This window comes from Toxorhynchites rutilus, chromosome 1, assembly GCF_029784135.1.
Source record: "Toxorhynchites rutilus septentrionalis strain SRP chromosome 1, ASM2978413v1, whole genome shotgun sequence".
Classification (NCBI taxonomy): Eukaryota; Metazoa; Arthropoda; class Insecta; order Diptera; family Culicidae; genus Toxorhynchites; species Toxorhynchites rutilus.
Window position 1 is genome coordinate 111247407 of NC_073744.1, and position 72089 is coordinate 111319495.

Genomic DNA, 72089 nt, shown 5'->3' on the forward strand with positions numbered 1-72089 from the left:
AAGCAAGGTTATATTATAAGGTAAGCTAAGTACAGGGTATCACATTGTCGTGACTACTCTTTTCCATCGCACTGGTTTCGCACTTTGTGACTACTCGCCTCAATAATACTCGAGAGAATGAAGTGTTCTATCGAACTTGCGGCAGACATTAGCAAGAGAGGGTATGAGATTCGTAACTTCTCATTTTTTCTTATTCTCACGCTCTAACCGTCAATCAAAGCATAGACCTAATGAAGTGTATTTCTCATACTCACCTCAATAAATTTTCCCTCTCCTTTTAAGGCTAACAGCGCTCTCACATCGCTTTTCATTCATGGAGAGCCCTATGATTCACCATGTACGCTCAGTCTAAATTTCGTCAAAGACTCGAAACAGACGGAACACTTATAAAATATAGACCCAATTTGTTCGTTCAATTTAATCGTGTTTATTATTATTTTATTCATATAATTTTTATTTATTTATTTATCTCACTCTCATCTCCCACATTACTCCCTTCCTCTATACTACTGAAAAATATTATAAATGAATCTATCGTAATATCTAGAAGGCTTGCTGATCCCATTTTTTCGGCGTAGAGAATAAAAGTTCTCCTTCAAAACAGAGTTTTCTTCATTCTTCTCATTTTTTGTAAACATAATTGAATCGTCTCCTAAATTATCTGGTAGTAAACCTGGCATAACATCCTGTTCATGAAAGCTCGATTTTCGCCCTACATCAGATACTTCTTCATCTGTGATATCTGGAGCCCTTCTAACATCTTGAACGTTTCGAGTGTATTGAATCCCTCTATCACTCATAACTACAATTTTGGCCCCATCTCTGGCAACAACTCGAAATCTTTCTGTCGTGAACGTTGGATCCCACTTATTTTTCTTTTGTTGATAAACTAGCACTTTATCCCCCGGTTTTATATCGGATTCTTTAGCACCGTGAACCATATCTGAATATTTTTTACTTGCAAGTTTCGCTTCTGCGTCTCTTTCGCGTAAATCAAGGCGATCGATTTCGTTACCGTCCGAATGATCCCATAGACTTGGAAAAGTTCCTCGGAATTTCCACCCAACCAGCAACTCGAATGGTGTTACATTTAAACGGGAATGTGGTACCAACGTATTGTGATTATGCACATATTGCTTAAGAGCCCATCTCCAATTTGAACCATCTATTTTTGAAGAAGCTATTGCTTTCGTAATGCCTTGGTTTTGCCTTTCAACAGCACCGTTACTTTTCGGACTATATGGAATAGCTTTGCGTACTTTGATTCCTTTATTTTCCCAAAATGTTATGAATGCTTCACTCTGAAACGGTGGACCATTGTCACTCTGTCATATTAGAGGGCAACCCCAAGTTTGGAAAATTTCACTTAGTGCGGTGTTAGTATTCTTAGCGTCAATGCTTTTCATTTCTATTACTGTGAGAAAACGTGAATATATATCAACAACAACGAGAAACTCTCCCGTTCCAAATCCGGGAATAGATAAAAAATCTATCTGAAGGATTTCCCATGGACCTTTTGGTAACTCTCTACTAGATAATGGTAAAGGTGGGTTTCTACGTGCCAGCATCGCACAAGTTTCACAGCTTTACGAATCGAGTTACTTCTGCAGCCATTCCCGGCCACCAGAAAAATTCACGCCTAATTTTTTTCATAGCGGCTTCGCCTACGTGACCCCCATGTGCTGAGGTCATTGCTTTCGTTCGAAGTGAAGAAGGCAAGATCGTCTTATTATCCTTGAAGATGAGATTTCCAAGAGAATGTAGGTCTTTCTTATGAGCTTCGAATTTACGCAACTCATTTGGCCACACGTCTGACGACAGAGCATCATGTAATTTCAGCAGTTCTGTATCATTTTCTGAATTGGTTTCAATTTCATCCCAAGTTATTGTCATATAACCAGCATCTAGTGCGTAAAGATAATGGTTTTCGTCGTCCTCTTCGAAAGGATTGTCCCCTTGTGAATCGATAATCATTCTAGATAATGCATCAGCGATGTTTTGTTTGCCAGGAATTCGTTCAATAACCATGTCGTAAGGCTGGAGGCGTAATACCCACGCTTCGGCACGGGAAATCGCTCTTCTTCCAATGCGATGTTTAGAATTAAAAATGAATTCATTTGCCTCGGAATCCGTCCGAACGACGAAGGACCGGCTAAGAAGGTAATAAGAAAAGCGTTCCACGCCCCATACAACTGCTAAGGCTTCTTTATGGGTATGTGGATATCGCTGTTCTGCCAGCGTAAGTGCTTTTGAAGCACACGCTATGATTCTTGGGATTTCCTCTGTGTTAAACTGTACTAATACCGCACCTAAACCAACTGGACTGGCATCCACGAACAATTCTGTTTTATCAGTAATACTGTAATAACCCAGTTTTTGGATAGTTTTCAATGCCTCATCTTTTAAGTATGTAAATTCTTCTTCTTCAGCTTTCGTCCAATAAAACCTTTCTGCGTTTGCCAAAGATCGTAATCGTTCTGTTTTGGCTGCGCGATGTATGAGGAATTTATCAATGAAAGTTAGCAGTCCAAGGAAGCTTTTCACTTCAGAGCAATTAACTGGTTTGCGAAAATTCTGTATGGCCTTAATTTTTTCATCTTCAATTTTCTATCCACTTGCTGTCAGCTGAAACCCCAAAAATTTAACTATTCTGCTTCCAAATGTACATTTTGTCTCGTTTAGTTTCACATTATGCTGCTGTAGTCTACTCAAAGCTAAAGCTAGGTTGGCATCATGTTCTTCTTTGGTTTTACCAAAAACCAAAATATCATCTAAATAGTTTCTTACTCCAGGACAGTTGCCAAGAATTTGACGTTGTAATATCTCTTGGAAAATGTCCGGTGCATTGCAAAGCCCAAAGGGGAGTCTAACACAACGGAACATTCCAAATTCCGTGAAAAAATTCGTTAAATGTCGGCTATTTTCATCCAACTCGATATGAAAAAATGCGTTCGATATATCAATTGTTGAAAACCAACACGATCCATCTAATTCGGCAAGAATTTTCTCCAATGTTGGCATACTAAATGGCGTTCTAAAAATGTAACGATTCGGCCCTCTCAGATCGATTACTAATCTTATATCTTCCTTGCCTTTTGGCACAACAAGCATTGAGGAGCAGAAAGATGCATCCATTTCTTCAGTTACTGGTTCTATAATTCCCGCTGACACTAACTGCTGTAACCTACACTCGACCAATGACTTCATTGCGCACGGGATATTTGTAAATATGTTTCTACACGGTGGTTTCGTTCTATCGTAATTGATCTTAACCGGAGGAATGTTGAACTTGGGGAACAACCCTTCTCGTTTAATTGTTGCGATTTCCCCTGCTTGAAGACGTGATTGTATACCTCTTGAGATCGATGATACATGAACGTTGAGTCCGAGTTGTAGAACACTATATCTGATAGATGTTTGTCTACTCAACAGCGATCTGGATTCTTTTACCACGAAGAATTTCTCCAGTAATGAAGGCCTATCATCGGTAATATGCAATACAGCTTCGAATGTAGCTGATACGAATATTTGACCTACCATAAATGAAAATATTTTAGAAACAACAACAGTTAAACGTATCTTTTTTTTTTCATTATTACCTTTTGAAGCGTACGCTCTCAATGGAAGATCACTTCTATACTGCAAATTATGTATTCCATCAACATATAAATGATCATTCAGAAAATTCCGAAAGTCATCCTCAGTGAATGTGTTGACTTGCGCCCCAGAGTCAATAAGAAACATGCATTCCATACCGGCAACTTTTGCGGTGATAATTCCATCATTCTCGAAAGCATTTATCGTTGCAATTGTGGACTGGTATTCGCTAAATATTCGATCAGTTTTAGCCTGTTACGAACATATACCAAAATTAGAATCAAATTTGGAGCAAGGCAAACAATTTATGATAAAACAGACCGAATAAATCCGTTGCTTAATACAATGTTATTATATTTATTAAATTATTGATTTTCATATGAAATTCGAGAAACAAAAAAAATTATTCTGATTTTTCAGCTAATTCACTCACAGATTCGTCAGTATCAGCATTGGTTTCGAGTTTTTCAACGATAGCAATCTTCTTTGGATCCTCTGCGTGTATTGGACCCCGATGATTAAACACGTTCTGAGAAGTGGCAACAGCGACACGACAGGCTCTCTGTATGTGTCCCACATGTCCGCAATTTCTACACACTTTGTCCACAGCGTTACAATCGGATGCCGCATGACGAAAATTGTTGCATCTCCAGCATCGTTCCATCCGTGAAGCATCAAACTTGTTAAATTTATTCCGGCTGATGGTACGCCAATTTCCTGCCTGGTTCCTGCCATAAAAATTTCGTTGGTTTGCCCCAGATCCATATCGTTGTTCGTATCTAGATCTTCTCCCTGCATTATCCGACATTGCACGATCAGTTAAAACAGGAGCAACAACTGCTTGTTCTTGTTTCACAGATCTTTGATACACAAATTCTTCGTTCAAACGGATTGCTTCTAATTCACGTACTTTATCCACAAGATCAGTGAAAGTTGCTCCACGATTTAACATTTTTAAAGCAGCTGAACGTACATCTTTACATCTAGCATGTTGTGCTATTGTATTTACGATTTCTTCGAAATCCTTACCATCGTTGAATTCACATAAACGGGCAGTTGCCCCCACTCTTGTGATGTACTTTAGATCAGATTCGTTAAGTTTCTGTTTCATCAATGCCAGTTTACGTCGCTGGAGCATTACATCCGAGCCAGATCCGAAATATGATTTTAATCTATATAATGCGTTCGAGAATGGATTTGTCAAATGATCTGGGGCATCGGTACCAGACTTTGTGTTCCGAAAGATGTCCAACAAACGTTGACCCGCTTTAACTTTGAAGACCATAAACTGAGTAGCTTCATCGTCTATTCCAGCTAGCTTCATAGTGTCGAGCAACAAATCTTTCCATGATTCGTAGGTATGTCGGTGAATCTCGTCATCATCTTCCGAAGGCTTGCATTCAGGGATATTTACCGATGAAATAGACAATTGGGTTATCGAAGCCATGAAACGCGTTTCTTCCGGATTTTGCGTGATGTATCTCGTGCTGGACGGTCCTGCATTCTCATCAAAATCATCGGTAATGTTCTCTTGTTGTCTGTCCTCTGCTGCTGACAGCTTTTTTTTTAAAGCAATCTTCCCTTTCTGCACGCGTTTGAGTTTCTGTAGCAAAGAAGCGTTAATTGCTTGTTGCTCAGCCAAATCATCCGATAGAGATTTAATCTGCTCTTTTACATCAGCAGACTTTTTCTGACGTTTATCGCTGTAATATAAAAAAAATTGCGATATAAAATAAATTGCATATTAAATTGTGTACTATCACAATTTGTTAAATCAATAAAATAACGTCCCACATCAGAAAAAAAACATGGCCGACATTGTTTCTTAGAATTTTGCATGGCCAACAGGTGATACCCATTCCACGACTTGCATGGCCGACGAATTCGTTCGCCCCACGATTTAATTCAAATCGCTACATTTTTTTTTGTCCCATGATTACATGGCCGACAATTCACTAATTTAATTGCATGGCCAATAGTTAATAACTATCCCACGACTTTCGTGGCCGGCGAATTTAGATTCGTCCCACGATTTAATTTCGAATAAATTTGTCCCACGATTTTAACATGGCCGACATTTTCTTCAACACAGTGCATGGCCGATAGGAAAAACCCATCCCACGGCTTCCGTGGACGACGGAAAAGAATTTCTCGTCCCACGATTGGAAACATTCGCTACTTTCCATAAAAAATTGGAATTCTTTTCCCGTTCTAATTAATAGAACTCACACTTTTTTCTTTTTTTTTTTACTCACCAAGAAAAAATGCCACCGACTGCGCCATTGTCGTGACTACTCTTTTCCATCGCACTGGTTTCGCACTTTGTGACTACTCGCCTCAATAATACTCGAGAGAATGAAGTGTTCTATCGAACTTGCGGCAGACATTAGCAAGAGAGGGTATGAGATTCGTAACTTCTCATTTTTTCTTATTCTCACGCTCTAACCGTCAATCAAAGCATAGACCTAATGAAGTGTATTTCTCATACTCACCTCAATAAATTTTCCCTCTCCTTTTAAGGCTAACAGCGCTCTCACATCGCTTTTCATTCATGGAGAGCCCTATGATTCACCATGTACGCTCAGTCTAAATTTCGTCAAAGACTCGAAACAGACGGAACACTTATAAAATATAGACCCAATTTGTTCGTTCAATTTAATCGTGTTTATTATTATTTTATTCATATAATTTTTATTTATTTATTTATCTCACTCTCATCTCCCACACACATCTCCTTTTTTTTCTAGATCTGCCACGTCGTCACTCAACATAGTCATCCAGCCTCAATGGACGACGTATCGATCTCCTCGGTCGCGAGTTCGAGTCAAACTTGTCTCCTGCATCTGACGAATCTCCTGGTGGATCATTTGGTTGACGTACCTGTGGAATGAAAGAAAGTCTTGGCTCTAGACCTGGTTCTATTTCCTGTGGATGTGTGATCCGCTTAAGATGAGCAGAGTTTCTTTGAAAAACTCTTCCTGTTTCGTCATTCTGAACCGTAACTCTTGATCCTTCTTTATCAAGGACAGTAAACTCTGTCGGAACATAGGTAGTGCTCAATTTATTCTCCGGATTCAAATTTTGCATAAGCACTCTGTCTCCTATTCCAATCAAAGACACCCTAGTGTGCCGATTAGAATTTTCCCTATCAATCGATTGGTGCTTTTGAATCAAATCACGATCTCGAAACGCTTCGCTGGTTGGAGCGGATTCTATGTCTTTTAGTGAGGGTATTTTGGTTCGGATTGTACGGCCAGTTAGTAGTTCCGTGGGAGTCTTACCGGTGGCTGAATGAGGAGTGGAGTAATACATCATGAGATAGTCGTCCAAATCCTGGCGCCAATCTCGTTTCAGTGCACAGCTGATTTGGAGTCGCTTTAGCAATAACGATTCTGTCGTTCCACTTCACCGTTCTGTTGGGGCCAGTAAGGAATGCTGTAGTTTAGAAAAATCCCATTTTGCTTGCAGTATTCGCTGAACTCTAAACTAACGAACTGTTTTGCGTTATCGAGGGTTATTGTCCTTGGAAAGCCCAATCGTCTGAAAATCTTGTTCAATCGTTCAACCGTTTCTCGTGCCGTAATTCTGGTCATAATTTCAACTTCCTTATATTTACTAAAGTAATCGATGATCACGAATAGGTATACTCCGGAAGGCAACGGCCCGAGAAAGTCAATTGCGACGTCTGTCCAGGCTTCTGATGGTAAGGGTCTTCTTCTCAATGGTTCAGGTTTTTGGGGCAGGCCGACTAGTCTACATCCCTCGCATCCAGCTACCCACTTGGTGATTTCTCTGTCCATCCCTGGCCACCATACTCTTTCACGCAGTCTTCGCTTCATAGCCGACTCGCCTGGGTGTCCTTCGTGAGCGAGAGTAAGAAATCGTTTCCACAGGTTTTTTCGGAATTATCATCTTCTTACCTCGTACTACCAAGTCGTCAATACTACCCAGATCGTTCTGGAATGGCTCATACTGCTTAGTCTCTACGTTGGTCCAAATTCCGCTGCGCAAACTATCTCTAACTAATGTCAACTCCCGATCTTTTTTTTATTCTTCTTCAATTTCGCTAATGTCGATAGCAGTCGATTCTAGAATAGCTAAAATCAAAAACTTCTCTCCTTGATCATCGCTGTTTTGTTCTGCGGGTAAATGGTCGGTCAACCGAGACAGTGGATCAGCAATATTCGATGATCCCTTACGGTATTTAATTTCGAAGGTGAACGATTGCAAGCGCAAAACCCATCGTTCGATCCTGGGACACGGCTTTGATGATGGTCCGAAGATTTTTTTCAAGCGGTTTGTGATCGGTTTCCAGCTCGAATTGCCGACCAATCAAGTAAGTGGCAAATCGTTATCCTGCCCAGACTAAAGCAAGAGCTTCTTTTTCAGTCTGGCAGTAACGTTGCTCTGTAGCTGATAGAGTTTTACTGGCATAGGCTATCACATGTGGATCTGCGTCATTATACAAGTTCTTGAATTGAATCAGCACAGCTCCCATTGCGACAGGGGATGCATCAGCAATCACTCTTGTTCGTAGCGAATTGTCAAAAAATTTTAGATGTTTCACGTTGCTTATCATCTGCTTAAGTTTCTCGAAGGCCTCGCTGTGAACTTTGGTCCATTGAAAAGTGACTCCCTGGTGAGTCAATTCGCGTAACGGTGCCGACACAGTTCCTAAATCTTCCAAAAATCGTCCCACATACGTAACCATTCCAAGGAAACTTCTCAATTCTTCAACGTCTTTGGGTTCTCTGAATGCTTTCAGTGCCGAATACCTTCTCCTGATATGTGGTGTCCTAGAAAGTTCAGCTCGGTCACTTTAAACAAACATTTATTCACGTTAAGAAACACATTTCGGCTTTTTAAAACATCCAAAGCCTGTCTCAAACAACGATCGTGCTCTTCTTCTCCAGCGCCCAACACAATTATGTCATCGATAAAATTGATTAAATTCTCGCAACCAGCCAACAACTGCTCCATGATTTTCTGGAACATTTCTGGTGCACAACAAATTCCGAACATCAGGCGTTTGTAACGATACATTCCGCGATGTGTAATAAAAGTTGTTATCGTCCGACTAGATTCGTGAAGTTCTATTTGATGGAATGCGTCCTTGATGTCCAACCTTGAGAAGTATTTTGCAGATTTGAGTCTCGGCAAAAAATCATCTATAGTCGGCATCATATTAGTTTTAGTGTGTTAAGATGCTTCAAATGCGGAGAATTTGGACATAAGAGCACGGATTGCAAACAAAATTGTGAAACGTGTTCTAGGTGTAGTCAGAAACACAAGACATCTGAGTGCACGTCAACTGTATTGAAATGTGTTAATTGTTTGAAAATGAATAGAGAACGTAAAATGAATTTGGACGTCAACCATGCCGCATTTAGTTCTGAGTGTTTAGTATACAAAAGACTTTATGAATTGAAAAAAGGCAGCTTGCATTTCAATAAATAGCAACCATGTTCCAGAAGAATTGTGAATCAATTTCATGTTCTGTATTTGAATATTGCGGGGTTGTCAACAAACTACGTAGCATTACGTCAGATTGTTGAGGAAAAGCGTCCACTTTTAGTTTTATTATCAGAAACACATATTATTGAAATTGAATCATTTGATCAATATAGTATTCCGGGATACAATGTAGCTGCTTGTTTATCGCATTCTAGACATACTGGCGGTGTTGCTATTTATGTCAAAGAATCAGTTCAATTCAATCTTCGCCTCAACGAAGTTATTGATGGAAACTGGTTTTTGGGCATTACAGTTGAACGTGGCATGAAGATGGGTAATTATGGTGTTTTGTATCATAGCCCCAGCTCAAGTGATCAGCGTTTTGTTGAAATTTTAGAAAACTGGCTCGAAATGTTCCTTGATTCTAGCAAATTAAATATATTAGCTGGTGATTTCAATATCAATTGGCGTGATGACTACAATTCGAACCATCTGAAGCGCTTATCTGATTTCTTCAATTTGAAACAAACAGTAAATGAGTTCACGCGTATTTCCAGGCACAGTAAAACTTTAATTGATCATGTTTATTCCAATTTTGAAACTATTAACACAGTCATTGATACCAATTTGAAAATAACCGATCATGAGACCTTAGTTATCAATATTGTAGATAATTTCGTGCCAAACGACGATTTTGTTAAATTAAAGTGTTGGAGGAAATATTCGAAACATGCTGTTTCGAATCTTGTGATGAGAAGCCTGGATTTTCCATTCGAGGTCGATAATTTAGATGAATCAGCAGCTGTTCTTACTATTACCTTGAAAACGTGTACAAATCAGCTAGTTACGCAAAAGTATGTATCTTTGAAAAACTCGAACAGCTGGTACAATTTGGATCTTTTGCGCCTTAAACGTGAGAGAGACAAATGGTACAACAAATTTCGTAGAACAAATGATGGAAATCACTGGAATATGTACACGATCGCGCGCAATAGATATTCACAATCGATTAAGAAATCTCGTTGTGAATATATTCAGAGGAAGATTGATCAGCATCAAAACAACAGCAAAGAGTTATGGAAAATTTTGAAATCTTTATTGAAACCTAGTAATAGTAAACCGCGGTCCATAGCTTTTCATGGCACACTTGAACAGTCTGAACAGGCTATAGTATCCAAGTTTAATGATTATTTCGTCAATAGTGTTTCATTGATCAATCAGTCCATTGAATTGGTCGATGAACCTGATGAAATAAGACAGCCGGTTGATAGTAATTGTAGATTTGAAAGATTTCACCCAATTACATTAAATGAACTTAGAACTATTTGCTTTTCTTTAGGTAAAACGGCTGGAGTGGATAATGTCAATGCTAGAGTTATTCAAGATTGCTTTCATGTCATTGATCACATCTTGCTGGACCTTATTAATAAGTCTTTATTAACTGGGCATGTGCCTCAGGTGTGGAAGGAATCTTTCATAGTTCCTATTCAAAAGGTTGCTGGAACGATTAAAGCCGAAGAGTTTCGTCCCATCAACATGTTGCACACATTAGAGAAAATATTAGAATTAGTTGTTAAAGGCCAGCTGTTGCAATATTTAAATCTCAACGCTTTGCTGATACCAGAACAATCGGGATATCGAGAAGGACATTCCTGTGAAACCGCATTGAACTTGGTGTTAGCAAAATGGAAAGAGAAATTAGAATGTAAAGATACCATCATTGCTGTTTTCTTGGATCTGAAACGCGCTTTCGAGACAATTTCTAGGCCCTTGTTGTTGAATACGATTAAGCGCTTTGGAATTACGAGTACTGCATATAAATGGTTTGAAAGTTATTTGTATGACAGAACTCAACGGACTATTTTTAATGATTCAATTTCCAGTCCCGTAGGGAATAATCTTGGAGTACCTCAGGGAAGTGTATTAGGGCCCCTTCTATTTATTATGTACATCAACGACATGCGACGAGTTTTACGATTTTGTGATATTAACCTTTTTGCAGATGATACTGTGTTATTCATTGCAGCTAATGATTTGAATCAGGTCGTTTTATATTTGAATGGAGATTTGCGTTCTTTAAGTAGATGGTTGAAGTATAAGCAATTGAAGTTGAATATAAATAAAACTAAATTTATGGTAATCTCGCGAAATCGTTCTAATGAAAACGTCTCTATTATAATTGATGATGAGACCATTGATCGCGTTCGGGAGATTAAATATCTTGGCGTGATTATTGATGACAAACTCAAGTTCAATACTCACATTGACAATGTCATCAGGAAAATTGCCAAGAAGTATGGAATCTTATGCCGATTGAAAAACGATTTAACTATGTGCAGTAAAATACAGCTATACAAATCAATCATCTCTCCTCATTTAGACTTTTGTTCTTCCATATTATTTTTAGCCAATGATACACAAATATCGAGATTACAGCGTTTGCAGAATAAAATAATGCGGTTGATTCTAAAATGTAATAGATTCACTTCCTCATCTTTGATGCTGGACGCTCTAAAATGGTTATCCGTGAAGCAAAGAATTGTTTATTTAACTATGGTGTTCATTTTTAAAGTAGTTCACGGTTTGCTGCCTCGATATTTGTGTGATCGAGTTGAAAGAGGAAGTGATTTCCATAGATATAACACTAGAAACGCGAATGAATTAAGAACACCTAATTTCTTGTCATGTGCTTCACAAAATTCGTTGTACTTCAAAGGAATAAATGTTTTCAATTCGATGCCAAGACATATTAAATGCGCAACAACACTTACAGAATTTAAGAGGCACTGTATTTCACACGTGAAAACTGTGTTTTATTAACAGTCGAACGATTTTTTTTTTTAATTTTATGACGAAGATTTTTATTGACGAAGTTTTATACGAACGGATAATTAATGTGGACAATTTTTGGTAGTTTGTTTTTCAATGTTTTTGAGTAACCTGACGAAGTTTTTTGAACGGATTATATTATGTAGACTATCTAAAATTTTTTTAAATTATCTTTTTTTTAATTAGTATTGATCTCTATTATGTCTGTCATGATGGACTGGTGATGATGGACTATTTTTATTTTTATTTTGTTGTTTTTATAGTTGTATTAGTTGAAAAAAAAAATAAAAGTAGTCTACAAAAGTTTGAGCGTCGCGCGCGTGCCACAGATATAAAGGATATTAAATTGAAAGATTTTTAAGTGCCGGTCTAGGAAATTTTCGTAAAGGAAATTTTCTCGATTTCTCTGAATGAGGATATTCATTGTCAATCCAAAGCAAGGCTGGCGGTTGGACTTGTGCTCTGGTGGACCCTTTGGCTGCAAGGGCCTCGTCGGGACCGTATCGGCTCTGTGGCGGACATGACTGAGTATTGGCTTGTCTTTGGAAATTGCAATTTTTTTGAACTTATATCTGTGAATAAAATCAGTGCGTTTTTTTTGTGTTTGCTAAACTGATTTCAATGTTGAGAAAAAATAAATAAATTATCTTTTAGATAACTCGTCTTGCTCAAACCTCTGTAGGGGAAGGAGGCGGGACCATCATCATCATTTTATATGATATTTACGCTTGACGGCCTTGTTTGCATGCTACATATCTACACAGAGCCTAAGATCGCCACTATCTTTAATTATCACTACCAGTGGAGAGACCCAATCACTGTACCCGTTCACTTTCTCAATGATTTCTGCTGCTTCTAGATTATCGAGTTTTTCTTCGATTCGAACAAGCAATGCTATTGGGGGCCTTCTAGCATGTTGAGCGATGGGAGTCACTGATGAGTCGATAGGGATACGCAGTTTGATGCCTTTGATTTTAGGAAAAGCAATTTTGCATTTGATCCGAAATATTTCCGTTTCATTTTTTGGAAATCCCAGCCGCAGCACATTTAGTTTCCTTGCCGTTTCCTTTCCGAGAAGTGGTTGCCTACCATTTTCTACAACGTAGAACCGAGCTTCACCGTTGACGACTCGATTGTCATCCACGATTTCTACCGTCGAATCAAACATGCCAAGAACTTTCATTGGCTCAGTCTGTTTCCCGTACCCACGGAACTGTGTGTCAACTTTCGTTGTTGAGTTTCTTATTACGACGCCTTGAGCTTTCAAGCGATACCATGTAGCGTCGTCGATAATGTTCTTATTACTTCCCGAATCAATTAGTATTTGGGTCATGATGCCTCCTATCTTGACCCAAATGAACTCGTCACCGTCCCCAATTGCAAAAATGAAACTTGAAGGTTGTTCATCCTCCTGCCTACCTTCTTCTTGTTCTTCTGAAATTTTTCGCACCCGTTGTACTGGTCGTTGGAATTTCTTCTGTGTATATGCTGATACATCCCTAGCTGAGCCTTTCACGTTTTGAGTTTTGCACTTTATTGCGAAATGACCTACACGCTTGCATAGGTTACATTCTTTGTTTCGAGCAGAACACTTAAAATCATTTGAAAAATGTCCTTTCCTACCACAACGTCCACATTCGACATTGGAATGATTTGAGTTCAGCTGAAGGCGATTCACATCCGAGGATACTAAGGATGGGCCAGTGGCAGTTATGACTCCAGAGGGTCCCGCACCGCTCATGTGACTAGCTTGATATTTTATAGATTGGTGGGACGAAACAATCTTGAACACATCGTCCAACTGAAGAGACCCCTTCTGCAGAAGTTTCTCTTTTAAATCTGGTGGAGCGAGTAGGATGATTTTGTCGATCACGCAAATGTCTCGACTCTCTTGAGACGATGCCCCGAAATTACATTTGTACGCTTGCTCGCGTGCTCTAAGCAAAAATTTTTCAAGATTTTCATTCGATTCTGGCTTCAAAGTCCAAAAAATATTTCGCTCCATCGATTCATGATGCTTTGGTGCAAAAAAGTCGTTCAACTTTTCCAGCGCAACCTCGAACGGATAAATCGCTCTTTCCGCATCTTCAGCAACATCGGCACCCGGTATGGATTGAAAAATGTCTTACACATCCGGCCCTGCCCTTGCCAACAACAGATATTTTAATTTCGTTTTGTTCGTTTCTCCGCATGCTGCTACTACGTAGTCGAAATTTCTTCTCCATCTTTCCCACTGCCCACGAATCTCATTCTGTGGTAACGATTTGAACAGGAAAGGCATTTTTCTGTCAATATTCTGTAAAAAAAAAGTCAATTATTAAATTGTTGGTTTAAACGATTCCAGCCGATCATCAAAGACTTTCGCCTTCCTCGGCCTTCTACGCATTCTTATTTCCTGTCTCCTTTCGACTTCTTTCGCCTTCACGGCTCATTCACATTTTTTTTCATTCGCCTTTCAGGCTTCATTCGCCTTACTGGCTACACTCGCCTTTCTGGCAACATTCGCCTTTCTGGCTGCATTCGCCTTTCTGGCAACATTCGCCTTTCTGGCTGCATTCGCCTTTCTGGCTACATTCGCCTTTCTGGCTACATTCGCCTTCCTGGCAACATTCATTTCTCAACTAGGTAAAATTATCGTGATTCTAACCTTATTTCTTACCATGACGCATTTGACGAATTTCCTAACCTCTCATAATGAATACGTAGAAGCCTCCAGCAGCCTTCCTGATCAGCCTGATTTTTTTCAAGTTTTCCAATATTGATTTTAACAAATTTCTACCAAATCAGGCTATTCAATAAGAATTACCTAGAACTCTTACCTTCTACTTCAACTCTATTGCCAACTTTGTGAGATGAACGAAATGATGTCTTCACCAAATCTTTTCCACAACGAAAATGTTACTAATTTATCTTCTTCGTTCGCCCTTCTCTTCGCCACTGTTAGAATCTGCTTTCGGATGATTACTAGAAACAAGGTAATTCGGTTCACTAGTTTATTCGGCCGATAATTTATGGAAAGAATCACTCGCAACAATTTTCCGGTTTTCAAATCTTTTCTTCAATTCTGTATCTGACATTTCAACATCAAAGTATTACAGTATAGCAGGTGAGAAAAAGCAAGGTTATATTATAAGGTAAACTAAGTACAGGGTATCACACCTTGTTTATGAATTATTCGTACAAGAGTGCAGCAAACCATATTGAGAACAAACGCCCTACATAATCAGCGTTTGGAAACGAATCCTTTGCGATCGGCTGGATTGCTCCTTTATCTCCTGACATCACTCGAACTCTATCATATGTTTGCGCAACCAGCTTAGCAGGTGATACGCCAAACTGCTGCACTAAACTAACGACATAGTTAGCTAAAGATGTACCGGACTTTTCACTACTAACATCTCTCAATGACACAATTTTTTGGACGGGAATACTTTTATAAAGTTTAATTCATGACGAATGTCAAAGGGTCATGCGTTTTTAAACTTATATTTTATCATTACTACTCACCGTCGTTCGAGCAATATCGTAGTTTTGTAGCCAACTGAGATTTCCTAGAAATATCAGTGATTTCGTCGATCATAACTGCAACGAAATCAGCTCGTTTTATTTCCTGAGCGATCTGCTCTTGCATGGTGGATCCTACAATTTCCACCAACTCATTCTGAAATGTTGCCGATGTTCCAGAAAATACTGCCGTGGCATTTATGAAGTCAGAAAACGACATACCTTTCGTAGCCAAAAAGTTACACATGTCCTTATTGGCGATCTAACGCAAAACGTAAACGATCGGTGAGACATCTGGATTTTGTTTTTGAACTAAGAAAATGATGATAAGGTAACCTAAAACTCAAAAACAAATCACGTATATTTTACTTCCGGGCTTTCCAAGGTAGTTCTCACATGCAGAAACTATGCATTTTCCAACTTGTTTTTGATTGTGATCTCGAATTTCCTTCTTTGATTCAACCATTGTCAATATTTATACAATTTTCACTACTGATAGAGGTAAGAAAATAACATGTTATATATACAATTGCGCAGAATTAAATTTCTTCCAAACTCATCGCAATCAAATAATCTTTTATGATTATAACATTGTAATTTATGGAAATAACTACAAACCTTCCATAAGCTCACATGGCAAAACGCAGCGCCGCCTAGGTGTAGATTTGTACGTTAGATCGCCAATTGACGAATTTACGTAAAGCTGAATCAACTCATGCGACATCTACATTAGAGCTCACGAGTTTGACGAATTTACGTTGGATTTACAACCAGATGACGCAGCGAGTAAAATGAGGATGTTTTGTTTTTTTGGTATGAAATTCGTTCAAATTTTCTAGACAAATCAGAATTTATCTTCAAATTTCCCGGTTTCATGTATACTGTCCACGCTAAAAAGTTTAGAAAATCATCATTTTACAATGTGCTATGTATATTACGAGGAATGGCTTGTAATAAGTATTTAACTTTAATTTTTTTCAACTAGGTAAACGATGAATAGGGTGTTTTGCGCTGAAAATACTGCAAATTCTTCTCGTATAGGTCCCTACATAATCAATTATATCAGCCAATTTGATATGATATCGATTTCATCGCAATTATCCATAGTATCAAAAACCGGTATGCATTTTTTTTTATCCCGTCTGTTTGATAGGCTCATTTAGCAATTCAGCTGTAACAGAGCCGAATTTATTGGTATACATTTTTATCCTAAGATAACTATTGTTGTATATTACACTGTGGCCATTTTTGGGCGAAAGATTTCTATCCATTTCTATCCAACATTTGTTTTTTCATCTATTACACAGTAGCTGTTCAGGCCTAAGAGTATTCCAATTCTATCGATACACAACACATGCCGCCTGACAGCGTTACTCGGCGTTACAATATTCCTATTGTTCGAATGTTCACAGTTGGACTGTCCACAACGGGACTCTTGATATGAGGTTTCCATTGTTGTGTTAGAATTAGCACTAATTACCGATGCAGCAGATCGTAATGTGAGCGGTAAGGGACTGGGATTACCGACACATGATGATTGTTGCGTGGACGTAGTAGCTAGAATAACACACAAAGATGGTCAGTTGAGGGGTCCTGAGTTATGAGCTCATGATCGTTCGCTTAGTAGCGGACACGCAACCAATTAGGCTACGAAGACCCCCTAGCATGCATACCCCCCGGTATGCATTATCAAACCTAAAATTTTCGAAGATTATCTATGACTTTGATCAAATCCCGTGTTGAAACCATCGTAAATATACAAAACTCCAACTTTCTTACCATATACTGACGACATTCAATGGCTGAAATGAATCTAAATTGAAATAAAATGAATAATCACCACCGAATCTTGCTTTTCAGTGCGTAAAATAAACACACACCCTCACTTTTGTAGTTCTGAGTTCTAATGTAGATGTCGCATGAGCTGATTCAGCTTTGCGTAAATTCGTCAATAGTTTCCTCTGTTTACAAACTATATGCTTTCATCGTGACCTCGGAAGCTCAACCCATGTGAACTGAGAATACAAACTAATTCAATTGGCGATCTAACGCAAAACGTCAACGATCGGTGAGACATCTGGATTTTGTTTTTGAACTAAGAAAATGATGCTAATGTAACCTAAAACTCAAAAAACAAATCACGTTTTTTTTCTTCCGGGCTTTCCAAGGTAGTTCTCACATGCAGGAATCATGCATTTTTCTACTTGTGTTTGATTGTGCTCTCGAATTTCCTTCTTTAATTCAACCATTGTCAACATTTTTATAGTTTTCACTACTGAAAGAGGTAAATAAATAACATGTTATATATAAAATTGCGCAGAATAAAATTTCTAACAAACTCATCGCAATCAAATAATCTTTTATGATTATAACATTGTAATTTATGGAAAGAACTACAAACCTTCCATAAGCTCACATGGCAAAATGTAAAACCATCATCACTTTCACCGCAGCGCCGCCTAGGTGTGCAAATTCGCGTTAGATTCACAACCAGATGGCGCAGCGAGTAAAATGATGATGTTTTTTTGGTATTGACGAATTTATGTTGGATTTACAACCAGATGGCGCAGCGAGTAAATTGAGGATTTTTTTGTTTTTTTGGTATGGAATTCGTTCAGTTCGTTTCGTTCGTTTTCTAGAAAAATCAGAATTTATCTTCAAATTTCCCGGTTTCATGTATTCTTTCCACGCTGAAAAGGTTAGAAAATCATCATTTTACAATGTGCTATGTATATTACGAGGAATGGCTCGTGCGTACTCCGAGCAAATTTTCGTGCGTACTCCGAGCCAATGTAAACTTACCCTAAGGCTAAGGTTACTTTGGATAGGAGTACGCACGAAAATTTGATCGTACGAATAGAAACAAACAATTTTGTCCGATAGAAGCTGACGAATTCGAACGAAGCAAGGGGGAAACAATGTAACCACACCAATACAACTCAATGTGGTTGTTTACTTTCACTATTGCATACAATTCGCACGACCACTTTTCTGCATCCAGTGTTACCGCCGCCTAAGGGTAAGGTTACATTGGCTCGGAGTACGCTAGATTGTGCGAAGAGTGACGAAAAGAAACAAACAATTTTGTTCGAAAGAAGCTGACGAATTCGAACGAAGCAAGTGGGAAGCAATGTAACCACACCAATACAATTCTATGTGGTTGTTTACTTCTCACGATTGTATGCGTTTCGTGCAGCCTTATTTTCGTAAGAAGCTGCCGGCAGTATAACCGTGGCCTAAGGCTACGATGATACTGCCTGCAGCATCTTACGAAAAGAAGACTGCACGAAACGCATACTGTTGTGAGAAGTAAACAACTGCATCCAACTCCTGGCCCGAATCCCTTTTTCTTTCTGTTTTTTCGGATAGTACCTTCAGTTTAAAGAAATTCAGCACAAAGTATGTATTTTTAAACACGATCAGCATGTGTTTAGCTATAAAATTGTGTAATGATACATTCATCTGAAAACCTAAAATGAAAAATGCCAATAAAGAAGTAGATTTCAGATCAATCATCTGACAAATTCGGACCTGATTGCTCTTTCTGACTATTTGATGGACATTTGAAAAATCGCCTGGCATCCCTGGTAAACCAGTGCCGTAATATCTATTTTCTCGCCAGCAGCTCACACTGTGTGGACGGACAAGGCGAGTCAACCAATTGTCGAGCGAGTTCACCGGGTCAGTAGCTGCTCATTGATAAGTCAGCTACTAACAACGTATAAATTGGCCTTTAAGGCCGGCTAAACTGATAGGGAATTGTTGGCCTCATACAAACTAATGTCGACACCATTCCGCGTTGACGAATCGAACAAAATTGTTTGTTTCTCTTCGTCAGTTATCGTACAAACGAATTACGCATAGCGCTCCGATCGCGTATCTGGAACGTGTGGAGTTGTTTAAGCGTAAGAACACACTGGACGGCTCTCCCGCGCGGATTTTGCAATGACAGATCGCCGCGGAGCCTAGATAATGAAATGTGAATGAGATACAACACATAAGACGGGGCGGGTATGTGCGGTTCCAATATCACTGTTGTACGGTTCCTCATACGCTGCGGTGGGTCGATGGAGATGATGCGCCGCAACGCTTTTGTGAGAGTATTGGTGTTTATGCGCTTTCGAAAGGTGTAAATAAAGCAAGGCACAAATAAATGTACTCTCAGGTGAGCCAATGTGTGAAAACCACTCTGCGGTCATGTAGCTGCGGATACTCGAATTCCATTCAAATTGTCGAGAAATTCAATATTTCAGACGTTTTTGATCAACTTCTCTCTCCCTTTCGCTCAGGTAAACATCCCTTCTTCCGTTTTCCACCATTCTGTCTTTATATACCGCCCCTCTAATCCGCTTACTGACCAAACAGTTGTACCTTGTACCATAGACTCTTCTTGCATCCGTCTATAAAATATAATAATGGCAGCTAGTAAAGCCGCCGAGAGCCGCTGAATGTGTTTTACATCGAGATCCTGATGCGACTTGTCATTGCGAAAACCGCGCGGGTGAGCCGTCTAGTGTGTTTCCACGCTAAGTTCGGGTTGCGAGAGAATCGAGGGAGAATCGTAATGAGATCTGATTGAACCCACAATCGTTCTCTTTCATTGTGCACAACTTCCACTGCACGAAATTGTTGACAACCTATTGGCAGTTTAGTTAACCAGAGCTTCAACACAATTTTATCACCATCGCCATTGTTATATCACAAGCGAGTAGATATAGTTTTGACGTAGGACTACGTCTAACCGGAAGATATAGGGGGTGAAATGGAAATCTAGGCATTGAACAAGTAGGAAAAAATGCAAGATTTGGAACGCTTATAACTCGAGCATTTCTCAATAGATCGCAAAGGTTTTTTCATCAATTGATAGGAAATATATCTACGCATCTATCATAACGAATAACATTTCATTTTTTCTTGAGATAAATAATTGAATAATTGTGAAATATCAACCATTGTCAAAATGCACTATGTGCCCATTTTTGATTGGTCCATTTTGTGCTCCTCAAATCGTACCGACCAAAACGGGCAACCAGAGCAGCAGCGAAATATAATGAAGCACGATTGGAAAGGAAAAAGAAAAAAATGAACGAAATATTGGTCGCAGTCTCACACATGCGTAATTCTCGAGCCAGCCAGTCAGCTTAAAAATCCTCCGCTGCCGTAACGATCATTCTCATTCAAACCGTACACCACATCGGTTCTCATCACAACACATCAACAAACCAACCCAAGCAGCCATGTCTGGACATGGTAAAGGAGGAAAAGTGAAGGGAAAGGCAAAATCCCGCTCGAACCGTGTTGATCTGGAGTTCCCCGCAAAGGTAGCTAGGCCAAGCGCGTTAGTACCAGTGCACCAGTCCACCTAGCCGTCGTTATATAGTTTCGGCCGCCGAAGTGATCGAGTTAGCTGGCAAAGCTACTCGCGATGATAAGAAAACCCGCATTCGGAACAGAACACATTCGGTTCGGTGGACATCAAGACAACAGGCAGTTGCAGCTAGTAGCGAGTGCCAAACGCAATCGCAAAACGGCAGCTGGTAGCAGAAGAAAAAAGTTTGTTCTTTATACAATCTGCTTTGGTGGCAAATCCAGAACAAGGCGGCATCAAGGGCGTTCGAAATGGTTTTTTTCAAAACCACGAGTACTAAGTTTTCTAAATTGGAACCATTCCATAAAACAAGGCGCTTTTCAGGACCATTAAACCTTCCAAAAAAGAGTTTAGGAAATACAGTTCAATTCTTTCTAAAACATTATGCAAAATAATAATAAAACACAAATTGATTTTTTCATCATTTGTTTGCCAGGATCTGATGAGTATGTGAATTTTGCAGTTGTTCTGAGCTTATTGATAGTTGGGGACTTTCCTGATTATTCAATTTTCACCCATTCTTAAATTGTTTCCAGATTGAAAGTACAGTAATTTACAATTCGTTCGACATTTAGCTAATTGGACGGACATGTAATGCGACTTATTTAGTTGGACATTTTTGTAAACATAGAGATCCAAATTATGACCCCACATTGAAAGTCGACACTGTACCACTGTCATCGCAAATGTTCAATTACAGGTTAAAATCGCCTCCAATGCGACACTGAGTGGCGCGTCGGCACGTCGCATTGAATGTAATTTATAGTACAACATGTCACAAAGCTGGATGGGAAGAAATTTTCCAACTGTGAAAGCTGTGGCGAGTGGCAACAAATCGCTAAACAGGAAGGTTTAGCCGAACAAGATGGGTATATCGAGTGATAACAAAGCAATAAACTCTTTAGATTGAAGATAATTTTGTGATCCTGAAAAGGACCCTTTTTAGCCTGCATGTGAATCCAACGAGCGAACAAATCTTAATGAATGTATTTTTTTGCCATCGCTCCCTTTTAACGCTCATTCGTTCGTCTCGTTGGACTCGCCCCTCTGGCTGAGTCTGCCGATTTGTCTCTATGCTGTGAGTGTGTACCGCTAGAGTATAAAACACGCGGACCCCAAAAAAATATCTTATTTTCTTTCAAACCGTAAACCCGTGTGGTTGTACGGCATCGGCATCGTGGGCGTAACAAAGGAGGACAAGTTAAGGGAAAGGCAAAGTCTCACTCGAACCGTGCAGGTCTCCAGTTCCCTGTTGATCGCATTCACTGATTGCTCCGCAAGGGTAACTAGGCCGAACGGATTGGTGCCGGAGCACCAGTATACCTAACAGCGATTATAGAGTTTCGGCCATCGGAGTGCTCGAGTTGGCTTGCAAAGCTGCTCACGACAATTAGAAAACCCGCATCAAGAACAGAGCAGGTTCGGTTCGGCGCTCATCAAGGCAACAATTATTTTCAGTGAGTGGCAAAGTGTTTCTCCGGCACGTCGCATTAAATGTAATTTACTGAACAACATGTCACAAGCTGGATGGGAAGAAATTTTCCAACTGTGAAAGCTGTGGCGAGTGGCAAACGCAATAGCTAAACAGGAAGGTTTAACCGAACAAGATGGGAATATCGAGTGATAACAAAAACACAACACCAAAGGTTCTTTTCAGAACCATCAACATATTCATAAAGAGTAAACAGTAAACTAATCCATTTTTCAGGTAGATAGGTAGGTATTCACATAGGAGAAGAAAATAAAACAATATATTTAAAATATATATTTAACAAAAGCTGTCCCCTTTGTATAGTCCTACGTCACTCCGGTTATGTCCCCGACATTACCCACCCGTCTATTTTCTCCCACTGCGAATAATCATTGTTTACGTTTACTTTGTCTAACGTTGTATATACTTGTACGTGTATATTTCACGGGGCTCCACGTAGACCGTGGAAGTGAGTTTTACCCAGGGGTTAGACATCAATTGAATATAGGCTACTCAAAATCAAAATCAATATGGCGTTATTTGTTTATCAACATATCATTACGAGGATTGAAATCGAAAAATGCGCTGCTTTATTCTAACTGCATGAGCGATTTTCATATTCCGGTTTCACATGGAGGTGTTCACATTTAACATGGAGTTTAAAGTTAGCCACTATTCGACTATATAACCGCACCGAGTTGTACACAACAGTAATTGATTGAACCAAAATGTCAGTAAACCGCAGCAATATTGGGTACACTGGCAATATGAGGGATTTGACGTTTTAGTCGTACCCCTGGTTTTACCGTCGTTAAAGCCGGGTTCAGACGGTGCGAGTAAGCATACGAGTCGGTCTGGTCAGTTACTGCAGTGCAGCTACTCGCACCATGTGAACACATCATGCCAGTTAGTGTCATGTGTAATCCGGCGTGCGAGCTACTTCAAAGTTTTTTGAATTTACTCGCACTCGCATCCTTTAAACAGAATTTAGCGCTCGAATCAGGGATGCCAAACGTAAAGAAATGTCTCTATTTTTAAGATATTTGAAAATATGCGAAGATATTTATAGACTTGAAAATTATTGGTTTTCATTTTGAGATAGTTTTCTTGAGAATCTCTAATGTAGAATCATTACCAGGCACAATTTTCATTCAAAATTCTCTCACAACTTGCAAAAAAAGTATTGTTCTAAGAAACAGAATACATATTCGATTTAAAAAAATACATTTTCATTATTTTAATTTTTGACGCGTATATATTCCACCTGAAAATCTACTATCATTTTCATTTCACAAATTGGTACACGAAGCTGCTGGCAAGGCGAAATAAATAAAAATTTTAAAAATCTTTTAGACTGTCATTTATAGCATCACATACTTCCGGAATTATCTTAGCTATGGATGCTTTCGAGATTCTAAAAAATATTGACAACAATCTGAACGATATTCCGAAAGAAAGGTACATCAATGTCGTTTTTTTTTTATTTCACTCATGCAGGTATAGCGTTGTATTGTTGGACCAATTAAATCCAACAGTGTTTCCACTTATTCAGGTGTTTTCTCAACACTGCTCTGTACTCTAGAGGATCATCATCGATGAGTTCCTTCAATATTGTATTTGTTGCTCCCTTTCCTTGCATCGAATTCCTGGCCCAAATCCTATTGCCTTTTTGCTTTTTCGGATAGTACCTTCAGTTCGAAGAAATTCAGCACAAAGTATTTTTATACACGGTCAGCGTGTATTTCGCGATAAAATTGTATAATGATAAATGCAACTAAAAACCTGATACGAAAACTGCCAATAGAGAAGTCGATTTTGGATCAATCATCCGTCAAATTCGGACCTGATTGCTGTTTCTGACTATTTAATGGACAGTTGAAAAATCATCTGGCATCCCTGGTATGCCAATGCTGTAGTATCTAGTTTATCGTCAGCAGCTCACACTGTGTGAACGGACAAGGTGAGTCAACCAATTGTCAAGCGAGTTCACCGGCCCAGTAGCTGCTCACTGTCAAGTCAGCTACTAGCAACGTATAAATGGGCCTTAAGGCTGATTTAGACGATGCCAGTCAGCGCTTTAAGCAGGGTTCAGACGGTGCGAGTAAGCATACGAGTCGGTCTAGTCAGTTACTGCAGTGCAGCCACTCACATCGTGTGAACACATCATGCCAGTTAGTGTTATGTGTGATTCGGCGTGCGAGCTACTTCAAAGTTTTTTGAATTTACTCGCACTCGCATCCCTCAAAACGTCAAAAATGGAATTTAGCACTTGAATCAGGGATGCCAAATGTAAAGAAATGTTTCTATTTTGAGGATATTTGAAAATATGCGAAGATATTTATAAACTTGAAAATTATTGGAAAAACAAATAAAACCCTCATAATTCCTAAACGAGATCGTTGTTATTTTGTTTTGCACACTGGCGGCACACGTTTTCTTTTTGAGATAGTTTTCTTGGGTATCTAGATATAAAATCATTATCGGGCACAATTTTCATTCAAAATTCACTCACAACTTGCAAAAAAAGTATTGTTCTAAGAAACAGAATACATATTCGATTTAAAAAAGTAGATTTTCATTCATTATTTTAGTTTTTTTTAGGCCTATTTATTCCTCCTGCAAATCTACTATCATTTTTATTTCACAAATTGGTACACGAAGCTGCTGTCAAGGCAAAATAAATCAAATTTAGAAAAATCTTTTAGACTGCCATTTGTAGCATCACATACTTTCGGAATTAATTTAGCTATGGATGATTTCGAGATTCTAAAAAATATCGACAATAATCTGAACGATATTCCAGAAGAAAGGCACATCATTTCTAGTTTCACTGTTGTAGGTATAGCAACCCTCATGAGTGTATCTTGGCGTTGTATTTGTGGAGCAATTAAATCCAACAGTTTTTTCACTTTTTCAGGTGTTATTCTCAACACTGCTCTGTACTCTCGGGGATCATCATCGTAGAGTTCCTTCAATATTGTATTTGTTGCTCCTTTTCTTTGCATCCAATTCCTGGAGCGAATCCTTTTTTCTTTCTGCTTTTTTGGATAGTACCTTCAGTTCAAAGAAATTCAGCACAAAGTATGTATTTTTAAACACGATCAGCGTGTGTTTCGTAATAAAATTGTGTAATGATACATTCAACTGAAAACCTAAGATGAAAACTGCCAATAAAAAAGTCGATTTCGGACCAATCATTTGACAAATTCGGACCTGATTGCTGTTTCTGACTATTTGATGGACATTTGAAAAATCGCCTGGCATCCCTGGTAAACCCGTGCCGCAGTATCTAGTTTCTTGCCAGTAGCTCACATTGTGTGAACGGACAAGGCGAGTCAACCATTTGTCAAGCGAGTTCACCGGGTCAGTAGCTGCTCATTGTGAAGTCAGCTACTAGCAACGTATAAATGGGCCTTTAGTTGAAGTATCCAGTGAATAGAGAACAGACACTCTGTTCAAGTTAGAGGCCAATTACTTGTTCGATACTGGTACAAGTAATTTGAACAGAGTGTCTGTTCTCTGTTCACTGGATACTTCAACTAGAGCACTGACTGGCATCGTCTAAATCACACCAATACAATTATATGTAGTTGTTTACTTCTCACGATTGTTGCGTTTCGTGCAGCCTTGTTTTCGTAAGAAGCTGCAGACAGTATCGTCGTGGCCTTAGGCCGAGGCGACACTGGATCGGAGTACGCACGAAAACATGATTATGCGATAACTGACGAAGAGAAACAAACAACTTTGTTCGATATAAGCTGGTGAATTCGAACGAAGCAAGTGGGAGGCAATGTAACCACACCAATTCAATTCCATGTAGTTGTTTACTTTTCACGATTGTATGCGTTTCGTGCAGCCTTATTTTCGTAAGAAGCTGCAGGCAGTATCACCATAGCCTTAGGCCTAGGTTACATTGGCTGGGAGTACGCACGAAAATTTGATTGTACGATACTGACAAAGAGAAATAAAGAATTTTGTTCGATAGAAGCTAACGAATTCGAACGAAGAGGGAAGCGATGTAACCACACCAATATAATTCTATGTTGTTGTTTACTTCTCACCAGTCAGCGCTCTAGTTGAAGTATCCAGTGAATAGAGAACAGACACTCTGTTTAAGTTAGAGGCCAATTACTTGTTTGATACTGGTACAAGTAACTTGAACAGAGTGTCTGTTCTCTGTTCACTGGAGACTTCAACTAGAGCACTGACTGGCATCGTCTAAATCAGCCTTTAGTTTGTGTCCGTACTGTCCGTTTATCCGCCGCGAATATCGTGTGTACCGGTAGTATTGTGAACAATTGTTTACGTTTGTTGAGTAGCTAGCGCTGGTGCCGTTACAGCGCCGTGCACAAGTTTTTGGACATTTCGTTTGTGTTAACTTGTTTTGTGTATAATTTGTAATACTTTTTAATTGTACAAAACAAATAATTCTCGTGCTGTTTGTGGACATAGAAGTCGTACCGGTCGCCGAGTAGGGGCCTCCCCCCGTAGTGCGTTATAATGAAAAAATAAAACATTTTAGTGGTGTCTGTCAGTGATTGAGTAGCCGCTGGACCGCCGCCATGGCGGATGTCCCCGGTGGGAACGGTGGGAGCTACCGCAATATTCGAGGCAATTATTTGGGAGCAACGTTACCAGAACATATGGATCCGGCTGGTGAACACGGTGAGCTTATTGTACTGCGCATTACTGGTGTTGGCGATGACGGTAACGATAAAAACCTCCCCCCGCCCCTTTTCTCACTCGCAAATCTATTGAGAACTGTGTTAGCAAAATCGAGGGCGCTTTCCCAGAGAGCAATTGCGGCTTATTCTCTTAAAGTTCGTAATAGTCCTGACAGTGAATGGTACATGTACACCTGAATTCATCTATTTTGGCTATCTGCGAGTCAGAACGAGACCGTATTATTCGTCGCCCATGCAATGCTTGATTTGCTGGGCATTCGATCACACAAAAACAGATTGACCCAGAAGGACGAAATCATTACTCTGCAGCAGAAGGCCAGGTACCTAAAGCCAGGTCATTATTGCCCTAAACAAAAAAAGTTGAAACATTCGGGGTAACACAAGTCACCCATTCCAGCCCTTTCTCCTTGTTGAACACTCCTACATCCTCCCGACCGGCCAAATCCACAAGTATAGTACCACAAAACTCCAGGTTGGTCATTTCCTCCGACTCCGATATAGAATCCAACGAACTAGATGACACACTTACGAAAACATCATCTCAGTCTACACCAGTACTACTTACCGCCCAGCCTGGAGATCGAACTACAAATGCAACGCCCTCGAATAAAAGAAAATCCGAATCCCACTCCATTGCTTTGGGTGTCCGGAGAAACATTCCCCATTTGCGAAAACAAATATCCACTGACCTGCCAATAATAGCAGTCCGAATCGAGGCCCCGATTCCAGTGACCATCATTTGTATATACCTGCCGTGTGACACTATCCCGGAACTACGACGGAAGCTGCTTGAGGCGTTAGCAGGCTTGGAGGACTCAAAAATCATCTTGGGGGACTTCAATGCTCATCACCGCAACTGGGGAATGCAAACACCAGACGTCAGGGGGACTATCATCGCCGACCTCTTGGAGGTGTTGGAGCTCTCGGTCTTAAAAGACGGGACTGACACTTTCCGTAGAGGTACGAGCAACACAGCCATTGATATTTCAGCAGCTAGTCTCAACTTGGTGGATAGGTTATGGTGGAACAAAACCGACGACCTTCATGGCAGCGACTATCACCCGATAACCATCAGCTTCAACGGCCCGCGGCCGCTCATGACTCGCAGATCAAGATGGATTTTCGAAACAGCTGACTGGACAGCTTTTCAAACATCCTCCGACTTCTTGCTATCTGTAGACAACCCAACCACCATTGCCACTTTCAACAAAACCATTATGGAGACGGCCGAAGCCTCCATCCCAAGAACGCTCCGGGGAAAAAAGCGCTGCATTGGTAGTCCGAGGACATCAAAGGGGAGGTCAAGAAGCGGAGAAAGTTTCTGCGTGCGGCCAAACGACTACCAGTAGGAGACCCAATGAAGAAAGCTGCCATGAACAGGTATCGAGCGCATCACATCAGGGTATGGCGGTTAATCAGGAAGGCGAAGTTAGACAGTTGGACTGGTTTTCTGGAGTCTATCAATGAAACTTCTCCTCTGCGGATCTTTGACGCAGAGTAAACGCACTAAATGGGAAGAGAAGGCCACACAACCCCATTCTTCAAGTGGATGGTATAACCTTCAGTGATCCGGTAGATACTTCGAACACGCTCGGGGAATATTTCGCGGAATTGTCCTCGGGGAATATTTCGCGGAATTGTCCTCGATCTCCGAATATGAACCCGATTTCATCCGTCGGCAGGGAGCGGGTATCACTTCGGTCAGCAACTTTGTGGTCCCTATGAGTCGTCCTAATAATACTCTCAACCGTCCAATTTCCTTAACCTCTTGTTCATCCAAGATCCTGGAAAGAATGGCGAACAGACGCCTGATCACAATTCTAACCGAAAATAAAAAAATTGGACTATCGACAGTTCGCCTTCCGACCGGGTATGCGCACCAACAACTACTTCGCGACCCTCGGAGACGTGATAGCCGAAGCCATGAATAGCCTGTTCCAGGTCCTGCCTGGAGGAGTCTTCGTGTATATTACTTGCGTCATTTTTATTAGTAGTACTTAATTGAGATTTCTATGCCGAATAACACGCCTCGAATGTACTCTGGGGTGGCAAGTTCTAGAATACGCGTGACCACAGTGCAAGCCGGAAGAACTTTCTTTGACGGAAAATCTCCCGGCCAGAACGGGAATCAAACTCGAACCCCCGGCATGATAATGTGGGACGCTACCACTCGGCCACGGGAGCACTTATGAATCCCAAAACGAAGACAAAATGAAAGGCAAATTTATGTATTCTTTTTATGTTTGTTATTTCATATTTTACAATAAGGACAACGAAAATCGACATATTCACTAATTATTAATTATTTTTTATTACTTTTCAATCATTCACTGTCATAATCATACACAACACGAGGAACGCAACAGTACACAACACTTTTGGTTTTTACAGATCACGAAGAACCGTTTCGCGCGTTGTGTGTTTATAGCAGTTCTCACGTTAGCACAATATCCGAAAATAAGTGTCTACATAATCTTGGAAAAAAATCATATCCTAGAATTCAACTGTTTTTGATAAGATTCTTCACGGTAAATTCGTACATTTCTTTATTGGCCATTTTTAGATGCTGAATTTCCTTTCGTAATTTCACGAGTTCTTCCTGATTATTGCCCGAATGTGACAATGTTGTGAATCTGTCCATACTATCATCATTATACCTTTGTACATCTCGAACGTTTTCTCGCACTTCAGTTTCTATTGAATAGGTTTCGATTTTTTCACTAGGTAATGCCATTTTTTGAAACGGTTGGAATAATGGATTTAATTTTATTTCTTGATTGAACATTATTTTAGGTACTAGCATGAAATAAGCATTTGTAACTGTACCTTTATGTGGAATAGTACGCAATTGCTGCCTGCTTTTGATATGCCAAATGTGCACATTTTCATCGGCTCCTCCCGATAAAAGGATCTCTCCGTCTATGGAAACTGAAAGGCATGTGACAGCTTTTTTATGTCCAACAAAAATGTTTTTCTGCAGCTGTTTGCGTTCAATGTGGTATTCTTTAGTGCGGGGTGGACAAAGAATATTAAACGTGTAAATAGGACCATCGCTCGATCCAACAAAAACGCTAGATTCTAAGTTGTCCATCGATACGGACGAAAGCGCTTCTTGGAAGACTAAATTTAATAACATTGAACCAGATGTTAAGTCATAAATTTTACATGTTCGATCGAGTGATACTGAACAGAATATGGCCTTCATACCACCTTTCCCTACATGAACATCAGTTACTGGAATCGCGTGATCCGAGAAAGAGTATAAAGTATTAACCGTTTGTTTCTGATAAACTCGTACCACATTCGCTAAGTTCCAAACGAGTACCATCCCGTCTTGTCCAGCGCTTATGAAGTGCGATCCGTCATCGGTGAAACGAAGAACATTCACCGATTGATAGTGACGTGATATCGAAGCCAACATCGCGCCCGTTACTAGTTGATAAACGTAAACTGTCTCCTGGACCGCCACCAAACAGTAATTTCCATCCGGACTGACAGCAACAGCCGTTGCGCGGCCTGGGATGATGAATCGTGTAGCAATTGGTTCATGTCGATTGACGGGCCAAATGTGCAGCATCGGTTTAACCAAATTGCCGGCCACGATATATTGTCCGTTTATCGTAGCTAATGTATGAGCACCAGAAACACCGCCACCCTTGTAGGAAATTAAATGGGTTCCCGTTCGAACGTCCCATACGCAAGAACTCCACAACTGATCACTGGAATCACTAGTGATGGCCACTTCCACACTGTCGGACATCGCGTTGTTTCGTAGAGTATTTTCAGGAACCTTTTAGTAAAGAAACCACGTTGTGTACGTTACATTACCACTCGCTAGAAATGTAAACACAGAAATAAAACTGTCAAAATTCGTTTAGCACAGTTTGGCGCAGGGTTGTCCATTTCAAGTAAGGTGAGTGAATTTATATATAAATAAAGATGTCTAAATTTTTCGTTTATTCGATTGTCGATTAATCGTGGGGTCATTTATAAATATTCGATTCATTCGAATAACGTCTTCCAGTACTCGATTAATCGGGCGAATATTTATACGAACAGACATCTATAATAAAAAAAAAATGTCATAATTTTAAAAGTTACATTAAATATAACTTTGAAATAAACATGGTGCAAGATAATGGTTTTTGAATGAAATGGTAAATAATAAATTATTATTTACCATTTCATGATTTTTGGGGATGATTGGAAAAAGAGTACACCATGAAAATGATGCACAATATTTTTATTGCACTAACATAATTTTTTTTCTGTTCAAAATTACCTGCTCTTCGAATGTTGTTGAAATAGCTGATTTGTTTGAATATTTCTCCTTAGTCCCTATAGCTACTAGTTCAAAAGAAGTATATTTATAGAATCATTGACCACTAGTATGGTATATTCTCCTTGGTACTCTGAATTTGAATACTACTTTTTTGAACGGGAGCTGAGACCACTTTTTTCAAGTCCGCATTTTACTCCTGCAGACCCTGAATTCTTCTTCTCAGTCTCCTCCACCACCAGGAATTCTTTTTTATGCTTCAACCCAATGTCCTGGAAAAAAGGTAATGAAGATGGTGGTTTTTCAAGCGACATAGCATGCGCTGCCATAACTGTTTCTCAAATAGTGACGTCAGTCGTTGTGTTTATATTTGATTGCTTATCACATCCATGTGAAAATGCTATTTTCAGGAAGTGTTTTATCAATTAAAAACGTACATTCTATTAGAGTTCTCGCTGAATATGAAGCTAACGTGACAGTGTGCAGTGAATATTTGTGAAATCACGTCGAGAAAGACGGATAAAAGTGATATTTCCATGTGCCATTTTCACTCCCCCACGTTCATAGAAACAAACGAACTTTAATTATTTCAACGTTACAAAGTTGGTGTTTTGAAGGATTTCTGTGTCGATGTGTATGTTATGAGAAAATAATCGGCAATTAATAAAAATTGCATTGAAAATGTTACTGCTTTCGAGATCTTAGTGTACGACTGCTGTCTGGATCTTCTTACTACATGGATAATCGAAATAAGCCACAATACAATTGTCATCTATTAAAAAACAAACAGTTGAATGATTTAATGAGAATTTCGGCTCAAATTATCATGCAACCCTGAGTACTTTGAAAATTGTTTTGTTTCTTCCATATACACTCCATATTGAATGCAAATAATTACGACACGCTATTTTGTTTGCCAATAGACACTTCGCCTACTGCTCCACCTCGATATGTACCTCATTGACTTTAACCGTAAATGGTTTAGCCGGGGCCCTGGCAACCCTTCCCCAACCAATGCAAATTGAGCGTAGGCAGCATAAAGCAGGGCTCGCGCTCAGGGGGCTCACGAATTGTTTAATGTTTGGAGTCATATATGTTAATATTTGATTACGTTGGATAGTTTCCTTCGGCAAGCGATGTTTGGACACCCATCCGGAAGCTTTCTTGGCGATTTGCCATTTAAATCACTATTGGAGAATCACGCGGAGTACTTCATTTTTAATTATAGGTTATGATCTCTATGCTCATGATTTTCTATGCTGGCTACAAAAAGGCGGCCATCTTAGCAATCCCTTGGGTTTAGCATATTCGGTGAATTTAGACGAAACACCATGACGTTTAAACACATTTTGCACTGTATTTTTTGAAAAAGGATTTATTCACGTGAAAATAGATGTAAACGGGTGAGAATAAATATGATACACTTATTCGAGGTGTATATAACTTGAATAAATTCAGCATATGTAAACACTTGTGAATTTCTCACTGGCGAGAAATCACTAAAGTTGGATGCAGTTCTACTTCAGGTGAATAAATTCACCGTAAATATGAATATATTCATTATATAAGTTCACGTTAGTGTAAACAGTTGATGCGATTTCTATAAATCTCATAATATTTCTTCACATGAATATATCACTGGTCTAAACCCACCCTAACTGAACAATGGAAGAACAGAAGGAATACTCTTACGTCTAAATGGGTAGTGTGTAATGTTCAAGTTATAGATACGATAAAAACCGTGACCGGAATAAATCGCCACAGTAAACAACTGCAACAGAAACAACTGCTCAGAAAAAGTGTAGTAGGCTAGAAATATTGTAGTGTGGGAAAAAACATCATGTGTATAAATGCTTCACATTTCCAATATAAATTTATTTTCTCGTTTTCGTTTTTCGAAGTTTATTCTGAGGTCAATGCAATGGGGACGAAGTCCCTATTTCTCGGGGATAAGGAATCGAGGCGGCCCAAGCCACCAAGATGACGCGATCCGAGTCCACCACCGACCCGCCTCCGGAAGCAGCGGTGTCTCGCACGCAAACCTGTGTTCAACTGATCGCCCGGTTAGTTTGAAACATAGGATATGATCCTTTAGCAATGTTAGTATGCCGTCGGACGGCATACGTTTGCCCGGTTAACAGAGCCTTACTACAGCTAAAATGCTATTGAGCCTGAATAAACAAACAAATGGAATAACAAAACTCAAGTTCGTAATCGTTATTGTAAATACTCCCTAGCAAACATTAAATCATATGAATAGCCATAATTGGACGCGAGATACATTAGGGTGGCAATGGATGTATGGAAAAAAAATCATCCTCGAATTTCAAAAACCGACCATGACCATTTTGTTTATTGGCCCCAAAAAAATGACCTGTGCAAAGTTTCAGCTCAATCAGACATGATTTAGGGGTACCTCAAAGTGCTCAAAGTTTTGATTTTCTCGTTGATGCAAAAAATCAGAAAACAGATTTTCATTTCACTTTATATGGACGTTAAAATAAAATTGTGTACACGGGTAACAAGATTCGTGTCAGGGGGAATAGAAGTGCGGATTGAAGTCAGGTTGAATGAAGAGACAGATTTGTATTATTTAATCACGTCAATTAGAATAACCATTTGCTAGAATAGTTCATCAGTCATCCTCGCTCTCAACGCTCGTCAATTCTTTCTCTAGTCGAAGGGAGGCTACTAAGCGAAGAGTCGATTTTCAATTTTCATCTTCGAAGATTTCGGGCCCTGATCTCTAGGCACAAAATAAATCACAGCCAACGCTAACGAAAACTGGTCCTCTCGAGACGATACTGCATACAAAGAATAACCGCAGATGCCAACGTAGAGTAATTGCCTCGACCTCTTTTACTTAAATAACAAGTTGGGGTGATTTGGATTATCTCGAAAAGTACGACTCATCTTGGGATTTTTATAATGTCATTCCTTTTATTGTTCAACCGTATGTACCAAACGTAAAAAAACATTGGTAAAATTTAACAGATGAAGTAAAACGTTAGCATGAACAAAGCAAGCACTTTGCTACCGTTCTAGGCATAGTTGTCCCATGTTACTTTTTGGCAATTTTAACTTTTCTTCATAAAACGATGTTTTTATGCCTAGTCTTCCGGAAAAACAAAAAAAATGTTATAGTTTGTTCCCAGCTTTACAAAAAACAACATCAAGCTCAGTTGTCCTACGTTGATATTCTGTTCATAACTGTCCCACCATGTATTTATTGTAGATCTATATCAAATAAATCGGTTCAAGTATAAGAATTTTATGTCACATTTCTGGTTTGGGAGAACGAACTAATTATTGATCAAATAAAGAAAAAAGTTTATCAGAACACGTGTACATCTTGTTAGCGAATGCCCATTAACAATGAGATTTATATTCTACAAAGCATTGCAGATCACTTCCGTCTTCATAAAACGATGTTTTTATGCATAATCTTTCGGGAAACACAAAACAAATTTATTGTTTGTTCTAGACATAACTGTCCCAACATGAATGTTTAAGCCCGTAACCAAGATTGATTGATTCAAATGAGGGGAACTTTTCAAATTCTTTAAACAATAGTTTTCTGCTTATAAAAAACCCATTGTATTGTTAGACCGAAATGCTTGAAGCTTCTGATAGACAAATATGTTAGAAAACTTTGAATGCGTTTTTCTCAGTTGCTGATTTTGGAACATGAGACAACTATGCGTAGAACGGCAGTTTAATTGTCAGAAAATGTAAGTTTTTCGATCGTGGTTCTAAGGTTTTTCCGCTGATTGAACTACCTTTTCGTGTATTGTAAAGTAAAGTAAAGTTTTGTTGGCCTACAAAAGAAAAACAATTTGATGCAGCGAAACTGTAAGTTTGATAACAATAAATCAAATTAATTGTACTTTAATTTTTGCATGTTATGTGGGGTGACATTGACACGTTTCTGTGGGGTGAATTGGTCATACAGGTTTGAAGCTTTTCATTGGTCTAATTGATTCCAGATGCCGCGCAATTACAAAAAGGATGGACGAATTTGGACGAATTTGCTTTGATCAAGCATCGAAAGTGTTCGAAAATGCTCGAACAACAGCGAAAAGATGCAGAATCCGAATTGGTCTCAATACAATTTTTCTGATCTGGAGTCTGGCCAAGCCACCTGGTATCGATCCCAGAACATCCAAGCTCATTAGCATTGCGGCTGTAACAGAGCCGAATTTTAATAGTGTACATGTCACATGTTTATCATATCTATAAATAGCTCATTACACAGTAGTCATATAGGCGTAAGAGTATTCCATCCGCTCTTCCATTATCCAGTTAGACCACCGGACAGCGGAGACAATTGATATGATCATTGTTGTGTTATTAACAGAACAGCAACCCTATGTTTCTTGCAGAGCCGAGCAATTGTATGGATGAATCGATCTTCATTCGACCGTGGATCGATCTCCATCGCTGATGATTGTTGCGTGGACGTAGTTACTCTGTAACAACACAAAGATAGTCAATGTGGGCCCTGAATTTTGAACTCACGATCGATCGCTTACTAAGCGAACGCGCAACCAATGTGACTACGAAGAGCCCCATACCCCCACCGCCCTCCCCCCAACACTGTTACTGATTGTAATATTTTTTTACAAATTACATATTTGCAAATTACTTTACATGAATATATGTATGCTTTTTCCGATAAAACACACAATGGCCAAATCATCACAAAGACGGTCCAAATCACCCCGTATCAAATTTTAATGTCCATTCAGTTGGTTAGTAGGCATTAACGCTCAAAATCTTGTTGGTCCAGCGTAACGCTCTCGTTTTCGAAACTTTGAATTCACACCCCAGTATAGATATGAAAGACATAAAATATCGCAGTTTTATACAGTTTTATACCAGGGACAGACATACAGCTGTACTTGCGCTGTAAGAGTACAGCGTTGTACAGGTACTATCGTACCATGACAGACATACTTTGGTTGTACATTGTACCACGGCAGTGGAACTTCATACAAATCACTCGTCGAAAAGTGTCTCCTTTTTCACTGCTTGTTTACATCGACGAATATATTTTTTTCCACTATGTTTCGTAGGAGAGTGTATGTATTAGAGATGTGCCATCTGCTCATGAGCTGTTCCGAAGAATCGACTCTTTGAAGTGAGTTGACGCGGAACAGCTCGCAAAAAAAATCAAACAGCTCTTCAGCTCACTTTGATGATGATGAAGGAGAGAAAAGAGCTGTAGAATTGAAGAGAGTGTGTGAGCTGTAAGATTCAAATGAACTGACCGTCTCTCGCTCTTCGTGTTAAGACATCAGTTTAGTTTCATTTTTCCCTCGTCTTTTCAACTGTTATATTCGCGTTGACGGCATTGAGCTTTGTTTACCAGTTTAGGGGGCGCCAAAAATAATAATTGGCTCTCAGGCAGAATGAACACGTTTTTAAAATTCAAATTATTAATGAAAATTAACTTCTGTGTATCAAATGAGTATTCTATTTCAATGAAAAACACTTTGTTTGCAGGCGGTGCAAAAATCTCATAAGATTATTTTTTTTTGAAGAAAACTTTCTATTGTAATGTAAAGCCTCAGTAAAAATGTCGGAAATGTTGTACTCGCCGAGTCTGTTGTAAATAATAGTCTGGAATACGTGTTTCAAGTAATTAATAATATGGTGTGAAAAATTTCATTTGAATTTTAACATTTTCAAACTGGCTTCGTGGCTATCGAGTTTGGGACCCAAATTGAAAGTCGGCACTGACAACTGAGCTGAAGAGCTGTTCATAAAGAACAGCTCATTTAGATGAGCTGATATGATCAGAGCTGTTCATCATGATGAGCTGATTTGCACACCTCTAGTATGCATACTGACAGATTTCTACTACGAGGTGTTTAATCTAGGATGAAAGGTGGGAATGTTTATGTTATATATGATTTATCGTACGATTTAATTGTCAACGTACGATTTAGTTGTCAACAAAACTGGAGTTAAGCACATTTTTAAATTTGAACAAATATTGATAAGAGATTCCCAGCAATTCTTGATGTTTATTGCGTGAGTTGGTAACTGTATAAGTTGTTTGAAATGAAGGTTTAAGTGCGATTCACATACAACATACACGTCACGTTCACGTCCCGTCACGTCTCGATACGTCAATGATTCTACCATGCAATTCTCATGAAAACATTCACATGCACCAGCAACGTAATGACCCGTCAGCATACGTTCAACGAAAACGACCGGCAGGGTTTGTAGAAAAGAATAATTGACGGAGACGGACGGCTCGTTTGGTTTTTGTCTGGGCTTTGTGTCTCGGCTTTTGTTTTGATTTGGTTGTACAGTAATTTCCATCTACATCGACATCAAGCTAATTGAACAGATCTGTGATGCAACACGTTTAATTAGACATTTTTACCTCTAGTTGGACATTTTTGTAAACATTGAGTTCGGGGCCCAAATTATGGCCCCACATTGAAAGTCGCCACCAGTCGCAAATGTCCAATTACTGGTCAAAACCGACTCCAATGCGACACTGAGTGGTGCCTCAGCATATCGCTTTATAAGTAACATACTGTACTTTTTATGCCAACATATCTCTTAGCTCCAAATTTCGGAGTGAATATCATTCGCGACTAGTTGAAAGAATTATTCTATTTATTATGATTGTTGCATAAGGGTCGGACTACGGGGTTTAAGCATTTAAATAATTGAATTTAATGATTTTTTTAAAATTTAGAACTAATTCTAGGCATGCTGATTTGGAAGGGAGGGCATTACAATTTAAAATTGTTGTAGGTGGCGACACCATGAATAAAATTAAATAAATCATTCGTTTGGCATTCGACGTGACGGTGTTGGTGGAAGCATTGACTGCATGTGTGAATTGGTGGAGACGTTGACGGAACGTAGACGTTCTACTCCGTAACGTGCTATGTGAATCGCACATTAGTGTAATTATTTTATTTTGAGGATTATATTCACAAACATACAAGTATGATTAATATAAATTGCATGTATATGATGCACCTAGCCAGCCCATACATGCAAACGTGGAGGCGATATACATACATCCTAGAAAATAATAAATCGTATAATTATATCATATTTTTCATATAATCATATTATATCATATACCCCATATACATGTATATGGCCTCCAATTCCATATGCATATGCCAGTTATACACATCATACAAGTAATGTGTCTTAGATGTATGTATATCGCCTCCAATTTTAGATTTTTGACGTGGGACTACGTCTTACATTAAGAGTGCCATATCAGAAAACAGGTCACTTTTTTATGAAATAAAGTTAACGTAATAACTATTTTTTGCTACGAACGGATTCAAACGTTTTGTATACCAATAAATTGATGAAAAATGGAAGCATTCCCATTTTTCCATACATCTGTTCTGTCCATTTGTGTGCTTTCCCGAACAGAGCTGTCAATAACGGGTAACTTATGCAGCCGCTAGAACAGAAACAGCGAAGGGGGATAGCGAAAAGAAAAAAAATGCGAAGTAAACTCTACCCTTGCATAGTATGTAAGCTGTCGCTAGCGTATAAGTATTGCATCTCCTCTGAGGAAAATTCTCAGAATAATTCTGTACCCGAAACAATAAAGGTCGCTTATTCTGCTCGTTTTGTGTTTAATGTATCCCTTCGAGCTGTGAACGCTAGTGAATATTTCACTTGAAATATTGGCATTGCAATTAACACAACCATCCGAGGCATGGCAAAGCAGGCGAAAAAAGAGAGCAGTACAAATGATTTTAGGTCGCTTCTAAACATCAGTGTTTGGTTTTTTTGTGTGTAGCTTGTTTTCATTGCGCAAAACATTGAACTTAGAAACTTTGTTGACGGTATCGACCGAGAGTCGAGAAACGATCTTTCATAAACGGTCATTCTTGCGATGTTTCATTTTTAGCACTGCAACTGTATGCATATGTTAGACGCGTGTTTTATGCTTGTTGAATGACGATGTACTTCTTCTTCTTCTTCTTCTTTTGAATTATAGACACTTGAAACTCAGAGAGTTCATTCGTCTTCGATGGCGATGCACGGAAGATGCCACTCGTTAATATTCAGTGCAATGCCTGCATTGATATAAAGAAACGAATTGCGACATATGACCATAGCGTATTGTTCTCGCAAGGGCAAAAAATGATCGTTGCTTCTCGAAATGAGTCTACAAAACGTTAAACCATTAAACTTTTTCAGGGTCCCCGGACTTTTTTACTAAAGAGTTATTTATGAAATTTCGACGTATTCGCAAATAATATTCGAAATGATAAACCATCAAATTTCAAAACAAAAAAGATTGCGTAGTCCTACGTTCTAAGCGGTCGTGTCTCTGATACAACCCCTCGAATTTTTTTTTTTACGATTTAATGTTTGCTGGGCAGGCCCGAAGGCAGTTTTAAATTGTTAAAATATGAATGAAATTTTCTACTTCATGTTATTTGATTACTTGAAACATGTAGTACTGAACTTTATTTAACCATTTCTATATAAATTTTGCGATATTTCCACTAAAGCACAATAAATAATCAGGAATGAAGTTTCCGAGTGCAACTCTTTCGTATCATATATAAGAACTTTAATTGCCCTAGAATCATATTTCAGATAGCCGTACGAGATAGCTACGGCTTGATAATCTAAACAACAAGAATTCAAATCCCATGGGAGCAATTTTATAAGCGTGGCCCCACTCATATCAAACATTTATATCCCTGAAAGTCAATTGATTAATTCCTATTTGTACAAACACAATGTTTATAAAGGTTCTATATACATACAAAAATGGTGATTCCCCGGGCCGAACATTTTACTTTAATATTTTCCGCCTTTTTTATGGCAGTGATGAATCGTATATTCGTATGACAACAGACTTATTATGTTATTAGGTATTGCCTAATAACCTTGCATGTACAGTAAGTTAACTAAATGTCGAATTAGAGGTAATTGGACAGACCTGTAATGGGATACAAATAATAGGACTTTTCCATCTCTAATTGGATATTTTGTTTGGTACCCGAAGTATGGCCCCAGATTGGAAGTCGCCACAAGACGTCGACATTGTACCACTATCATTGTGAATGTCCAATTACAGGCCAATCACCTCTAATGCGACACTGAGTAGTGCCTCGATATGTCGAGGATTAGAGGTAACTTACTGTATATGCTATTTGGGCGCATCATTTTTTTTTTCTCAAAAGACCGGCAAACAGATAATCTTTCGTTCTTAAAAGTTAAAAATAAAAAAAAGAACTTCAACTTTCACTTTTCTTAAAACCGGACATATTCTGACTTAAAAATAATTTTTAACGTAATATTCCAAACATACATGTATTTACAAGAATCTATAATAATTATCATAATTATCAAGAACGTTTTCTGCCATTCGTTTTTGGGTTGTCTGTAGTAAATCGCATATACGCATGACAATAGTCGTACTAGATGCATGTAGGAGTCGTATATTCATCCATCCAATCATCGTGAATACTGTTGCAAGTGGAAAATTAATGTGTGTTCATTGCTTATGACATTATGCATTATGACATATGCATTATGACATAAATAACAACATAATACAGTAATTTAAATTTAATACGACATGCCGGGGCACCACTCAGTGTCGCTTTGGAGGCGATTTTGGCCTGTAATTGAACATTGGCGATGTGAGTGGTACAGTGTCGACGTCTGGTGGCAACTTTAATGTGGCGCCATAATTTGGTCCCCGAATTCGATGTTTACAAAAATGTCCAATTAAACGTGTCACATTACAGGTCTGTTCAATAATATAAACGTCGCATTAAATGTATCTTACTGTATATAAACAATATTTATTCCCAGCTGTTTTGATGCATCTCGCACAAATTGACAATATCATTCAGTTGTCAGTGCAAGTCGGTTCGATTTTTAGAGTGTAAAAAAAGTTCACTGTTTACATAAAAGCAATCTCGAATCGGTCCCACTTTTTTGCTTGAAGTTACTATCCCCTGATTGTACCGTATGTCAAACTGACAATCAGAAATTTTTCCAATTTTCACCACATATTTCAATGAAAAAGGTTTTTATTTAGTGCCTAAGGCTAGGCGCAAATTGAGAAGCGTATAGCGCTCGTAAGCGAACGCGAGACTACCAACACGACTCATACGTGCCACAAACGTAGCGTGGTGGAGCGCATATTGAGTCGCAGTTTGGTGTAAATAACATGCCACTCGCATACAACGACTGATTAACACAGAGTTGCGCGATATATTTATTTACTAACACAATCACCCGACCAGTACAGCCATACAGTGTCCCCCACCACGGCGCTATATGATTGTTCACCAACACAACTACCACAACCGGCATGACCAGCACGAGAAACTGTGGTTCAGCCACAGCGTCGCGCGAGTCGTGTCTCACGAGCGCTCCACCATCTCGCGTCATCTGGCCAATTTGCGCCGTTCTATCTGTTTTCATTAGCCACAAAAACAGGCGCTATATCGCGCCAAGTTACTCGCGCTATATGCGTCTCAATTTGCGCCTTGCCTAAACTATCAAACACAACAAACAAGTTTCCAATCTGAGTTATTAACTCAAGAGAAAGTCAATGAAAAGAATATTTACCAAGTGTTTTGATTCAGTTTGTTCATGCTACCCACCACTAACCATTTCTGGCGCTGCGCACAGTACAACTGTAGCCATGTACAGCGGTAAAATAGGTCGGTACAGGTACAGCGATTGTACCGAGTTGCTTGCATGGTTCTAGCGCTGTACATGGTGACAGACATACAATTTTCGAAGTACAACGCAAGTACAGCTGTATGTCTGTCATAAGTATTTCTTGAATTCGCCAATAAAGGCTGATTTAGACGATGCCAGTCAGCGCTCTAGTTGAAGTATCCAGTGAACAGAGAACAGACACTCTGTTCAAGTTACTTGTACCAGTATCGAATAAGTAATTGGCCTCTAACTTAAACAGAGTGTCTGTTCTCTATTCACTGGATACTTCAACTAGAGCGCTGACTGGCATCGTCTAAATTAGCCTTTAAGTTGATTTGTATAACAGTGTTTTCGGCACATTAAAACCCCTGAACGTTAATGTCAGTCGATAGTAAAAAAAAACAAAGATGAAGTATTTATGAACATTTAAAAAAATTGCGAAAAGTACATGAAAACGATTTAGAATAAACTACATTTTTGGAAAAGTCCGTGCTGCTTGTGAGTATAGATAAACATTATGCATATGATTGAGCCGTATAAAGAAGAGGTTGTCGTTTTGCGAACAGGCACTCCTATAGCCTGAAACTGGAAAAAATACCACAGATGAAATTCATTGAGGAATACCTTTTGCATGTCCATTTTAAAATTATTCCACAAAATAATTATTTTTTTCTATGAAGATGGAAACAAACAATGTGATATATTTATTCATCAATTGTCTAGGTCCAAATCGGAAGGAGGTTTTTCGTGAACTCGAGGTCCTTGGATGTTTAATCTATATAAATCAGGCGGAAGCATTTCCCACGTCAACCGAACCAAATTGATCACTTCCCCTGTTGTTCGCAATATGGCTGGAGCAGCATTAACTGTTGTGGTAGAAAAACTGAATGAGTTTGCACCTGAAAATTTGGCGGAAAAATGGGATAACGTTGGGTTGCTGATTGAGCCGTTTACTAGAAGGTAATCTGGGCAAATATGTCATTGCTATTTGAATAACTCTTTTTTTTTTGTTTTGAAGAAACATAAATAAAATCCTGCTAACCAACGACCTCACAGAGAATGTCATGAGTGAAGCTTTGGCTAGGAGTACAGACATGATTATTTCATATCATCCCCCAATTTTCGCTCCGCTGAAAAGAATTACTCAGAAGTCATGGAAGGAACGTATCGTTTCGATTTGTCTGGAGAACAAAATAGCGCTCTATTCACCCCATACTAGTTGGGATAGTGTTACCAACGGAGTCAATGATTGGCTGGCGTCTTCCCTTCCACTGGCTAGTGCGCAGCCAATCTTAGAAAATTTAAATAACCCTTCTATAGGGGCCGGAAGGCTTTGCGTTGTCCAAGGTGAGATAACGCTTGGTGCTGCGGTGGATCGCATCAAAGCATATACAAAACTGAAGGATCTGAAGCTTGCCGTGGCTGTTAATAGGAACCTAGAAACTCCTATTAGAACGTTTGCCGTTTGTGCTGGTTCTGGAACAAGTGTACTGAAAGGCGTTAAGGCTGATCTCTATATAACAGGTTGGTAGAAACACACAAGAATGCCATTCACATGTGCTTACGGATTGTTTGATTTCAGGAGAAATGTTTCACCACGATATTCTTGATGCGAATCATCAAAATATTCATGTTATTCTATTGAACCACAGCAATTCTGAGCGTGGATATTTGCAAATATTCCGCGAAATTTTACGTAATATGCTCAAAGATTACCAGGGTATACAAATCGATATTTCAGAACAGGATGCTGACCCGCTTCAGACTTACTGATTTCCGGTGTACCACTGGTAACCCACGCAGCAAGCCCCTGGACAACTGCAACAACAGCACATGCACCAGCAGCATCAGCAACTGTCGTCACAATTGTCCAGCGGTAGCAGCAGCACAACAACCAGTGGCAATCGCCCCCTTCCGCCAGCCAGCATCCCAAGACAGCCACCTGCAAAACAGAAGCGAGTCGTTTGCAGTAACAAGAAGCGAAAAGCTAAATAAACTGATTCAGTTTCGTCGTAGACGAAATGAGAACTGAATTAACTTTAATCCCCTTTTCAACACCAAAACACGCACAGACACATTTTTTCAGATTTGAACCAACTCGATTTTGTTGTCCTCGTTTATTCTACTTTATCACTGGAAGGTGACTTTTGTCGGGCTGAGCAGATATGAGTCAAACTGCTCAAAATTGAATCGGGTCGAACTGGGGGGAATGGGGGAATTTAATTCAGATATCTGAGGATGAAGGTAGATAATGGTGATCTATATTCAGCTCGGGTAACAATCTTACGTTGCAATTTGCGCTCTCATAAATTAAAATGTATGGCCATCTTTATATTCCTCATTAACTGCTTCGAGTATCACTCGGAAAATATAAAAAACCACGATTAATGAATTATTTAATAATCTCTGTTCAGTTTCATTCTACTCAACGAATATCAATAGTCTGAATACAGAGACATAATCATAAAAATCAACTCTAATAATAAAAAAGTAAAGGAATTGATTGGGTTTTCGCACGAACAAATACATTAAATGTACGTCATTTAAAGACAGGAAAAAAACCGTAATATCTGTATCGTACTTAAGCTTCAGTCATTTCGGACCCAAAACGAAAACAATGTGTTAAGAACAGTCAGTAGATAAGTGTAAACATTTTTATGGACAAACTGCATTTACGAGTGGTTTACTCTGGTATACGTATTGTGAATCATTAGAATAAAGTAACGACTTCGTTTTTATTTTTGTACTTTGAATAACCGAAACCAAAATCAACAAAACTGTTCGAAACGTTGGTTCACAATGCTGACCCCTTATACAATAGAGAAAATCAAATTTTACATGGAATAAATCATACAATAACATAATAGTAATAAAATGTGTTCATTTCCGTAACGGCTCTTGTTTTTTTTATTTAAGTAACGCTAACTACTCAGCTACTTACTGATTATCTTTACAGATTATTAACCTTCGGCGTGCTGCACAAATTACGTAACGCTAAAACGTTACGGAATTCGGAATTGCTATAATCTATATCTGCTATAAGATGCTGAAACAGCTGTCTCTGCTCAGACAGTCCGTCTTTCTCAGCATCTTTAACGACCTGTGGAGTACAAACGAATTCCCCGAGGGTTGGAGACACATCCTAGTAATACCCATACCTAAGGTCGGTCAAAGCAGAACTAAATGTAGACCTACTGTCCAATTTCCCTAACCTCTTTTTTTTTATAAATTCGTTTATTTTTACAGGCTGAGTTACATAAGTTTAAAGGAGCCGAAATCTTAAATATATTTTTAAAACTATATATATATATGAACAATTTTCTTAAATCTATGGTTAGTAATGTGGGAAACCGATTACTCGCGGTGGACTCGAGATTAAAAGGGTGACATATTTTTCTCAGGAAAAGGATGGGCTATAAGGAAATTATTACAATGTTGATAATCACACACACTCAATTCTTAAATCTATTCGTACATATGTTTTTTTTTTATCCAAAATATATATTTTTATTAAGGCTCATATGGCGTCAACCTGACGGGGCCGGGAGTTCAATATTTCGACAATGTTTGCCTTATAACTATGTTAGTAATATGTAACCGATTACTCGCGGTTGGCTCGAGGTTAGTATTACAAGTGTTTTCGTAATTGTGATGTTGCTGTCTTCAATGATCTGTACCTGTGCCCGACACGGGATACTTCCTATTGGGATGCAGCTGACCATTAATCAGCAACGCCCCCCTAGTCTGTACCCCATATCTAGCGTGGTGCGTCTTCTCGAGGAATCCAGGATAGAATGGTCACTAGCCGGCGCAATCATCAGCTCGTGTAGAGTTGTCATGAGCGGTACAACCTTTGGCTTTTGTTGAATCATCAGTGGACTGCACAACCTTTGGCCCGTGTATCTGTAAAGAGTGTGTGTATGTATTGCCGCGACTAAGTAAAAGTTTATAGATCGAATAGGAGGGATACGAAACAGGGACACAACGAAGGAAAAATCATTAAACGTTGACATCGGCGTTCCTGAGGAACAGGTATAGATGAAGCAGAAGATCAGGATCACGGCTACCTAAGATATCCCGGACGGGGATATCCGATTGTCTGCCTTTTGCTCTCAGTGCTCTAGAGAGCTGAGAGCGAGCAGCATGGAACCGGATACACGACCAGACAATATGCTCGATGTCGTGGTAGCCATCGCCACAATCACAAAGATTGTTTGCTGCGAGCCCAATTCGATAGAGATGCGCGTTTAGGTTGTAGTGATTGGACATAAGCCGAGATATCACGCGAATGAAATCACGACCGACATTCAATCCCTTAAACCAAGCTTTCGTCGAAACCTTAGGGATAATCGTGTGTAACCAACGACCGAACTCATCTTCACTCCACATGCGCTGCCAACTAACGAGTGTATCCTGACGAGGAATGTGAAAAAATTCGTTATAAGTAATTTGCCTTTCAAAAAGTGTGCCTTCTGAAGCGCCCACCTTAGCTAGCGAGTCCGCTTTCTCATTCCCCGGAATCGAGCAATGAGAGGGAACCCATGCTAAGGTAATCTTGAATAATTTTTCGACCAAAACACTTAATAGATGTCTTATTCTTGTTAGGAAATAAGATGAGCGTTTATCAACTTTCATTGAGCGGATTGCCTCTATTGAGCTGAGACTGTCTGAAAAAATAAAATAGTGGTCGATGGGCAATGTTTCAATGATCCCTAATGCGTAATATATCGCACTCAGTTCAGCGACATACACGGAACAAGGATCTTTGAGTTTGAAAGAGGCACTGGAATTTTCATTGAAGATGCCGAAGCCAGTGGACCCGCTTATGCATGAACCGTCAGTAAAGAACATTTTATCAGATCTAACTTTCCCATATTCTGCCGAAAATATCTCCGGAATGTAATCGGAGCGTAGATGATCTGGGATTCCATGGATCTTTTGTCGCATGGACAGATCAAAATTGACCTCTGTCAATTGCAAAAGTATGGGAAGCAAACTTGGTTGGAGATGCCCGGTGAAGGGTGCACTTCATGGGTAAGGTACTCATGGTATAGAGACATAAAACTTGACTGAGGAGTCAGTTGGAGTAGATTTTCGAAGTTATCAATCACCAATGGATTCATGATCTTGCAACGGATGAGAAATCTGTAGGATAATTCTGTGAACCGAAGAGTAAGCGGGGGTACTCCTGCCAAAACTTCGAGACTCATCGTATGTGTCGAATGCAAACACCCCATGGCTATACGCAAGCAACGATATTGTATTTTCTCCAGCTTGAGAATATGAATCCTGGCAGCTGATCGGAAGCAAAAACTGCCATATTCTAACACTGATAATATCGTTGTTTTGTATAACTGAATGAGGTCTCCTGGATGGGCACCCCACCATGTTCCGGTTATTGTTTGGAGAAAATTGATTCTTTGCTGGCATTTCTGTTTCAAATACGCAATGTGTATTCCCCAGGTACATTTAGAGTCAAAATATACTCCAAGGTATTTGAAAAACATCGAGTGCTTGATCGTTTTGCCGGATAGGTGAAGCTGGAATTGGGCGGGTTCGTGCTTCCTAGAAAAAAGGACCATTTCAGTTTTCTCCGTAGAGAATTCGATACCCAGCTTGAGAGCCCACGTGAACAGGTTGTTCAGGGTATCTTGCAAGGAATTTTGCAGAACGGTGGGATTAGTACCCGTGATGGAAATAACTCCATCGTCTGCAAGTTGTCTCAGCGTGCAGTTTCTAGTTAGACAATCATCTATATCATTGACGTAAAAACTGTACAAGAGGGGGCTTAGGCAGGAGCCTTGTGGGAGGCCCATAAAACTGTAACGAGAAGATTTCAAGCTGCCATGATTGAAAAACATGTGCTTTTCTGAGAGTAAATTGTACAGGAAATTATTCAGAATTGGTGAAAGTCCACGATTATGAAGTTTCTCTGAGAGAATTTCCATGGAAACTGAATCAAATGCCCCTTTGATATCGAGAAAAACGGAAGCCATTTGTTCTTTACGAGCAAATGCGATTTGGATTTCAGAAGATAGCAGCGCGAGACAATCGTTCGTCCCTTTACCTCGGCGGAAGCCAAACTGCGTATTTGACAGCAAATTGTTCGTTTCAACCCACTTGTCCAAACGAAGTAGAATCATTTTCTCTAACAATTTACGAATACAGGATAACATTGCAATCGGCCTATACGAGTTGTGATCGCAAGCCGGCTTGTTGGGTTTTCGTATGGCTATCACTCTCACTTGTCTTCAGTCATGCGGGACTATATTCAGCTCCAGAAACTTGTTGAACAAGTTCAGCAAACGATGTTTTGCCAAGTCGGGAAGATTCTTCAATAAGTTGAATTTAATCTTGTCCGACCCCGGAGCTGAATTGTTACATGAGAGAAGTGCAATTGAGAATTCTACCATCGAAAAATTCTCATAATCGCCTTGGAGCGGAATGTCGCATACGACGTTTTGTGCAGGAACGGAATCGGGACAAACCTTTCTTGCAAATTTGAAAATCCAACGGTCAGAGTATTCCTCACTTTCATTTGTATGGTTCCGGCCACGCATTCTCCTAGCCGTATTCCAAAGAGTGCTCATAGCTGTCTCCCTTGACAAACCATTGACGAACTTCCGCCAATATCCACGCTTTTTTGCTTTAATCAGACCTTTTAGTTTGGCTTCTAGAGCTTGGTACTTTCGAAACCATTTCACTAATCCAGTTTTCCTGAATTTTTTGAAAGCGGATGATTTTTCAAGGTAGACCTTTGAGCACTCCTTGTCCCACCAAAGTGATGGAGGACGACGTCGGAAAGTGGTAGCAGGAACACGTTTCTTTTGAGCTTGAAGTGCGCTTTCGTAAATCAAACTCGATATAAAGTTATACTCTTCGAGTGGAGGAAGTTCATGCATTGAAACAAGTGCTTCAGATATTATTTCTGCAAATTTTCTCCAGTCAATATTTTTCGTGAGGTCATACGCAATATCGACTGACTCACGAGAACCTGATTCATTGGCGATCGATAAAATTATTGGCAGGTGATCACTACCGTGGGGATCTTGGATTACCTTCCACGTGCAATCCAGGGATAATGAAGAAGAGCAAAGTGATATGTCTAGCATACTTGCCCGTACATATGTTGTGAATTTACATTTCATTCTCCTGTTTATAGCAAGCGGACCAATTACTCACAAAGGAAGAAATGGAGGGTATAAGGATATAAGGATAATCACACACGAACATCGATAGATTTAAGGAAAACATATATTTGGGACATGTAATCAAGGTCTAACCGAGCCAACACATCTCTCACCGGCACATTGGGCTGACCCCTAACCTCTTGTTAGGGAGCAAGATGATAAAATACGTCTTGTTCAGATGAGGTTTGGGTAACGAATGACAAAAGTAGTTTTATTATAATCAAGGCTTACTACTATACAATAATTCAACAATTACTATTCTAACATTCCCCCCTAATCTTGAATTATTGAATTCCAAGGGTCTTCCTGGCTTCTTCTAGTTTCACAGTTGGAACAGCTTTAGTAAGTGCATCGGCGACCTGTTCTTCTGTTCTCACATGTTCTAGCTTGATGATGTTCTGCTCCAACTTTTCGCGTATAAAGTGATGGCGAATGTCAATATGCTTGCTGCGAGCAGAATATCCGACTTCCTTTTCCGCTAGGTGCACAGCACTGAGGTTGTCGCAGCGGATCTGCACAGATTCTGATTTTCCGTACAGCTCCTTCCGTAGTCCACGCCACCATAGTGCTTCTTGGGTTGCCGCCGAAACAGCCATATATTCCGCCTTCATTGTAGACAGAGCCACTGTGGCTTACTTTCGGCAAGTCCACGAAATCGCACCACCAGATTGCTTGAAGACATAGCCAGTAATTGAACGACGGTTATCGGGATTGTTCGCCCAATCAGCGTCGCTGTAGCCGACGAATCCTTCATCAGACTTCTCCGAGTAGGTTAGTTTCATCGACTTAGTCCCTTTTAGATATCGAAGTATCCTTTTCGCTGCTGTCCAATGCACCTTTCCTGGGTTCCGGCAAAACTGGCTAACTGCATTGACCGCATAACTAATGTCAGGCCTGGTCGACTGCGCCAGATACTGCAAACTTCCCACAAGCTCTCGAAAAGGCACATTCTCCATCAGCTTTCGTTCCTCTTCGGTGTTTGGACACATTTCCTTGGTGAGCTTTTGATTCGGATCAGCTGGTATATTAACCACGTTGCAATCAGCGATATTAAATCGCTGCAGCAGACTGTTGATGTAACTCTCCTGGTCTATCATCACACTTGCTTGCTCTCTGGTTACCCGCATTCCTAAAATCTTGCTGACCAAACCAAGGTCCTTCATCCTGAATTTCGTTATCAGTTCTTTCTTCAGTTTTTCCACCCATTGCTGGTTGTTGGAGAACACCAGCAAATCGTCCACGTACACAGCAACAATCAAAACCGTGTTACCTTCAATCTTGAAGTACACACACGTGTCGTAAGCGGACCTCTTCAAACCGATGCGTTTCAGTTCAGCGTTCAGCTTCTGGTTCCACACCCTACTAGCTTGTTTGAGGCCATATAATGCTTTCTTCAGCCGGCAAACTTTCTTCGGTGAAGCTGGATCCACAAACCCTTCAGGCTGAACCATATAAATTTCCTCTTCGGCTAGATCTCCCTGCAGAAATGCTGTAATCGCATCCAGCTGATAAATCTTGAGGTTCATTCTTGCAGCAATCGACATCAGATACCGAATGGTGGCGTACCAAACTACTGGTGAAAAGGTTTCGTTGTAGTCGACGCCTTCTATCTGGGAGTAGCCCTTAATAACCAAGCGGGCTTTGTACCGCTCCACAGATCCATCCACATTTGTCTTTACTTTGTAGACAAATGTGGATGGATTACCACTTGCAGCGTAGAGGTTTCCTTCCTTTTGGTAACACAGCCAAATCCCATGTTCGGTTGTCCATCAGGGCCTCGTATTCCATCTGCATCGCTTCCTTCCATCGGTCGCTTTCGTGTCCAGTAATCTCCTCACGAAATGTACCAGGCTCGGCATTCGTATCCATGTCACGTTTCTGTTCGGGTTGGGACGGGTTTTCAGGAAAAGTATTACAGCTCATAATATAATCACGATACTTGCCTGGGACAGTGTGCTCCCTCGCACTGCGCCTTACCAACAATTGTGGGTCCTCTGTTTATGGAGGGAGCACGATGGGTTGTAACTCCTCCTCAACTATCGAATCTGCGTCACTGTAGACCGAATCGTCCAGAGAATTCTCGTCCTCAGCAGGTTCGTCAGGGTATTCGTCAGTAAGCTCGCCGTTACCTTCAGTTAGCTCAGTTTGACCGTCAACTTCAATCAGCTCATTTTGAATTATCAGCTCGCTTCCTTCCACGATATCCGATGATTCGCCAATTGCTTCGGTGCGCTTAACTTCCATTTCCTCCACGAAGATAACATCTCGGCTCACCAATACCTTCTTCGTTTTCTTGCTGTACACCCTGTACGCCTTGGATCCTTCACTGTATCCAACAAAAATATACGCTTCGGACTTCCTCTCCCACTTCTTACGTTTTTCCTTAGGGACGTGTACCATCACCTCCGCTCCAAATATTCGCAGGTTTGATACATCCGGTCGCTTTCCGGAAAACTTTTCCTCGGGGGACAGTCCTTTTGTCGGCGAACGATTGACCACATACGACGCTGCTGCAACTGCTTCCGCCCAAAAGCTGTTGTCCAAATTTGCATCGAATAACATACTCTTCGCTCTTTCCACCAACGTCCGATTCATCCTTTCGGCCAATCCGTTTTGCTCCGGATTATAGGGAGCTGATGTCTCGTGTTGAATTCCTTTCTTCCGTAAGCAATTCCGGAAATTTCGGTTCACGTACTCTCTTCCATTATCCGTCCGAATCCGCTTGATACTCTGTCCCGTCTGATTCTCCACGAAAGCCTTGTAATCCTGCAACGATTCCAGTACTTCCTCCTTGGACTTCAGAAAATCGATCCTCTCGATGTCCCTTTGCTTCAAATGGTTGACGACAATGTTTAGCTTCAATACATGGTACGCACTTCGCCGGATCCTTCACCTCGAACTCCAAACCAGTCACCATACTTTTCAATCGCTTCATTCCACTGGCTGAGAGGAGTCCCATTCGCCGGTGCCATAGCTCGTATATACCATCTTGGACCAGATTCACCACGGGCTTCTTCACTTCGGATAGCTTGTACAGGCCATCAACTTCACGATCAATCGCAACTATCGCATTGTCCGGATCGACTACTTGACACTCTTCCTTGGTGAACAACACTCGAAATCCATTCTTGCATACCTTGCTCACCGAAAGTAGATTAATCGCCAGATCCGGAACGCACAGCACGTCGCTCATTGTGAGGTCACATGTCCTTTCACCGCAATTCGCTTCCAGCTTTACCGATCCTTTCGCCACGACTTCCACCGCAGCGTTATTGGCCACATTGAACCTAGTAGACACTTCCTGTGGGTTTTCCAGAATCTCCTTTTTTTTATCCAAAATATATATTTTTATTAAGGCTCATATGGCGTCAACCTGACGGGGCCGGGAGTTCAATATTTCGACAATGATTGCCTTATAACTATGTTAGTAATATGTAACCGATTACTCGCGGTTGGCTCGAGGTTAGTATTACAAGTGTTTTCGTAATTGTGATGTTGCTGTCTCCAATGCTCTGTACCTGTGCCCGACACGGGATACTTCCTTTTGGGATGCAGCTGACCATTAATCAGCAACGCCCCCTAGTCTGTACCCCATATCTAGGGTGGTGCGTCTTTTCGACTCGAGGAATCCAGGATAGAATGGTCACTAGCCGGCGCAAACATCAGCTCGTGTAGAGTTGCCATGAGCGGTACAACCTTTGGCTCTTGTTGAATGATCAGTGGACTGCACAACCTTTGGCCCGTGCATCTGTAAAGAGTGTGTGTATGTATTGCCGCGACTAAGTAAAAGTTTATAGATCGGATAGGAAGGATATGAAACAGGGACACAACGAAGGAAACATCATTAAACGTTGACATCGGCGTTACTGAGGAACAGGTATAAATGAAGCAGAAGATCAGGATCACGGCTACCTAAGATATCCCGGACGGGGATATCCGATTGTCTGCCTTTTGCTCTCAGTGCTCTAGAGAGCTGAGAGCGAGCAGCATGGAACCGGATACACGACCAGACAATATGCTCGATGTCGTGGTAGCCATCGCCACAATCACAAAGATTGTTTGCTGCGAGCCCAATGCGATAGAGATGCGCGTTTAGGTTGTAGTGATTGGACATAAGCCGAGATATCACGCGAATGAAATCACGACCTACATTCAATCCCTTAAACCAAGCTTTCGTCGAAACCTTAGGGATAATCGTGTGTAACCAGCGACCGAACTCATCTTCACTCCACATGCGCTGCCAACTAACGAGTGTGTCCTGACGAAATTCGTTATAAGCAATTTGCCTTTCAAAAAGTGTGCCTTCTGAAGCGCCCACCTTAGCTAGCGAGTCCGCTTTCTCATTCCCCGGAATCGAGCAATGAGAGGGAACCCATGCTAAGGTAATCATGAATAATTTTTCGACCAAAACACTCAATAGATGTCTTATTCTTGTTAGGAAATAAGATGAGCGTTTATCAACTTTCATTGAACGAATTGCCTCTATTGAGCTGAGACTGTCTGAAAAAATAAAATAATGGTCGATGGGCAATGTTTCAATGACCCCTAGTGCGTAGTATATCGCACCCAGTTCAGCGACATACACGGAACAAGGATCTTTGAGTTTGAAAGAGGCACTGGAATTTTCATTGAAGATGCCGAAGCCAGTGGACCCGTTTATGAATGAACCGTCGGTAAAGAACATTTTATCAGATCTAACTTTCCCATATTCTGCCGAAAATATCGGCGGAATAGAATCGGAGCGTAGATGATCTGGGATTCCATGGATTTTTTGTCGCATGGACAGATCAAAATTGACCTCTGTCAATTGCAAAAGTATGGGAAGCAAAATTGGTTGGAGATGCCCGGTGAAGGGTGCACTTCATGGGTAAGGAAATCATGGTACAAAGACATAAAACTTGACTGAGGAGTCAGTTGGAGTAGATTTTCGAAGTTATCAATCACCAATGGATTCATGATCTTGCAACGGATGAGAAATCTGTAGGATAATTCTGTGAATCGAAGAGTAAGCGGGGGTACTCCTGCCAATACTTCGAGACTCATCGTATGTGTCGAATGCAAACACCCCATGGCTATACGCAAGCAACGATATTGTATTCTCTCCAGCTTGAGAATATGAATCCTGGCAGCTGATCGGAAGCAAAAACTGCCATATTCCAACACTGATAATATCGTTGTTTTGTACAACCGAATGTGGTCTCCTGGATGGGCACCCCACCATGTTCCGGTTATTGTTTGGAGAAAATTGATTTTTTGCTGGCATTTCTGTTTCAAATACGCAATGTGAATTCCCCAGGTACATTTAGAGTCAAAATATACTCCAAGGTATTTGAAAAACATCGAGTGCCTGATCGCTTTACCGGATAGGTGAAGCTGGAATTGGGCGGGTTCGTGCTTCCTAGAAAAAACGACCATTTCGGTTTTCTCCGTAGAGAATTCGATACCCAGCTTTAGAGCCCACGTGAACAGGTTGTTCAGGGTATCTTGCAAGGATTTTTGCAGAATGGCGGGATTAGTACCCGTGATGGAAATAACTCCATCGTCTGCAAGTTGTCTCAGCGTGCAGTTTCTAGTTAGACAATCATCCATATCATTGACGTATAAACTATACAAGAGGAGGCTTAGGCAGGAGCCTTGTGGTAGGCCCATGAAACTGTATCGAGAAGATTTCAAGCTGCCATGATTGAAAAACATGTGCTTTTCTGAGAGTAAATTGTACAGGAAATTATTCAGAATTGGCGAAAGTACACGATTATGAAGTTTCTCTGAGAGAATTTCCATGGAAACTGAATCAAATGCCCCTTGGATATCGAGAAAAACGGAAGCCATTTGTTCTTTACGAGCAAATGCGATTTGGATTTCAGAAGATAGCAGCGCGAGACAATCGTTCGTCCCTTTACCTCGGCGGAAGCCAAACTGCGTATTTGACAGCAAATTGTTCGCTTCAACCCACTTGTCCAAACGAAGTAGAATCATTTTCTCCAACAATTTACGAATACAGGATAACATTGCAATCGGCCTATGCGAGTTGTGATCGCAAGCCGGCTTGTTGGGTTTTCGTATGGCTATCACTCTCACTTGTCTCCAGTCATGCGGGACAATATTCAGCTCAAGAAACTTGTTGAACAAGTTCAGCAAACGCTGTTTCGCCAAGTCGGGAAGTCGGATAATCTCCTTGTTCCACAAGGAGATGAACACAAATGAACGGTTGCGCCAGAATCAAAAAACCAATTAGTGTCATTCCTCTCATTCGACTGCACAGCATTAGCAGCATAGAAAGCCGCATTACCTTTCTTGACAGGATGCTTCTCTTTCTGGCATTCCGATGCAAAGTGTCCGATTTTCTTGCAACGGAAACACTTCACGGTAGACTTGTCGACTTGCTTGCCAGACTTGTCCACCTGCTTCTTTGATACGTTCTGCTTGCTGAAGAACGCACCCTCACTTTCAACCGGTTTCGAACCCGTCAGTACCTTAACTTCTTGCATGATCTTTGATTTCACCAGGTCCGCGGTCAGCGCCACTCCAGACGATTCCAGGCCAAAGATCATTGGATCATATTTCCTCGGTAAACCCTTGAGTAGCAAACTACACATCCAGGTATCGTCCACCTTGAAACCGACCTCCGACAGCTGGTTACAGGTCACCATGATCTCGTTCACATATTCCTGGGGAGATTGGCAAATGACATCATCGTCCCGCTCGGCTCCTACCAAGCGAATTCCCGTCAACCTTCGCAGAAGTCCAATCTTACGAGTAGAACCGAATGTGTTCCGTAACGCGTCCCATGCTTCCTTCGCTGTCTTTGCATTTTGAACTAATCCGTAGATACTCCGGTCGATGTTCAGGCAAATGGTCGCCAGAGCTTGTTCCGATACCTCATCGCTTACTTCCGGATCTCCTTCATTACGGTCCTTCACGGCACACCAGGTCCGCTCCTTGATGAACACCATCTTGGTTGAGAACGCCCAGGAATTGCAATTTTCAGATCCACGAAGCACTTCCCTCGCGTGCACCGAAACCACACCACCGGGTGGTCTCGATCCGCCAGCTTGGGCTCCAGCATTTCTTCCATCGCCAACAACCGGAAATTACAATTGAGTATCGGGTTTACATTCCCTCTCACGTAGTTGAAATTGAGGGTGTGATAACCGAAACGGGTCTGACGTGCGAATACATTACGAGTGAAGGTACTGGCCGTTTTAAGAAACTGCCCTCGATGACTGTTAAGATCTTGGGTTGCCGCCAGCTCGGAACAGTTTCCCATGAAGGGGGTGAAACCAAATTTACGCCGTCCGACTCGTTTCGAGTCACCTTCGCTGGTTCAGCTCTCCCGGACTACGTGATGGTAGAGAAATTGAGGTTAGCCGTGCGACTTTTTATTCCGAAGCCAATGATTTGTCAAAAGTGCAAGTCAGTTGGTCATACGGCTGCTTATTGTGCCAATAAAGAACGCTGTGCCACTTGCGGAGAGCAACATGTGGGCGAAGCCTGCAGTGCGACGGTAAAAAAGTGTCCATATTGCGGGGGAACCCCACACGTGCTCTCAGCTTGTGAAGCATACAAGAGTCGCTGGGAGAAACAGAAGCGCTCTTTGAGGGAACGCTCTAAACGCACTTTCGCGGAAATTTTGAAGGGCGCTTCTCCACTGGCTCAACAACAACAACCAATCAACACACATAATGTTTACGCCACGTTGCCAGTTGACGAAATGGAAGCGGATACAGCTAACGGGGGCACGCCGCCTATTTCTCAAGGGAATCCCCGGCGCAAAAATGTGACCACTCCCAACGTTCAAGGACAAGTCCCTCCGGTGATACCCCCAGTTAGTTTGCCTAAAAAAACGAGTGCAGCGGACAAGCAAAATCAGGTTCCTCCTGGCTTCCGTGGGAATGGTTCACCTTTGAACGACCCAGCATTCGAGGGAACATCAAAAACCCCAAATGTCCCTGTTTTTCCGTCAAGTTCAACTTCCCAATCGGGATTCATAAAGTTGTCCGACCTTGTGGATCAAATTTTCACGTGTTTTAATGTTTCCGACTCCATCAGAACCATTGTCACCGCAATGCTTCCAGTATTAAAGACAATTTTGCAGCAATTGATGCAAACATGGCCCCTCCTTGCAATGATTATCTCTCTTGATGTCTAATTTAAATAGAGAGGTCGGAGATATCACTGTTTTACAGTGGAATTGTCGTAGTCTTATCCCTAAATTGGATACATTTAAATTTTTAATTCATACGTTCAATTGTGATGTTTTTGCTCTGTCCGAAACTTGGCTTTCTTCGCAAGATGATCTCTCTTTCCACGATTTTAATATTATACGCTTGGACCGATATGACAGATACGGAGGGGTGCTATTAGGGATCAATAAGTGCCACTCATTTTTCCGAATTGATCTTCCACCTATTGGTGGGATCGAAGCTGTTGCTTGTCATGCAAACATCAGAGGCAAAGACCTCTGTATTGTCAGCTTGTATTGGCCTCCGAGAGCTGCGGTTAGCCGCAAGCAACTTGCTGACATGTGCTCACTCCTTCCTGAGCCACGGTTGATCTTGGGAGACTTCAATTCTCACGGAACCGCCTGGGGGGAACAGTACGATGACAACCGTTCATCGTTGATATATGACCTTTGTAACAGCTTCAATATGACCATTTTGAATACTGGGGAAACAACACGTGTACCTAAACCACCTGCTAAGCCAAGTGCTCTTGACCTCTCGCTTTGCTCGAATTCACTATCGTTAGATTGCAAGTGGAATGTAATACAGGATCCCAACGGTAGTGATCACTTGCCAATCAAAATTTCCATCACCACTGGGTCGAATTCTTCTGAATCTATAAATATGGCATATGACCTCACAAGACACATTGACTGGAAAAAATATGCGGACGCGATTGCTCTAGCCATCAATTCCAGAGATGGTTTACCTCCATTGGAGGAGTATAACTTCCTTTCTCGTTTGATCTATGACAGCGCAGTTCGCGCTCAAACGAAACCCATCCCAGGTTCCACCATTTGCCGAAGGCCTCCCAATCTATGGTGGGATAGCCAATGTTCCAAGCTTTATATAGAAAAATCGAATGCATTTAAAGCTTTTCGGAAACGTGGAACTCCTGAAAATTTTCAAACGTATTTAGCCCTTGAGAATCAGTTCAAAAATTTGATCAAAGGGAAAAAACGTGCTTATTGGCGAAATTTCGTGGGAGGTTTGTCACGAGAAACGTCAATGAAAAAATTATGGAAAGTGGCTCGAAACATGAGAAATCGCTCTTCAACGAATGAAAGCGAAGAATATTCACATCGATGGATTTTTAATTTTGCACGGAAGGTTTGTCCCGATTCCGCTCCCGTGCAGAAAATTGTTCGAGATATACCACAAGATAGGTGCGATCTTGATTCCAAGTTTTCGATGGTAGAATTCTCTCTTGCTCTCCTTTCATGTAACAATTCTGCTCCGGGATCGGATAGAATTAAGTTCAACTTGTTGAAAAACCTCCCTGATGTGGCGAAACATCGCTTGTTGAATTTATTCAATCGGTTTCTGGAGAATAATATTGTTCCAGATGATTGGAGACAAGTACGAGTTATAGCTATTCAAAAACCCGGAAAACCCGCGTCCGACTTCAATTCGTACCGCCCAATAGCAATGCTGTCTTGTATACGGAAATTGTTGGAGAAAATGATCTTGTTTCGCCTTGATCGATGGGTTGAAACGAATGGCCTACTCTCAGATACACAATATGGGTTCCGCAGGGGCAAGGGGACGAATGATTGTCTTGCGTTGCTTTCTTCAGAAATTCAAATGGCTTACGCCGAAAAAAAACAAATGGCTTCAGTATTCTTGGACATAAAGGGGGCCTTTGATTCTGTTTCAATAGAGGTTTTGTCAGACAAATTACACTCTCGGAGACTGCCGCCTCTATTGAATAATATGTTATATAACTTGCTTTGTGAGAAACATTTGAACTTTTCTCATGGAGATTCGACAGTAAGCCGGGTCTCCTACATGGGACTCCCCCAGGGCTCGTGTTTAAGCCCCCTTTTGTACAATTTCTATGTAAGCGACATCGACAATTGCCTTACACAAAATTGCAGCTTAAGACAACTTGCAGATGATGGAGTGGTGTCTGTCGTAGGATCAAACGAATCCGACCTGCAAGAACCCTTACAAGATACTTTGAACAATTTTTCAACCTGGGCCATTGGGCTAGGGATCGAATTCTCCACGGAGAAAACAGAGATGGTGGTTTTTTCTAGGAAGCATAAACCAGCAAAACCAAAGCTTCAACTTTTGGGTAAACCGATCACTCATGCTATGTCATTCAAGTATCTTGGGGTCTGGTTCGACTCCAAATGCACTTGGGGGGCCCATATTAGGTATCTGAGTAAAAAACAGGAAGTGGGTTATATCTATGGTATAACCGCAAGGGTGACGTAGGACTATCGTTGATTTAGAGATCATTTGTTTGAAGTTGAATCTAAATCCATCCTGAATGAATGAATAAATAAATATTTGGGTGACGAGAGTGTTACGTTGGAGCATCAAGGTTTTATGCATCCAATATTGGATACAAAAAACCTTGTTCTGAAGAATAATCTTCAGAAGCTTTCCTGCTAACTGCACTTGATTGACAAATCACAAAACCAAATGTATGTGGTCGCAGTATTATAGGGATAGAAAACATTAAAATAAACTCGCTTGAATGTAATTTTCAATTCCAAGGGGAACTGGCAGATTATTTTTCAGCACCGATCATTTCTTTCCAGGTTTCCTCTCGATAACCAGCAAACGAAAAGAGTTGCGCACGTGTATGTGTGTGTGTGTGGCGGCTGCTTCTATGTCTTCCCGAGGAACCGTATTTCGATGCTGATACTCTCTTGGTCACGAGAGTATCAGCATCGGCTTTTCTGCGCTCCCTCACAGTTAAAACAAACTGATTGCATTTCAGGTCAGGTCAGGCCAGGTAATGAATCCCTCGATCCCTCGCCGTTCAGCTCGTTCAGTAACGATGTTGTCTTGTCGATGTCCTCAGGCGTCGTGCACAAATTACGTAACGCTAAAAATCCGAATTCTGAACCACCTCTCCCCCCCCCCTTTCGTAACGCAATTTCCTATCTCTAATAAACAGAAAGTAACGCAACATCTACCCCCTCCCCCCTTATCGCGTTACGTAATTTGTGCACGACGCCTCACGAAGAATGAATCGGTTTCACCACCACAATATCATTTCAGTATGCTTTTCGTGCGTGATTGAATCGAGAGAAGGTGTGGTTTACGATGGCAATTTGGAAGGCAAACTAGAGGAGAATGAACTCTCTGAGTATGAAAATTTCGGCGACTGAGCAATAATCGATTGAAAATTATATAATTTTCGCGATACGAAACATTTTCCGTTTTTCATGTTATGCATCCATTATTGGATACGAAAATATCCTACTGATGGGAAAGAATAATCTTCAGAAGCTTTCCAGCTAATTACACTTGATTGAAAAATTACGAAATCAAATGTATTTGGTCGCTGTGTTCGCCATATAATTAGAAAACATTAAAATAAACTCTTTCGCATGGATGTATTCTTCAATTCCCAGGGAACTGGCAGATTATTTTTCAGCAACGATTAGATCTTTCCGGAATTTTCTCGATGCTGTATGGCATCCACACGAAAATTCTCGTTTCAGTTTGGCCTGTAAAAACTTTTCTAAACTCTAATTCATCAAATTTGGAGCCCTGAAAAGGGCCGTTGATTATATGCTAAGCTAATATAGCACCCTCTCCTTGGATTCGATGGGCCAGCTGAATGTCCTTGGGCATGATGTGACGCGTTTTGCATGGATAGCACACAAATTGGTATCTTCGAATAAGCCTCCTGCAGCGTCATAGACGCGGAACTTTGGAAGCGCAAGTCGGTTTTGAAGTCCTGAGCAATTCCACGAACCAAATGCTGCAAAGGTAACTTGCGGATCAGCAATTCGGTCGACTTCCGATAGCGATGAATTTCACGCAAAGTTCCCGGTCGATAGCGATGTGGCTTCTTCACCTATCCTGCGGCTGGTGCGCTTATCCGAGCTGCTTTCGTGTGCCTTACCACTGAAAGACTAACTAGCTATCTGCTTGGTCCCAAACAAACGAGTCGTCACGGTGCGAGAGTAGAGTAAGAAATGAACGAAAGCAAAGGAAGCGTCATTTTATAAACCATAAAAGTATAGAATCTAAACCCCACCCTTATTATATTCGTTGCTTACCCTGAGAGAGAAACGAATAACATCGAAGTAAGTATACAGTAATGTATTTGAATCCGGACACTTTGCGTTACATTTAATACCATACCGCAGCCACAACATTGTCTGCATGTTGAATTAATGCGATTGATTAGTAACTATCAAGAAACTATCAGTAACTATATTAGCAACTATTAATCGCATAAATTCAACATGAAAAAAATGTTATGGCTGTGGTATGATATTGAATGTAATGCAAAGTGTCCGGATTCAAAAGCATTACTGTAAAAAAGAGTTAACTCGACTGAAATTTTTTCGGTTCGGCCTGCAAAAACGAAATTAAGAGCCCCCGCCGACTGCAGACTGACTTGTCGACCGATAGTTCGGTCGGCTTCTTAATCAGTACGGAGAAAAAAAGTCTGTAGTGTACAGCATAATGCATAGACGTAAGTATGAGCTTCCCCATCTCACATTCCAATAAGATTAATGGGTTTCCAAGTGGGCGCGCTACATACGGATACGAATGATTTCAATAACCTGTTTTCGAAGCTATCATTAAGCTACTGAAACAATTTTTCGACTCAATAAATAGCAATCATATAACTCTTGGACATTTTATCTTTTGTATGAAATGATTATCATACTGTTCCGTTGATCCGAGGCAGAATGAATCACGCTTAAAGAAGGAATGGATTTTTTCTTGGAATTTAGTCAGCAGAAATAATGCCCTTTCCCAACAATTAAAAACGACAAACGGTAAACAGTTTCATCAAAGTGATTTCTTCGATATGGGGATATATTCACTACAACATGTCATATATTTCATATTCTTCATTATCAAATCCATATCCATGGCACCTACCGGTAACGAATTATTATCGAAACCACGATTTTCGCTAAATGCTCCTTTCAGTTTGGCCTGTACAAAACTTTTCTGTACTCTAATCCATCAAATTTGGAGCCCTGAAAAGGGCCGTTGATTATATGCTAAGCTAATATAGCACGCTCTCCTCGGATACGATGGGCCAGTTGGATGTCCTTGGGCATGATGTGACGTGTTTTGCATGGATAGCACACAAATTGGTATCTTCGAATAAGCCTCCTGCAGCGTCATAACCGCGGAACTTTGGAAGCGCAAGTCGGTTTTGAAGTCCTGAGCAATTCCACGAACCAAATGCTGCAAAGGTAGCTTGCGGATCAGCAATTCGGTCGGCTTCTGATAGCGACGAATTTCATGCGAAGTTCCCGGTCGATAGCGATGTGGCTTCTTCACGCTTCCTGCGGCGATGCGCTTATCCGAGCTGCTTTCGTGGTGCCTTGCCACCGAAAGACTAACGAGCTGTCTGCTTAGTCCCGATGAAACGAGTCCTCACGGTGCGAGAGTAGAGTAAGAAATGAACGAAAGCAAGGGAAGTGTCATTTTATAAAACATAAAAGAATCGAATGTAAACCCCACCCTCTTTATTGTATAAGCTTACTGTATACTCACGAATATAATAAGGGTGGGATTTAGATTCTATACTTTTATGGTTTATAAAATGACGCTTCCTTTGCTTTCGTTCATTTCTTACTCTACTCTCGCACCGTGAGGACTCGAGCTCGTTAGTCTTTCGCAGACAGCTCGTTAGTCTTTCGGTGGTAAGGCACACGAAGTCAGCTCGGATAAGCGCACCAGCCGCAGGATAGGTGAAGAAGCCACATCGCTATCGACCGGGAACTTTGCGTGAAATTCATCGCTATCAGAAGTCGACCGAATTGCTGATCCGCAGCTACCTTTGCAGCATTTGGATCGTGGAATTGCTCAGGACTTCAAAACCGACTTGCGCTTCCAAAGTTCCGCGGCTATGACGCTGCAGGAGGCTTATTCGAAGATACCAATTTGTGTGCTATCCATGCAAAACGCGTCACATCATGCCCAAGGACATCCAGCTGGCCCATTGTATCCGAGGAGAGCGTGCTATATTAGCTTAGCATATAATCAACGGCCCTTTTCAGGGCTCCAAATTTGATGGATTAGAGTACAGAAAAGTTTTTTACAGGCCGAACTGAAAGGAGCATTTAGCGAAAATCGTGGTTTCGATAATAATTCGTTACCGATAGGTGCCATGGATATGGATTTTTTAATGAAGAATATGAAATACATGACATGATGTAGTGAATATATCCGAAGAAATCACTTTGGTGAAACTGCATTATAAAATTATTTGTGTACGAATGCCGCAATCGATAGTCGACTCTAATTTGCGCTGGGTAATTTCCTCGGAGGACTCGATTCCTCCTTTGAGCATTAATAATCTCTTTCTGGCAAAACGATGTGGTATGAATCACATTATTTGAATGATAGAATGAATAAGTTTTCTGCCAATTTCCTTCAACCTCCAAACGTATTTTTCTCCCGTTTGTCGTTTTCGCGTTCGCTAATCCTTTCTCACAACACCCATTTCTAGTTTGAGAAATTGTTGAGTAAACATTGTTTGTCAGTGCGCGTAGAGCGGGAATTCCTAAAGATTCATTGCACCTCTAATAAATTGCCGAAAGACGTGGTCTTACGTTGATCACACTTGATTGAAAAAATCAAAAACGAAATGTATTTGGTCGCAGCATTATATGAGTAGAAAGCAAATAATCGCTCGAAAATGACTTGATTTTCGCGATGTGAAACATTTTCCGTTTTTCATGTTATGCATCCAATATTGGATATGAAAATTTCCACTGATGGGGAAAAAAATATTCAGAAGCTTTCCTGTTAATTGCGATTTTTTTTTTCCCCCAATATATATTTTATATATTATAATATATTTTATATATTAAGGCTCGTTAATTGCGATTGATTGAAAAATAACAAAACCAAATGTATTTGGTTGCAGTGTTATATGGATAGAAAACATTAAAATAAACTATTTCGCATGAATGTATTTTTCAATTACCAGGGGAACTGGCAGATTATTTTTCAGCAACGATGATAGCAACGAGAATTCCACGCGTGTATGTGTGTGTGTGTGTGGCGGCTGCTCCGATGTTTCAAGCGGAACCGTGGCATCACTCTCCTCCTGATGGATTCCCTTTTGGCCTCAGGTGCACAAACAGGCTCTTGGTGACACCGTTCATCAGCGCTTTCATGATAAACGAAATTAGCTTCACAACAACAGCGACAACATGCTCCAATCGCTGTTCAATCATAACTGAGTGGGTTTACGAGCGGCGCTCGCTTATATACCGATTGGTGATTTCAATAGCCTGTTTTGAAAGCAATTTTAAGACTATTGAAACAAGTTTTTGGATGAAAAAGTAACAAGTATAGAACGCGTAGACATTTTATCTTTCAAATGAAGTGTTTATCATACCATTCCGTTCAGTTGTTTAAGAGCTATTAACGCTCAAAATCTCGGTCTCCGGCGTAACGCTTTCGTTCTCGAAAGTTTGGTTTTACACCCCGGTATAGAAATGAAAGACGTAGTCCTACGTCAAAATGCCAACAAAGAATAAACTTTCTCCGTACAATTACCGGCACATGGTGGGGAGCCCACCCCGAAGATCTTATAATGTTGTATCGAACAACTATTCTCTCAGTGATGGAGTATGGCAGTTTCTGTTTTCAATCAGCTGCCAAAACACACCTCATTAAACTCGAGCGAATTCAGTATCTTTGTCTCCGTATTGCGTTGGGATGTATGCCCTCAACGCATACCATGAGTCTCGAGGTTTTGGCAGGCGTACTCCCACTAAAAGATCGCTTCAATTTATTATCTCTTCGGTTCCTCATCCGGTGTAAGGTTATGAATCCATTGGTGATCGGAAATTTTGAGCAATTGATCGAGCTAAATTTTCATTCTGGATTCATGAGTTCATATCATGAATTCATCTCCATGCAGGTTGTTCCTTCTTCGTATATTCCCAACCGTGTTTGTTTTCCTGACTACATCAATTCCTCTGTACATTTTGATCTGTTCATGAAGGAGAAAATCCATGGAATTCCAGATTATCTTCTATCGGGGATCGTTCCTACGATCTTTAATGCAAAGTATGGGCGTATCAATTGCGATAATATGTACTTTACTGATGGGTCCACTATAAATGAGTCCACAGGATTTGGAGTGTTCAACGTATTTTTTAGCACCTCACACAGTCTTCAGTATCCTTGCTCAGTGTATATTGCTGAATTGGCAGCAATACACTGGGCGCTGGACAGCGTCGCCTCACGACCTGTTGAACACTATTACATTGTAACGGATAGTCTTAGCTCTGTCGAAGCTATCCGTTCAGTGAGGCCGGAAAAGCACTCGCCGTATTTCCTTGAGAGAATACGAGAAGTTTTGAGTGCTTTAACCAGACGCTGTTATGTCATTACCTTTGTCTGGGTCCCTTCTCATTGCTCAATTCCGGGTAATGAGAGGGCTGACTCATTAGCAAAGGTAGGTGCGATTGAAGGCGATATTTATCAGCGTCAAATCGCCTTCAATGAATTTTATTCTTTAGTCCGTAAAAATACCATCGCTAATTGGCAACGCAAATGGAACGAAGATGAATTGGGCCGGTGGCTCCACTCAATTATCCCTAAGGTTAGCTTCAAACCATGGTTCAAAAGTCTGGACTTGAGTCGAGACTTTATTCGCACCTTCTCCCGACTCATGTCCAACCACTGTTCGTTAGACGCGCTACTCTTTCGTATTAATCTTGCCGACAGCAATATTTGTGTTTGTGGCCACGGTTACCACGACATCGAGCACGTTGTTTGGTCGTGCGAGTTGTATCTTGTCGCCAGATCGAATTTAGAAAACTCCCTCAGGGCTAGAGGAAGACAGCCCAATGTGCCGGTGAGAGATGTGTTGGCTCGGTTAGACCTTGATTACATGTCCCAAATCTATATTTTCCTTAAAGCTATCGATGTTCGTGTGTGATTATCTTTATATCCTTATATCCTTTGCGTGCAATTGGTCCCCTTGCTACAAACAGTAGAATAAGTTGAAATGTAAATACACAATAGATATACGAATATATTTAAGAATTGAGTGTGTGAGATTATCATTATTGTAACAATTTCCTTATATCCCATCCTTATCCTGAACAAATATGTCACCCTACTAAACTCGAGTAGACCGCGAGTAATCGGTTTTCTACCTTACTTACCTTAGATTAAGAAAATGTTTATGTATAGTAATAAAAATATAATTAAGAATTCGGCTCCTTTAAACTTATGTAACTGAGCCTGTAAAAATAAACGAATTTAATAAAAAAAAATAAAAAAAACAACCGGAATAGACATCTTGCTTCTAAAAACTTCTTCAAAATCTTCACAGTGAAAAAATGTTCTCTCCAAACAGTGCCGTTTCTATAGCAGCTTGTCTGGGCCCATAACCTGATAAAATACGTCTTGTTCAGATGAGGTTTGGGTAACGAATGACAAAAGTAGTTATTATAATCAAGGCTTACTACTATACAATAATTCAACGATTACTATTCTAACACAAGATCCTGGAAGAGTGGCGAACAGACGCCTGGTCTTTCTAATCGAAAACAGGAAATTGGACAGTCGATAGTTCGCCTTCCGACCGGGTATGAACACCAACAATTACTTCGCGACCCTCGGAGACGTGATAGCCGAAGTCAACAGGAACCGTCAGTACAAGGAGATGGTATCACTGAACCTGGGAAAGCCATGCAACAGAACATGGATCCCGTTAGTGCTCCAGAGTTTTGGCAGATTAGGGGGGTAGACGGTAAATTACTGCCTTTCATCAAGAACTTCGCCACACGCCGAACCTTTGAGGTCAAAATTGGTAACATCAGCACCCGAGCTTTCCACGAGGAAACAGGAGATCCTCAAGTTCCTGTTCTTGCCGTCGCCCTCTTTCTCGTCGTCCAGGTCCTGCCTGGGGGAGTCTTCGTGTTTGTCTACGCGGACGACATTCCTCTGTTGGCAGTGGGTGACACCCATAGGATTCCACGCATCAGGATACAGGCAGCTACCAATACCATCGGCCGGTGGACGGCAAAGAAAGGTTTTAGACTTTCAGCTCTGAAGAGCGGCCATATGGTGATATGCAGCGACAGGCATCAGGGTCCCAACTACAGGGTCTAGCTATACAAAAACAACAATCCTCGCCGAAAAACGCTAAAGATCCTCGGAGTGTTGTTTGACCAAAACATAGCTTCCTCCGCCATCTCGAGGAAGTTAAGAAGGACTATGCCACGGTTGAATCTGTTGAAAACTATTTCCAAACCGCACCAGAGCAACAACAGAAAGATCCGGCTGCGGGTGGTTAAAGCTATCATCAACAACCGTCTCACCTATGGCCTCGAACTGACGTGTTTGACTGGTGCCAAAAATTCTGGCACCCGTCTATAACTGTCTCCGGCCTCTTGCCATCAACCCCAGTTGCTTTTGTCTGCGCTGAAATTGGAGAACCTCCTTTCGATCTAATCATAGACTCGATGTTCGTAGTCGGGACTGCCAGTTTTTTTTGTCGAAAACCAGCGGTAGGGGAAGACCTACCTGACCGCCTTTAGCAACACGATCCTGCGGCAAATGGCGATTTCTTACTGGATTTTAAAATTTGCTTTTTTAATTGGATTTTGAAATTTACAATTCTAATTAGATTTCAAAATTTGCAAGGTTCGTCCCTTGCACCCCGTCCCGTCTAGTTAGACATTGAGCATACGTCAATGTCTAACTAGAGATTGTTGAGACAACTTGCAGACGATGAAGTTATTTCCATCAAGGGTACTAATTCCGTCTTTCTGCAAAAGTTCTTGCAAGATACCTTGAACAACCTGTTCACGTGGGCTCTCAAGCTGAGTATCGATTTCTCTACGGAGAAAACCGAAATGGTCGTTTTTTTCTAGTTCTAGTCCTCTATGTTTTTCAAATACCTTGGAGTATATTTTCACTCTAAATGTACCTGGGGAATACACATTGCGTATCTGGAGTAGAAGTGCCAGCAAAAAATCAATTTTCTCCAAACAATAACCGGAACAAGATGGGGTGCCCATCCAGGAGACCTCATTAAGCTGTACAAAGCAATGATATTATACCGTGAGTACCTTACCCACGTCGTGTACCCCTCACCAGACATTTCAAAACCAAGTTTGCTTCCCATACTTTTGCAATTCCTCTGTCATTTTTGATCTGTGCGACAAAAAATCCATGGAATCCCAGATCATCTAAACTCCGATGTTATTCTGTGATTTCCGGCAAAATATGGGAAAGTTATATCTAATAAAATGTTCATTCATAAACGGGTCCACTGGCTTCGGCATCTATCTATATATATAAACATGGATTTCTGTCTGTCTGTCTGTCTGATTCTTATGGACTCGGAAACTACTGAACCTATCGACATGAAAATTGGTATGTAGAGGTTTTGGGGCCGGGGAAGGTTTTCGTGATAGTTTGAGACCCCTCCCCTATCTCTAGGGGGGGTTGCCATACAAATTAAACACAAATTTCTACATTACTCGGGAATTAATCAAGCAAATGAAACGAAATTTGGCATATGGAGGTTTTAGTGTGCAATAAATGATTCTGTTACGGACGGAAAATAGACATCACAATCCGATAGGGAATCCCAAATAAAAAAAGGGAAACAAGAGCAAATTGAAGCGATAAAATTATAAAATTGAGAGATTCATTTATTGCGGATAAGGGTAATAAACTAGGATGCTTCGGCCGCTTGTGGACGAAACAAAGGAAATACACTGAGAGAAATAATTAGTAAATATAACGAATTTTTTGGTAAATACTACCAATCTATAGTCATTTTCGACCGTACTAATAAACACATATGTCAAGCAGAACCATGATTCGGAAGCCCAATATCGGCTACATTTTCTCGCCGAAAATGCACGTATCAGAATTATATCCTTATTATACCTCCGTATTGCCTTATGGGAACAATGAAAATGGTTAATACGCGCTTTTCTCACCAATTTTCAGATATGACAATATCCAAGCTTACTAATGTTATCGAGTAAAATATACTAATCTCTGGTAGGGATGCGGGTTTGTTGACAATATGTACAAAAAATTTGTACATTCTACTAATTTTGCATTACCAAATGTATTTAGTAGTTTTCGACCGAGGATTTTTCTAAGGGTAGAAAAAGGGAAAAAACGTTTTCCCCAAGAAGATTGTTTACGTCTCCGGATAGGGATAGGGAAAGAAAAACAATAACATAAATTTTAGGCCTGATGAACAGACGACAAATATTTTCTTTTCTCTTTTTAGTTTTTTAGTACCTGTAGTTTAGGTAAAGGAGAATTCTTTCTCCTTCTCTTGAGTAAGAAAAACGTGTATATATATTTTAGCAAAATAGAAATAAAGGTAGTCTAAGAACAGAACTCACGCGAAAGCGTAAAATTTTTCTTTACCATAGAGAAATTTTCATGGTGGCTCCAGAGAGGAGCAAGTGGTTTTGAAATTAAAAATGTAGTGCATAGACTAATCGGCAGTGACTGCCGAGTTTTTACGGCAGCGTATGCCAAGTAAACTTGTGTAGTCAAAGTGCACTTTAAACGGCAGTGATTGCCAAGTGTTTCATTAAAAAATTGACAGTGATTGTCAATTGCGCGCGAACAATTAAACGGCAGTGATTGCCAAGTGTTTCATTAAAAAATTGACATTGATTGTCAATTGCGCGCGAACAATTAAACGGCAGTGATTGCCAAGTGTTTCATTAAAAAATTGACAGTGATTGTCAATTGCGCGCGAACAATTAAACGGCAGTGATTGCCAAGTGTTTCATTAAAAATTGACAGTGATTGTCAATTGCACGCGAACAATAAATCAAAGCGAGGTTGAGAACAACAATTTGGAAAGCAAGTGATTTGCTTTCAAGTTATGAGCAAGAAACTCGGACCATGAAGGTCGAAGCCCGGAACGGCCAGGATAAAATCCCGTACAGTGTTTAAAAATGCACTAGCAGCAGCAGAATAGGCACCACAGAAAACAGAGCCAGTAAAGTCGGCATCACCAGTTCGCAGCGTAGGGCGTAGCAACAAATGACCAAGGAATTAGCGGCAATAAGAAGATCCAAGGAATCCGATATCCGGTCGGTATCGGGCGAGAACTCATCAGCATCAGCAGCAGCAACAGTACCATATCAGCAGAAGCAGCACCGCCGAGGGCAACTATGGCATGAAGAAATACGTAACCAGCAGCTGAATCAAGTAAGTCGTTAGTAGGAAACTGACTATGAATAGATAAACCCATAGAGGTTGACTTAGGGGCCAAGAGAGCCAAGGAAATTTAGGAAAACCCACAGGAGTTAATTTTTATGGCCAAGTGAGCCAATCTAGAAACATAGACAAAAATTTGGTAGGAACATTTACAAACATGGAAAACGTATATAAGGCGATTAACGCTAGGCTTTTTACTCGAAATATGAAGGGTAATTGTCGCTCGTGTTACGAGTCTGATGAGGATTACCCAATGATTTATTGTTGCGAGTGCGAGCGATGGTTCCACTTGAATTGTACCGATATTAAAAAGGTTCCCCTTATGGGCGATCGGTGGATCTGTCGCAAATGCGCAGATCTAGAAAATAAGTATATAAAGATTGCCGAAATGAATGTCTTCTTGGGGATACCCATTATTAGCATATGTTGTTCGTTAAAATTAAGATGTTAGTATTGGGCCATAGTGGCCTAACACGGCTTTCGGACTAAGTACCAACTCCTTCACGGTCGGTTTTAGACTGAACTGTATTTCCTTAAATTTTACATTGCTTAGGTCACTTGGGTGTTTCTTGTTTCTCCATGTCAGCACAAAATGTGCGTTTGATTATACAGCGTTCGCATTATTTTGATTATACAGCATTCACACTATCGAGTCGGATCCTCCGCTGCGCCCCTTCCAGTTCGCGCAGTCGTTTCGTGTTTCTCCTCCAATGGTAGTAAATGATGGCGATCACCATCGCCACGATGAATGCCCCGTCTATGGAATATGATGCGACGTCGTGCATCGATATGGTATTCTCGATCTTATCGCTGCCGAACATTATACTTGTTTTTAATTGTCGCGTTTTCTTGGAACTCGTAATGTTCCCTACATTGTGGCGCATTTTATTGCATCGAGGAGGGTCTTAATCGCTGACCCAAGCACTCGAGCGTGTGAAACCACTTCGTTTGGAATTTCGGGTCTCGCTATTATCAGCGGAAATTTGCATTGTCAATTTTTTCATAGGGTCGTCACCCAATCTGATTTCGTGTACTTCCATTTTCTCCCCCCTTTGGGACGAGGGCGTAGTCTACCGTCCCAAATCATTTGGGGTGCTTGGGGAGGGGGATCGTCTTCTAGTTCGATTGCTTCGGCTTGAGATTGCTGTTCGTTATCAGCTGTGTTGTCATACTCTTCTATAATGGGTTGAATGGTGTGCTCCTCGACTGGTAGAGGAGCAAGTGTTCGCACGTTGCGTTTGTAAATTCCGGTAGCGGTTCGCACTACTGCCACTCGGACTACTCCATCATTTCCAGGGTGTATTTGTGTGACAATTCCCATAGGCCACCTTGCTACGGGAAGGTGATCGTCTCCGATCAATACGATTTGGCCTACCTTAACGTTGGCTTGTTGCTTGGTCCATTTTGCATAATCACGTAACTGGTGGAGATACTCGTCTCTCCATCTTCTCCAAAATTGTTCGAGCTGCGATTGTACTCGTTTCCATCTGGTTGTGAGATTGCTTCCATCCTCACTCTGCGTAGGGATGGGCACGGCTAGCATTGGGCGTGCTATCAAAAAATGACCGGGTGTGATCGCGGTCGGTGAATCTGGCGTCGTGTAAACAGGTGTGAGT

The 72089-nt window shown here is 40.6% G+C and overlaps 2 protein-coding genes across 3 annotated transcripts; one reads left to right on the top strand and one right to left on the bottom strand.

Moving 5' to 3' along the window:
* The first annotated feature begins 26366 nt into the window (after positions 1-26366).
* Positions 26367-44739, top strand: LOC129761921 (NIF3-like protein 1). Of its 2 annotated transcripts, XM_055759777.1 has the most exons (5): positions 26367-26505; positions 26676-26888; positions 42609-42845; positions 42904-43409; positions 43468-44739. In XM_055759777.1, exons 3-5 carry the CDS (start codon positions 42652-42654, stop codon positions 43656-43658), a joined length of 891 nt encoding a protein of 296 aa, XP_055615752.1. In that variant the 5' UTR covers positions 26367-26505; positions 26676-26888; positions 42609-42651; the 3' UTR covers positions 43659-44739. The 2 variants fall into 2 exon arrangements, with proteins under 2 accessions (XP_055615752.1, XP_055615751.1); XM_055759776.1 differs by lacking the exons at positions 26367-26505; positions 26676-26888 and adding an exon at positions 42220-42383.
* LOC129761918 (WD repeat-containing protein 18) lies at positions 29188-30771 on the bottom strand. The gene has a single exon (XM_055759771.1). It carries the CDS (start codon positions 30666-30668, stop codon positions 29409-29411), a length of 1260 nt encoding a protein of 419 aa, XP_055615746.1. The 5' UTR covers positions 30669-30771; the 3' UTR covers positions 29188-29408.
* Positions 44740-72089: the final 27350 nt, after the last annotated feature.

Bases quoted from the DNA above. Each gene is read 5' to 3' on its own strand.
- LOC129761918 (XM_055759771.1), bottom strand. From the start codon at position 30,668: ATGTCCGACAGTGTGGAAGTGGCCATCACTAGTGATTCCAGTGATCAG.
- LOC129761921 (XM_055759777.1), top strand. From the start codon at position 42,652: ATGTTTAATCTATATAAATCAGGCGGAAGCATTTCCCACGTCAACCGA. The intron at 42,846-42,903 runs GTAATCTGGGCA...TTTGTTTTGAAG, and splicing joins ATTGAGCCGTTTACTAGAAG to AAACATAAATAAAATCCTGC. The intron at 43,410-43,467 runs GTTGGTAGAAAC...GTTTGATTTCAG, and splicing joins GGCTGATCTCTATATAACAG to GAGAAATGTTTCACCACGAT.